Source organism: Mizuhopecten yessoensis, unplaced genomic scaffold, assembly GCF_002113885.1.
Source record: "Mizuhopecten yessoensis strain PY_sf001 unplaced genomic scaffold, ASM211388v2 scaffold1501, whole genome shotgun sequence".
Lineage (NCBI taxonomy): Eukaryota > Metazoa > Mollusca > Bivalvia > Pectinida > Pectinidae > Mizuhopecten > Mizuhopecten yessoensis.
In genome coordinates this window covers 246,819-308,151 of record NW_018404078.1, presented here as the reverse complement: position 1 = coordinate 308,151, position 61,333 = coordinate 246,819, and the positions used below count along the sequence as shown (strand labels likewise).

General features: G+C 36.1%; 1 protein-coding gene and 1 non-coding gene across 6 annotated transcripts; one reads left to right on the top strand and one right to left on the bottom strand.

Moving 5' to 3' along the window:
• Positions 1–1,150: 1,150 nt before the first annotated feature.
• Trnat-agu lies at positions 1,151–1,224 on the bottom strand. The gene has a single exon. It is a non-coding gene; the product is annotated as a tRNA-Thr (tRNA).
• A 246-nt stretch (positions 1,225–1,470) lies between these two features.
• On the top strand, positions 1,471–47,845 carry LOC110463291 (angiomotin-like). Of its 5 annotated transcripts, none has more exons than XM_021517816.1 (14): positions 1,471–1,629; positions 36,003–36,131; positions 37,000–37,645; positions 37,760–37,886; positions 38,170–38,314; positions 40,083–40,120; positions 40,390–40,441; positions 40,649–40,794; positions 41,108–41,254; positions 41,383–41,511; positions 41,906–42,066; positions 42,315–42,538; positions 42,730–42,821; positions 43,091–47,845. In XM_021517816.1, the coding sequence occupies exons 2-14, from the start codon at positions 36,065–36,067 to the stop codon at positions 43,139–43,141; spliced, it is 2,025 nt and encodes a 674-aa protein (XP_021373491.1). In that variant the 5' UTR covers positions 1,471–1,629; positions 36,003–36,064; the 3' UTR covers positions 43,142–47,845. The 5 variants fall into 5 exon arrangements, with proteins under 5 accessions (XP_021373491.1, XP_021373475.1, XP_021373467.1 ...); XM_021517800.1 differs by lacking the exon at positions 1,471–1,629 and adding an exon at positions 3,117–3,338; XM_021517792.1 differs by lacking the exon at positions 1,471–1,629 and adding an exon at positions 30,039–30,514.
• The last annotated feature ends 13,488 nt before the right edge of the window (positions 47,846–61,333 follow it).

The following is a 61,333-nucleotide window of genomic DNA, read 5'->3' as shown; positions in this document are numbered from 1 at the left end:
GTGAAAGCAGCTAGTTTTTTAGTCGGTCGTTAATTTTATTTTTTCTATATATATATATATATCAGTATCTTCATATACATGCACCTGTCCATCCTGTCATAATTTAATATATGAATTCATGTACATACATGTACCTTATGTTACACATTTTCATGTGTTTGAGTGTTGGAAATAAAATCTGAGTACAATCCTGTTTAGATGGGGTGGGAGAGTGTGCGGCTTGGACAGTTTAATACATATATTGACATATATTGACAGTTTAATACATATATTAAATCGCCAGTCAAACATGCGCGCTAAAAATAGTCAAGGGTAGGGGATGTCACGTGCGCTGGTAACACCCCCTTTGGATCCAATTTAACACCATTATTCTTTTAAGGTTTAAAACCTTGTTTAAATTTTGTTAACTTGTGTCAAGTCTATATACCAGGTGTATTTAAAAATCAAAGCCTTTGCAGACTTAAGACAGACAGCAGTGGTGGATCCAGAGGTTTTTTGGGGGCTTCAAGAACATCCCCCCCCNCGCCAATGGACAGGATTTGTATCAGACATTATTACAATCAATTAGTGTCACATGTTTCAATTTATACACTTAATAATCTTCTAATTAAAAATCAAAACATCACGAATGCTGTCATTTTACTTATACATACAACTTGAGTTTGATGTACGAGCTTTCGATAGTTCTAACGTAAATCTTTATTAAATTGGCATCAGAGAGAAAAAACAAACGAAATATGCTACAAGATTGCATCATATATTCAGTTATAACGAAATTTACACTGAGTTATTTTTTATTTGTTTATAATTTAATTTTGCCTATCTCCCCCATAATATTTATTTTGGTATATATCGTATCTACCTAAAAAGAAAAACAACTGATGACGAAACTACTTTTTACACTTCAGAATGCAAAATTACAACGCAGCTTTTTTTAGCGCAATTGTTTAGTTTAGGTAAAAATTAAATAAATCTTTAACTGCAATTTACAACGTGTTTGTCTACTTTTTTAAAACAAAATTATAAAGAATGCCCCAAGGTTTTGTCACTTTTTTTCGGTATATACCTTAAATACCAAAACAAATTCTTGGTCATTCCTTAAATAACATATAAGATAAAATATAAGGAAATTTGAAATAAAAACAAAACGAGGCTCCAGAGGGAGTCGAACCCTCGACCTCCAGTTTACTAGACTGGCGCTCTAACCAACTGAGCTATGGAGCCATTATACCTCTTCAGTTTGCACTTAAATTATATAAATCAAAAAAACATTTAATGACGTTCCATTTTTTTAATGTATATGCGTATATGTTATTAAGGATTTACAGAAAAGGTCATAAGATAATGCAATTTGTACATTATTTTATAAGTATAGTTCAATAAAAGCTGGCAATAATAACGTAGGATTTGTTAACACAAATAATTCACGCACCTCCAGAATCTCTAGCCTTCTAACATGAGTGCGTCGAATTCTTCGGGTTAATGTTGTCAAAATTGTCAGATTATGACGTCATACAAGAATTCTTAGCATTATTGTCAGTTTGTAGGGGGTACAGACACAAAAGAACTATTGCCATTGACGTCACTGAAGTCCTTCAAGCCTCTAAGTTTCGACAAACTATCAAGCTGGTATGTTGCATTTGATTAACTGTCATTTACGAGGTTGTCTAAGTGCCTTGGCGACCAACAGGTGCTCGTATGCCGGTTGTTGATCACAGCTGATACTCCTCACTCTGACAACACAGAAAATGCCTCAGATTCAGGTCCAGCATTCCCCGTCCGGCTTAATAATGCACTCTTTTATTTATTTGGTCTTGCTCTGTTCAGAAGTATCAGTCCTGTACAACCAAGCAAACACATTCAAGAATTTTTAAATTTGAAATTTAAGGTCAAAGTTCGTAAATCAATAATTTAACGCATCGTAGGCCACTTTGATCTGTTTATTTGGGATTATATTTATAGCACTGTATTTATTATCATATGTTTATGGCTCTCTTAAAAAATGCGGAGTGTTGAACCATTACATTCCCATAAAGAGGCTGTGTATTAGAAACTTCTAATACACAGAGTAAACAGGAAGTTCTTATTTCAATCTTGTGTCGTTTAAACTTTAGGGAAATGCTGCTTTAGATATATTTTTTCTGCATCTACAATAGTTTGGGCACACAGCAAGAATCTTTTAGAACACTTGCTGTATTACAATCAAGGCTATTTTAATACCATGCATTGTTCTGAGTTCTTTGATTGTAAATTTGAATGTGAAGTTGCCTGATGAATGGGGGAAAGCGCTAGCAACTCTGTTTTCTATATATAATCAGAGACGTATAATACAGAGATTGGCAACTTGCTCTTGGCCTTACCATTGGTCACTGGTAACCGGATGTCATATCGCAAGTTACACTTCAACTGCGCCATATTGGATATACAGTTAGCGCTGCATTCAATAATATACGTCTCTGATATAATATAAGTGTCAAAGTTGCACCGCAGGTTGAAACCCTTGTGAACAAACATACAAAGTGTCAAAGTTGAATTGCTTGCTTTGGTTTGAGGAAATTTCACTTTTGCCTAACAGTGAGTAGCTGAAAACCAAGTGTCTGACTCGAAAGTCTGGGATCGTTGGTTTAATAAACTTATTCTATTCACTTCTTCCTATTACAGTTTGATTCAGATGACAGGGAACTATCAAATATTTATGATGATTTCATTGTCATCATCTTGATGACTATATCTATTCCAGTAAAATAAGTTTAAAAAGTCTATTAAAACATAGGTTAACAACACAGATATTGTTAATTGAAATTATTTCATTTTCTGATGAAATCCAGTTTTCTTGGTTATATGATGCTGGATGAACAAGGTTTTACTGTATCATATAAAACATATAATGAACAATAAGACCAGTGAGTATGTGTATCATGTGCATGAACAATGCCTCAGTGGGTTTGCGTTGGAGTCGTGACACTTATACACGTGCATCATTCAGTCACTGACGACAAGTTTACATCACTATCAGCATGTGATGGTGTATCAATGGTAACATTGTACCACAGTAATTAGTCTACCATTCTCCGTTGGTTAATGCATTGTTCCTGACAGTATAGGATTGTTTCACTTGTACCATACTTGTGCCGCATCAGCTGGCCCGTCCATGTGTACCTAAGTATCTTCATCCTCAAGTGTATGAGAACTGCGTAAAATATACAGAATTATACGAGAGTGGCATCAAATTTGCTGCTATATTTTAAGGATGATATATATGTGTATGCTTCCTACTTCATAATTGATGATGATTTGTACTGTGGTTTTTCCTGTCTTCGTCAATCAGCCTAGACCGGGTATGTGCTCAATGTAACTGTACATGCATATAGTCAATAATGATTTCTGTGCCACACATGTGCTTGTGTTAAACTGTATTTGTTTTCAGCTACTAGTACCACTTCAAACCATTTGACTCAGTCACTTATAATAGGCTGAATAGAAAACAAGTTTCATATCAATACATGACTCAGAATCCAAATGTCACATACAAAGAGTTAATTTCACAAAATTCATCAAACTTTATATTTTCATTAATTAACATGGTAAACCTCTGGTCAGTTTGTATAGACAGACAATTTATTTCTGATTACCAAAGTACATATATATATACCAATATGTATCTCCATATTTGCAAATATATCGTAACAAGCTTTCCTTGTTCCACATTAAGGATCCCCGACTCCGCCTAAAAATGTAATGAGGCATTGGTGTTTTTTTCTACAGCATCGCTATTGCATAACCAAATCATTTCTGAACAATAACCCATATCTCTCGGTAGTTTCTTCAGATTTTTTGGGATATTATGAAATTTCTATTTTTTTCTATATTTTTTTTCAATGGAACAAAATGAAACAAAATACATTTTATTTGATGCAACAATGGTTTATTAGAAATAGAACACATAAAAAATAATAACAATGTCAATATTTATGAACAAAACACAAAAAACTGAGTAATTTTCTAACAATAATACTAAAACAAACAAAAATGCCCGTTACATGAATCAATACAATTCCGAGTGCCAATACAACAGGTTTAGAACAACGAAATAAATATCTTGCAGACTTACTTATTATACAAAAAATTATAAAGATACAAAAAAAAAATAAACAAAAAAAGAGAGACAACTCTTACATTTGTACCAATAATAATTCTAAATCCCAAAAAGTCATATATATACAATTTACAACATACAATATATCACTTTTTATATACAAATATAATACAGTAGGCATATCAACCAATAAAATAACTTCAAATGTAATAACCGTTATAAAACAAAATTGCACATTGTATATGAATAACATTATAACAAACAATGTACTTTACTGTGTCATATAGTAAAAATGTCACAATGAACAACAATAACAAAGTTTCACATACATTACACAACAACAATAAATTTCTACATATTAATGTACAAATAATATACTATGTTGTGATATAAAAATCTCATTATATACAACAATAATAAACTTTAACATTCTGAACAAAACAATAATAAACATTCACATTATGTACAGATAATATGTACCTATACAGTTGGTGAAATACTGCGAATCCATTGACATCATCAGCCGGGTCCTTCAGTCTCTAGACGTTTCAACCCTTGTCCCGGAACGTCCTCGTGATGGTGGCTCGACAGTGGCGATCAACTCACTGCCCGTCAATGGATGGCTTCCAGTCTTTCTCCTCCCGTCTGTTCCACAACCAGCATGATGCGCGCTCAGCAGCCTCTGCTAGCCTGCGCACTGCCGTCTTGCGTGTCTTTCCAACTAATCCCACAGCCTGCAATGTCTTCCAGGCTGAGCGTGCCGGGACCCCTCTGCATCCGACCTCCACAGGAAACAGCCAAGTACGCCACCCTCGCTCCCGACATTGTTCCATGAGCTTCGTATACTTGGCTCTCTTTCTCTCATTGGCCTGGTCGCACCGCTCCTCCCAGGGCACAGTCAGCTCAATGACTATAATCTGCCTGGATTCGGCAGACCATATCACCACATCCGGATGTAGCGTTGTCTGTACGACGTCCGGAAACACCAAATTTCTTCCCCAGGTCAACTCTCATCTCCCATGTCTCTGCCCCTTCCAGAATGCCAGTGTTGCCTGATGTTGCTTTCGTCTCCTTCTCCCCTGCTTTTACAAACCGGATGAAGGATGGTTTGTGCTTACGAGGTGGTCTCTTCTTCTTTCTTTCCACCTCGAGAACATCTGCCAATTCCCGAAGCACCTGGTCATGTCTCCACCGGTATCGTCCCTGTGTTAGCGATGTCTTGCATGCCGAAAGGATATGGCCCATGGTCCCACGTTCTTGGCATAGCTGACACTTTGGCTCTTCGACTAGTCCCCACAGATGAAGGTTCGCTGGCGATGCTAAAGTGTTGTATACCGACTGCAACAGGAACTGGATCCTCAATGGTTCATAGCGCCACAGGTCTGTCCATGTAAGTTTTCGCTCCGGCAGTTTCCATTTCGTCCATGCTCCTTGAGAGCCCATTTCCACTGCCCTTGCTTTCCTGGTCCCTTCTTCTTCTCTGCGGATTTCTCCCTGTACCAGAGATCTTTTCTCCTTATCATCTGATCCTTCCCAGGTCTGAAAATGGGTTGTCCCCAACCCTTGCCGGCCTGAGCAGGTTGCTCCGACGATGTCCCGGTGCTTGAGAGCGCCCTCGGCCTTATCCACAGACTGGCTTGCAGACCATTTTCTTCCTGTCCTAGTCCGGATTCCTGCATTTCTTATCTTCACGTTCTTTGAATCTCGCAGCGTCATCACTAGTCTGGCCTTTGTTACCTTGAACTCCTCCACCAACGATGACAGTGGGAGTTGCAGTGATGATGTCCGGCTGTAGAGCCCAATGCTGGAGAAACTGGGCGGGACTCCAAGCCACCTTCGCAGGTAGCTACTGATGGATCTTTCCAGTCCTTCCACTGTTGTCAAAGGGACCTCATATAGCATCAGGGGCCACACGAATCTCGGCAGCAGTCCATGTTGGAAGATCCATGCCTTGAACTTTCCTGGCAGGCCTGATTTGTCAATCTTCCTAACCATTCAATTGCCTGCTTCTGCATGCTGCTGATGTTGCTGGTATCTTTCAGTGATGCATTAAACCACTTTCCTAGGCACTTGATTGGGTTGTCCGCAATTGATGGGATCTCTTCTCCTTGTACTTTCAGCTTGAACTGTTGTGTCAGTCGTCCCTTCCTCATTATCATGCACCTTGATTTTCTTGCCTTGAATTTCATCCTCGCCCATGAGACTACCTCCTCCAATGCAGACAGAACCCATCTTGCTTGGACATGTGTGGTGGTAGTCACAGTCAGGTCATCCATAAAACCTCGATTCGATGGTTGGTAGATTCCTGATTCTGTCCTGGGCCCCCTGGTTTCCCGTCCTGCTGCCTTGATGATAAGATTCATCCCCATGACAAATAGAATGACTGATATGGTACATCCTGTCACTATTCCTTTCTCCATGTTTTGCCAGGATGTTGTATCCTCCCCGACAGTAAAGCGCACCTGGATTCCACTGAAGTAGCTTCGTACTATTCCCTGTATATGCTCCGGGATAAAGTAATGTTGTAGGGCTACTTCAATCAGCTCATGTGGTATTGATCCGTATGCGTTTGCCAGGTCTAGCCACACTACTGTCAGATTCCCTCGGCTAGACTTGGCCTCTCTGATTAGTTGGCTGAGCACACTGGTATGCTCCACACAACCTGAAAAGCCTGGTATACCTCCTTTCTGTACTGATGTGTCAATGTATCCATTGGTCATCATGTATGATGTCATCCTTCTTGCCAATACTGCAAAGAAAATCTTGCCTTCAACACTCAGCAAGGAAATTGTCCTGAACTGCCCGATGTGTTTTGGGTCCTTCTCCTTTGGAACAAAACATCCCTCTGCCTTCTTCCAACATGGTGGTATCTTCCCCTTCTTCCACACTTACCTCAGTAACTGCCATAGTCTCCTCAAAAGCCGTGGGCACTTCTTATACACTTTATAAGGAATTCCACTTGGGCCTGGAGCCGAACCAATTCTTGCCTTCTTAACAACATCTTGGATCTCCTTCCAAGTTGGTTCCTTGGTGTCAAGCGGAAACTCTGGCGGCTCCTCTGCTTCTATCCGTGGACAGTTCCCAAGTGGAATGCCCCTATATTCATCTCCGTGCATTTCCCTCAGGTGTTGCCCAATATCTGCTGTTGAACTATCCAAACGGCCTGATCTTTCCCCTGCCAGCAGAGTCTTTGTAAAAGAATAAGGGTCCTTGATAAAGGACTCCCTCTTAGTTGCTCTATCCTTCCTTGCCTTCTTAACCTGCTCTGCTTTCCTGAGTCTTGCCAAGTTCTCCCTGATGTCATCCTGCAGCTGATGTAATCCTATCCTCTCTATATCACTTGCCCTCCTGTACTGTCGTGTGACTGCTTTCAGTTCTCACCTGAGTCGTTGGATGTTATCCTGTCTTCTATTCGGGATAATTACTTTCTTAGGATTTCTCTGCTTTCCTCCTAATCCAAATCGTTCCTTGCAGAATGTGTAGATGATAGTTCCCATTGCCTCGACCTTCCTGTCTAAGCTTCCCATTAGAGCCGACGTCTAAGCTTCCCATTAGAGCCGACTCTTGGATGGTATCTAAGTCAGCATCTAAACTTCTCCAAGCTTCATTGTTGTTCATCTTTGGCCACTCTATCCTCAACCTTCGTGCTGGCTGTGTTGGATGTGCTTGAACACCCTGGTCGTGGTTTGTATCACTCAAGTCTGAATGGCTGACCTGTGACGAAACCGAAGCAGAGAGGTCCCCAACACTATGGGGTGCCTCCTGGCTGGGGTCCTCCTGCGTCTCACCAGAAATTACTTCTGAGCGCTGCGTCTGTAACTCCACAAGTCCGCACTTCATTCTTGCTTGATGAATCCTCAATCGCCGGATGTTCTTACACACCTTTCCGCACTGGCACTTTACTTCTGCTGATGCTCCTGTCAGCGTTGTTTGTACCAAACGAGTTTGCGTCCGTGTCCGTGTCGTTTCCGTTATATCTATCCGTATAAGCCTTTCATTCTCCCCCCTCTCGGAAGGCTTTGGGGGTGTGTTTCTTAACAACATACTATATTTTGATATAAAAAATATCACACTATACAACAATAATAAACTTTTACATTATGTACAAGTAACAACATATGATAGTGTGATATAAAAAATATCACACTATATAACAATAATAAACTTTGTCATTATATACAGAAAACAACATACATTGTGGTTTAACAAATATCACACTATGCAACAATAATAAACTTTTACATTATGTACAAGTAACAACATATGATAGTGTGATATAAAAAATATCACACTATATAACAATAATAAACTTTGTCATTATATACAGAAAACAACATACATTGTGGTTAAACAAATATCACACTATACAACAATAATAAACTTTTACATAATGTACAAATAACAACATACATTGTGGTTTAACAAATATCACACTATGCAACAATAATAAACTTTGTTATTATATACAGAAAACAACATACATTGTGGTTAAACAAATATCACACTCTACAACAATAATAAACTTTTACATAATGTACAAATAACAACATACATTGTGGTTTAACATATATCACACTATGCAACAATAATAAACTTTGTTTTCTGTATATAATAACAAAGTTTATTATTGTTGCATAGTTTGATATTTGTTAAACCACAATGTATGTTGTTATATATAATGAAAAAGTTTATTATTGTTGTATAGTGTGATTTTTGTTAAACCACAATGTATGTTGTTTTCTGTATATAATGACAAAGTTTATTATTGTTGTATAGTGTGATATTTGTTAAACCACAATGTACAAATAACAACATACATTGTGGTTTAACAAATATCACACTATACAACAATAATAAATTCTTACATTATGTACAAATAACAACATACAATATTGTGGTATAAAAATATCACATTGTAAAAATAACACTGTTGTATGTAATATAAAAAATGAACTTGAAATAAAGGCCTATTGGGCATATACATGTAATAACAAATATAGAATATAATCCTGACTATTGTGATGTATACAATACTTCCCAGGTCAAAATGTTTTTCCTGTTGGGGTATTGCACAACCATAGCCTAGTATCGCATTCCTTACAACCTTTCTGGTCCAGGTATTTGGATAACATCGCGTGTTCGACCACTCGTCTACCCTGCGACCAGGTAAAAAAGTTATTGGCATATTCGTGATCACTAGTACTGGAGGGATCCTCATCGGATGTCGGTGTCAGCTTATCAGTAAAATTGTCAGTAAGCTTAGTAGGGGCCTCAGTAGCCAGCGTCTCTTCAATGTGTGAACGAGTGTCACTTTGTTTCGTTGCAAAGTCGTGGTCTAGCAGTTGAAATTGGACATCGTTGTTATTATTATTATCAGTTAATGTGTTTAGTTTACATTTAAAACGGTCGATTTTACGTCGGGCTTGCATGTCGGCCATCACTGCCACGACATTGTTTACATCGTTACGACAGCTTTTTTTGCTCACACTTTTGCGATTGGAGATTTTCAATGCAAGGGACACAACTCTGTAGTCGAAACGTTATTCAAACAAAATCTTTTCAAGGGAAGATAACAACATTGTCGAAATGGGAATCAGGGGCAGGTGACTCTAACACTGAAAAACGACAGTGGAATTCTTTAGTGTTTTGCTCTGGCTGGAACGGGGATCCTTAAGGACTTGACTCTTTACCATGATTTTTGCTTATGTCGACTCTTATAGTTCGAACTACTCTTTATTTTAGTGGCAATGATTTCGTGCAATCTGAACAGGATTGACAATATTTATTTAATTTTGTTTGATCTGACCAGAGGTTGACTGTAGATTCATACCTTTAATCATTCAAGATTTACTTTTTTAAAACCTTTTCTCACAAAATATATTTCTATCTACATGTAATTACACCTTTGTCAGTCACATTCTGTATTTTTAAATAAAATCATTTATACCTTGCAAAATTAAAACTTCTGGTGGCATTGGCTATTTCTAAGGTATTGAGATAAATTATACAAACCTGGAGATATTTTCCAGCCTTAAAAAAATCAGGCTGAATCCCAATTGTGAGAGTGTTTGGCCTGAAAAAAATAAGTCAAATTCTTTGAAAGCATTATTGGATGTGTAAAAGTGCATGGTGTAAGCAAAGAACTTAGTGCTACAATTTGTAATAATCCTGTTTATTTTTAATAAGAGTTTATTTTACAAGTTCTTGTCCAATTCATTATATTGCAATATGTTCCAATGATTGCTAGGTTATTGCAATGTTGGAAAAGGTGGTGATTTAATTTAACTGCACCCCATGTCATGACAGCTAGTCCATCTGTGTGTCCCTTTGATCATATCTCATTACAACACATATAATACAGTTAATACAGTTGGTAGATCTATGTCACTTATTATAGCCATAATTTAATTAGGGCCCCGTTTCGGAGATACGGGTGCCCTATAGTAATCACTGGCTGTCTGTCTGTCTGTCTGTCTGTCTGTCTGTCCATCCACAAATTCTGTTCCTGGCTGATAATTTTGGTATTTATTGACCGATGTATATGAAACTTGGTCACAAAAATACACACTGAGGTAAAAAGTCGTGGTCAAAGGTCAAGGTCATTAGATTCAAAGGTCAAGGTCAAATTTGCATCTTTTCACTGATAAACATTTTATTATGACATGATGAAGCAAAGTTGATCAGAATTAAACAAGGAGTTAACAGACCGAAGGTCAAGGTCATTGGGTCAAAGGCCAAGGTTAAATTTTGTACCTTTTCCCTGATGAATGTTTTGTTATGACATTATGAAGCAATGTTGTTCAGAACTTAACACAGAGTCAATTGACCTTAGGTCCAGGTTACGGGGTCCAAAGGGTCAAGGTCAAGTTTTTATTTTTCACTGATGAACATTTTGTTATGATATCAAGACCAAAGTTGGTCGGAATTAAAGAATAAGTCAACTGACCAAGGTTCAGGGTCACTAGGTTAATGGTCAAGGTCATTTGGGTCCAAAGGTCAAAGACAAAGTGGATCTCTGACTTTGACCCTGGCTCTTGATGTAGGAGGTATATAAGGTGAAATAAAACAAATCAAAGCTACCACATGAGTATTGCACCGGTATTTACATTTCTGTTAGCCCAGCAAATATGGAGGTGAACGAAACAAGACTCACATCATAGTACATGTAAAATGTATATCTTGCTTCCTTGCGATTCTTTTTGAAGTCCAAATGTCAAACGTCAAGCTCAGCTATATGGGCAGATTGCTTCTTGATGATTATGGGGGATATATTGCCACAAGACGGGGCCCTTACTGACCTGTCAGTGTTCTAGTTGTATGCTAGTACCTGTTGCTTTAGTGGAATTTCCTATACTAAAAATCAGCAGGCCTCATACCACATCATTATGTTCAATTATTTAACATGGATACAGTTTCCCAGTATATACAGAGTAATGGCCCTTTGTTCACTTCTACAAACAGCTACAATTACCATATTTAGTATGTTAGTTTGGGTGACATAATGCCACATATTAAAATCCGGTCTCATGCTCAATGATACACAGATTTATATCCCTTTGTTTGCCATTTTTCTTGCAAAAGAATAGAAGGAAAATATTTGGACTTGCATGCTTCTTCCAATGTCTCAGCTTAAAAATTCTAAAAATTCTAAAAAAATTCAAATACCTCTATTAAAACTAGACCCAATTGAATCATTTGATGTTGATATAAATAACTTTTATAAAATTAAATCCACAAAACCATGAGGAATGTCATGTCTGATTTTTATGCCACACATCATTTACATGTGCAAATTTGTTTGTGCTCGCATGTCATAAATATAAATTACACACGTGTAATAACATGTAATAAATATAAATTAGTAATCATACAAAGAGAGTTGTAGTACATTGTCTGTCTGGACTGCCATACCATTAAACAAATACGGTACATATAGAAACTCAAGTATGTACAAGTTTTTATATATCTCTCTAATTCATAATCAAATTTATCCCCCAAAAATTGAGATTCTGTCCTATTTTCTACTTTTGTATACAAATAATTTACAAATATTTATATAAATAGCTACATTGAAATTAATCATACTAGAGATATATCCATTATCTCCAAATCTGGACACCGAGGTTGAAATATACCTACTATCTATGACAGGTAATTGATGAGATGAGAGTAGGAGGCGTTCTATCATTCAAGGAGAATGACAACAAAGTGTAGGCGGCTATCTGTCTTTAACTGTCATATCAAAGTCACGGCTTCATGTCTGAAGGTGTTACAGGAGGAAGGAATCTTCAGTAGTCATGATTGATGAAATTTGTTAAACCCCATAACTTATCAATCACACAAATTTACTGTCCGTGATAAAATCTTCCAATTAATAGATGATAAAATTAATATTTGAAAGAAGTATACTGTATATAAGATCATATTGTGACGGTCTGTATGTTATTATAACCAAATATTTGAAAACTATTTTAAGTGCAAAAATGCAGATTTTTCTGTCAGATAAATAATGTGATCGGAGAGATTAAAGCAAAAACCGATTCAGCAGAATACATTTACCCCCACCTGGGCATTAATTACCTGTAATATCAAACGATGGTAATAAATTGCATTTTAAATGAGCCATTTAATTGCTACACTTATATGTATCCTGCTGAATTCAGGTGTGCAATGTGTATATATATAATTAATTGCTGTGAATCTCATCTGTATTGTTTGCAGATTTGATGATACAGCACTTTTCAATTCATGCAAATCCTTTCATTTTAATCAACGAGATCAGAATTTAGAAAGGCTCGCGATTATTTCCCCTAAGTAAGGTTTGAAGATCTGATGGAAACAGATGATTAATTATTGGTTGTTGAAAAAATAAGTATGATATTTTTGGGTATTGAATATTTAAAAACAAAATCCATGATATAATAACGTTCTACTGTATATTTATTTACTAGATAACAGACCTTTGTAAATACAATGTACATGTATTGTTTTGGACATTTTAGACACAAGGTTGTCCATGTAAAGGCCAAACATGCATCAGAGTTTTGAAATAAATGTTAGCTAGGGTACATGTGTAGATTGTGTACTATTAAGGCTAGGGTACAGGTGTAGATTGTGTACTATCAAGGCTAGGGTACATGTGTAGATTGTGTACTATGAAGGCTAGGGTACATGTGTAGATTGTGTACTATCAAGGCAAGCGTACATGTTGTAGATTGTGTACTATTAAGGCTAGGGAACATGTGTAGATTGGGTACTATAAAGGCTAGGGTACATGTGTAGATTGTGTACTATAAAGGCTAGGGTACTTGTGTAGATTGTGTACTATTAAGGCTAGGGTACTTGTGTAGATTGTGTACTATTAAGGCTAGTGTACATGTGTAGATTGTGTACTATTAAGGCTAGGGGACATGTGTAGATTGTGTACTATCAAGGCTAGGGTACATGTTGTAGATTGTGTACTATTAAGGCTAGGGGACATGTGTAGATTGTGTACTATCAAGGCTAGGGTACACGTGTAGATTGTGTACTATGAAGGCTAGGGTACATGTGTAGATTGTGTACTATCAAGGCAAGCGTACATGTTGTAGATTGTGTACTATTAAGGCTAGGGTACATTTGTAGATTGTGTACTAATAAGGCTAGGGTACATGTGTAGATTGTGTACTATAAAGGCTAGGGTACTTGTGTAGATTGTGTACTATTAAGGCTAGGGTACATTTGTAGATTGTGTACTAATAAGGCTAGGGTACATGTGTAGATTGTGTACTATTGAGGCTAGGGTACATGTGTAGATTGTGTACTATTAAGGCTACGGTACATGTGTAGATTGTGTACTATAAAGGCTAGGGTACATGTGTAGATTGTGTACTATCAAGGCAAGGGTACATGTTGTAGATTGTGTACTATTAAGGCTAGTGTACATGTGTAGATTGTGTACTATTAAGGCTAGGGTACATGTGTAGCTTGTGTACTATTAAGGCTAGGGTACATGTGTAGCTTGTGTACTATTAAGGCTAGGGTACATGTGTAGATTGTGTACTATAAAGGCTAGGGTACATGTGTAGATTGTGTACTATTAAGGCTAGGGTACATTTGTAGATTGTGTACTATTAAGGCTAATCTACGTGTGTACTATTAAGGCTAGGGTACATGTGTAGATTGTGTACTATTAAGGCATTTCCATTGAGAATTAAGACTTGTGTTATATCAGAAAATCAAGGGCTACCTTTGCTTTGTCACCTGGAACGGAATGTGAAGACAGGTATTTCATTGGTCATGATTTTTGTATTTTAACATTGTTATTTATATATAGAATGTCCATGTAGCTGTATAAGGTATATATGGTGTCATATACAGCATATTTCCAATGGCAATCAGGGTTCCCATTTGTGATTTGTTTTCTAGTTCCGCTATTTTGTTATGGGAGTTATGTCCCCTTTCTGATTTAACAGTACTATGTCTTGTAGTAATTCTTTCAATGGTAAATCCATGTATTTCAAAACTTAGTTTTGTTTTGAAAATATATCTTAAGATAGGGTGTAGCCATACGAATATAAATCACCAATAGGATTGATGCTATTTAAGGCCTATATAGATGTATATATCCTGTGTGTTTGGTAATTAACACACAGGCTGGCATAGATCCCCACCCCACAGTCCCATGTGTATTATTTCTGTGTAGTTGGTGAATAATAATTTCTCTAAAGATGTTGCTGAAGAAAGTGTATTATACTAAGATAGTTAGATCATCTTGATGTGATTTTAATGACTTCATAAATCTGACAGGATGATGTAAAGGACCAGATTCCGTGGAGGCAGCCATGTGTAGCTATTATGGTAGACCACGTCTCCGCTAGACACTGGTGGCTCGCACACTTAAAAAACACATTAACATAATTTATGAAGGAATTTGGAACGTATAAATACATGCTATTAGAATTCATTATAAGTGAAGAGACACGAGAATATGTATGTTATGCGAACAGTGTTGTGAAACCAACTTTCAAACAAGGGCATTTAAATAAATATAAAATGAAAACATCCCTATGAAAATAAAATGGACTCATATTCCATTGATATAAAACAGTCCAAATTCAGTTTTAGGGACAATACTGAGTTATTTGCTTCAGGCATTTACAATTGTGTATGCTATTTTATAGAAAGAAGTATACAAAACTGTGTGTATATGGTCAACTTGAGAAGCAATTATAACGTGACACTTGTTCACGTTTCGCTTTGGGCCGTTTTAATTAACCTATTTCTAATTAATTGTTTTTTTGTTTTTTTTAGAAAGTGACATAAGACATACAGGAAACTGCCTTTTATTGTTAACAAATTTGACAATATTTAAAGTACTGATTCAGTGTTGATCTTGGCCTGTTCAAATCTCCTTTTTCTTATTTTATCTCGTATGTATAATCTTACAAAAGTTAGCTGATTAAAAATGTCAAATGTTTCACCAATTAAATTGTCTTATTATATATGACTTTTTATGTGGCCTTTTATTATCAAATGATAAAAACATGCAAACTCACAGTGCACTTGAACTTGCAGAAAATAATAAAAAGGGAGTTTACTCCAAAATGATCGATATTGTAGATCTACATTATTTCAAAGATAGATTAGCATGGTTTAATTGGTACAGAATTATTGATCGTTAACAGCTGAAAACTATTTGTACAATTTGGGCACATTTGTTTGATTGGAATTTTTTATTTGTCAGGGACAGGTTCCTATGTATGCAGTATGATGACTGTAGCTGTTGATTGATGATTGAGACTTAATTTGACTGTCATCTCGCCAATGTGTTAATTTCAGATACTCTACAAGGATGAGTATTTCACCTATACTCACATCATTCTGCCCATTAGCTATTAGAAATAAAATTGAGAGTGAAAATAAACAATTAAGGTCAGGTTTGTGCTTTTAGGCAGCATGTGAGAGTGGTTGTGTGATTGGATTCCAAGAAATTGCTCCAATCAGGAGTCGGGCGTTTACATTAACAGTGCAGTAAAAAATAAGATAAAACAGGCTGATATTGACACATTACTTATTTCAGGTTATCATCTACCAGTTTTTATTTCCACACCTGAAGGACTTCTCTTTAAGATCCAATCTGATTATAACCAGATCTTTAATCTACTTTGGTACTCTATGTTCCAGTCACTTTTTTTTACTGGTATGGAAGAGTATCGGAATGGAATTAAAGATCTGGTTTTAATTAGATGCACTATAGATCTCTGGGGTGCATTCTTCTTCTCTTTTTTTTTAAAAGTGGGGGTCTGATGTTATGTAAAAACCTCCTTCTTTTTCAGAGTACTGGTTTTAAACTTTTATTTTATCCCTGGGCAAGGGTTGTTGCCTATTGTTTTGGTGTGTGTTGTGTTCCAGTGTTCCAGTTTCTGTCTTTGTATCAGTGTACAGAGTAACAATTATGTCCTTGTTTTGGTGTGTGTTGTGTTCCAGTGTTCCGGTTTCTGTCTTTGTATCAGTGTACAGAGTAACAATTAGGTCCTTGTTTGGTGATACTGTCTTGTAATTTGTAAACAAACAAAATGACCACAAACTAGTTCCCACCCACGTCAGGAATGTCACTAATTGATACTGTAATTGACACGTCCTTAAATGACCTTAGCTGTTAATAGGACATTAACTAAAATAAAACTAAACCGAACAAATCTTTTGATGTAGCTAATCAATCTAAAATAATAAGTATTGGGTATTTACACCTGCCATCAGATATCAATCTGCATGGATTCTGAATCATGAAATATTTTAAATACCCCTGTGTATACCCCGGTATGTACATGATCACTATCATAAACACACCTGCTGTTTACTATCGGATATCGTTATGGTGGAATCATCACACTAAACTGTAACACTAATACAGGAGTAGATGTCTATTGATTGTAAATACCTTGTACCTGAATGCTGTTTCATTTGTTTAGACAGGGAATGGGGTTTTGTTATTATGGAATTTTCGAAAACACAACCTGTTGTCTTATCTGAGGAAAAAATCATAAAAAAAAATCAGGAAAATATTGAATTTCTGAAAGTTACTATATTTTTACTGTTGAAATACTGTTAAAGTGGATTTTTTGCAGTGTGGAAATGTTGATGTTTTTCGAATTGAGAAGATAAATGAAAAAAAATCCTCAATCGAAAAAATCATTTATAGATTATAGAGATTAATGATAAAAATAATATAGATTTCAGAACTATATTGCCAAAGCAAAAACTTCCACACCATCAGTTTAAAGAGTCACATGAAAATTTCCTCGATAACACTGATAAAGTTTTACAGTAAAATAATAATACAGTAATATAGTTAAGTTGCATTGTGACATTAGTAACAAACATTGGGCATTGTCGTTAGTGATGTTATACTGTATGTTAGCCAAATTTGTTTTGATGCCTGTCAAAGTTTCTGCAAAATATCTTGTTTAAATATTGTTCACTTTGAACAAAACTAGTTTAATATTTATATATACCTTGGTATCCATTAATTATAATCTGCTGTGGCTTTTGATGGGAGTATACATATATAATTAATCACTTGTTTGTATACATGTACCGGTATATGTATTCTTTTTATCCCCCGCTTTCACCGAAACGGGGGATATTAATTTGGGTTTGTTTGTCTGCCTGTCTGTCACGCTGCATTTCCGTGCAATAACTACAACAAAATATAACCAATTTTCTTCAAACTTCGTCACAGTGTTCAATTTTTTAAGGGCGGGGCCAAGTTTGATGACCATTTTCAGTGGGCCCCATTTGATGGAGTTATGGCCCCTTGAATAACGAAAAACATCATTATCTGCCGTTATTCGTTTCCGTGCAATAACTACAACAAACGTAAACCGATTTTCTTCAAACTTGGTCACAGGGTTAAATGCCTTAAGGGCTCAGCCAAGTCGATGACCACTCTAATCGGACTCCATTTAGCAGAGTCATGGCCCCTTGAATAACGAAAAAGGTCAGTTTCTGCTTACCGGTAATTACTCTAGCAAATATTAGCCAAATTCCTTCAAACTTGATAACAAATTCAATGTTTGTGTTCTTCTGTCTTTCCACCCATCTTGGGCACTCTTTGGTTTTTGTGTGATAATTGCTGTAGAAATTTTTCAGATGTTTCAACCATGCACATCCGACTCGTGCTAAGTTTGCCAACCGATGTGATTTGTGCATATTTACCGATAATCAATGAGATTTAGGTGTTTTTTTGTTTTTTTTCAAGTTTCAAGCTTTACATTATTGCTCAACAGCACGATACTCACATGTTTAAACCTAACCTCAATAATGTTAATCCATAATATGTCCTGCAAGCGGGGGATCTAAATTCCACGAATTTGCTTGTTTCTTTAAAAATAACTGTCAATCGTTATGCGACCTGACATCACTTATTGAATGTTTAGTTGCCCTTAAAAATTCAAGTTCAAACTATGTTATAATAGATTCTTTTCTTTCAAGTGAATTAAAACCACCAGGTTATCATTAGTTTGGTTTGGTTTGTCAATGTTTTACGTCCTATTAACATGCAGCTATGGTCATTTAATGATGTGCCAGGTTTTCATGTTGGAAGCAATCTGAAGTGCCCAGAGAAAACCACTTACCTAGGGCCAGTACCAATCTGATTAAAATCATCTGTTACATGGCTCTGCCTGAACATCTGAGTGTGCTGCGGTCAGGGTCACGTTCAGGTGACCTTTATATCTATAAATACTCATTAAATTTTGACCAATCAGATACCCTCTTTCAAAAGGGCGCTCAGAGTTGTAACAAATATGGCGGACGTTGATGAGAATGATGCGAAAGTTCTGAAGTTATTTGAGATTGATCGTCTGAAACACGAACAGAAAAAGATATTCGAAGCTTTATTAAAGAAGAAAGACTGTATGGCGGTGTTGCCTACACATTTATTACCCAATGGGTATGTTTTCCTTGGCGTCGTAGAAACGTCAGTTCCCGTCGCCATATTTGTTTTGGAAAACTAATCTGTTTGATACCCCTCGTTATTTATATATCAACCATGATATTCCGATTCGCTGGCAAACTTTTGCCAGCGCGCCTCTGGTTGGTTCATCTAAAGGTCACTTGAACGTGACCCTGACCGCGGCACATTCAGATGTTCAGGTGTAGTACGAAGTTAACGAAGCCATGTAACATATGATTTTAATCAGATTGGGGTCAGTACCTACCTGGTGACTACTCCACGTCCCAGGCCCAGAACCCATGACCTATTGGTGGAGGGCTTAGTGATCGTAGAGATTGGATGCCTTAACCACTCAGCCACTGTGGCCCCAGGTCTTAGTCATAATATGTTAGCCTAGCCATAGTATTGCATAAGTTTAGACGATTTGAGCTTGCTGTGGTGGACAGTAGCCAGCAGATTTGTTTTGGAAGAATTGTTTTGAAAATCTTATGCAAAACTATGAGGCTTAGAGTCACAATATTTGGTAACTTCAGCTTGCTGTGGTAGAAAGCAAACAACTTTTTTGATCATGATAATAGTTCAAATTGCGATAAAACCCTCAAACAACTTCTTTTGTTAGGTCTAGAATAATTATCTTTGTTCTGTAAGGCAGTGATTGGGTAGAGAACTGCTTTAATTATCGTTAGAACCTTGACCCACTTTCAAGGTCACTTAGGTCAAGATGACTGTTACAAATTGTTCTCTAGGTTGCTGGTTTGCATTAAGGGCTATCATGATCAATGATATTTGTCTTGCAGCTTGCTACTATTTCATGTTGTTGGAGAGTTATTTATTAACAGTTTCTTGTGCTGCACTCTTTTCTCAACTGAATGACCATGAATTGTTTTCTTAACCCTTTCACCACTGTAGACCATAATGGACTCATCCAGATCAATGCATGGTAGAGTCTACTAAAGTTACATAGGGTTGAAGGGGTTGAGGTGGCTCCACACATCATCATCAGTGTCCATTTTCGTGACAAATTTACGGAAAAAGATCAGCTCGGACTCAATTATCTCGATCGAAATGTGCATGTATACCGTGTTGTCATTTCAGTATTGCGTATCGGGCATTTCAATATCGTAGTGCAAATTATAGTAACACCTGGAAAACAGTAGAACATGTGCGTGACGATGATATTTCAACACCCGCTATTGAGATTTTACAGGGAAACGTATAATCACACGTTCTTCAGGAATAAAGCTTCCAATTCATAGACATATGAACAGACTCACGGGGAAACACTGACATGAGATCTAGACCAGACAACCTCAAGAAGGTCATATGTGAGACACATGAAATGCGGATCGATGTGATTTGTGTACCGACTTCATATGTGCATATCGCGTGCTTACACGAGTTCACAAGCTCGAGGTCGTTACAATTTTCGCTATAATCGTTTTAACAAATGCAGTCTACTTACTCTGTGAAAATAATGTTTTGTAAAATATCAAGATTCCTATGGAAATGCATGTGTGAGTGCACGTGAGAATGGCATATCATGCGATAGCCTCTGGTCACATATGTACCTGACATGTAAATATACTGTGCGTTAGCGGACTGTGGAATGATGTCCAAAGTGTACATGGCTGAGAGTAATTTGCTTCCACAAAAGAACAATAAATTGATAATTTTTATATCATAATTTTGATTTATTTCCATCATTTTTGTTATATGTAAACAGAGATAACTGTCATTGTGTAAACTGTTTTACCTTGATTTTTTTCAAGGAAGACAACTCTCACTGGGATCAAAGTGATTGTAAAATATATAATAAAATTATAAAGCCATTGTGTATATTTTGTTCAATTTCTCACTCTATATGTATGAATCTTTGTGTCCTGTTTGCTTTTAGCTAATGTAGATAACAATGCCACACAAAAACTAAAACTGGAAAATATTGAAATTGATAAAAAAAAAAAAAAAAAAAAAAAAGTCCCCAAACTAAGCTAAAAAAAAAAAGTCCCCAAACTAAGCTATCGGAATGCTTAGATTTTCATGAAATCAACTCTATATAGTTGCATAACCATTATATGAAAGTGTTAACAATTTTTTCTGGTTAATTGTGAAAGTGTGGAGCCTCCTTAAAGGTCACAAAAATAAAATATGTTATAATTAACCAAACAATATCTAGGTGATTAGATCCTGAGGCACTTCTCTTTACTTAGCTGGTGATTAACAAGAAAACTTGAATTGAGGAGAGTTCGACATCGACCCTTGACCTGTCACCATGCAAACCACATACCACATAATTATATAGTGAGTGTTTCACTTCCACCACATCGGTCATGTGTCTGATGACCAGCAACCAAAACCTCACTGAAGGAGTAACCTCCACTTCAGGCACACTTTATGTTACAGGAAGACGATAAGAATAGGTTTTCCCCTGAAATTAATTGGTAGGAAGATTGATTCATGTTAACCAGTTGATCTTTGGTTAGGTAAATCAGGCACTCGGATTCACAGAACATTATTTGACAGGTTTGAAAAAGATTAAAGGTATTAACATGAAAATTAAGAGAAAAAATGTTTAAATATAATCTGTTAGGTGATAAACATTTTTTGTGATTTATTTCATCAACATTTAAATGTATTAAATTGTGAAAGAGTGTATCTTCTGAAAGGGGATTTCTTAGATGACCGTCAATTTAAATACTCATGTTTACAAGGTCCTACTTGTAGATTAAAAGTCTAAATATTTGGGATTCTGAGAGATTACCCTAGTACCCGTGATACCAGAGGTCAACTGTTTTGAATGTCTTGTTTACAAGATTTTTTGTAGGTCAACTTATTTAACGTTTACCGGTCAGCATTCTTGCACCAACTAATGGGGTACGCGTACTTGTTTACACTAACACTGACACCTCATGTACTTCAATGTATTGACACCGGAGTTTGTCACACAAATAGGATATGGCGTATTCAGTAGTTTTATTTACCTACAGTTGACTTTTTGAGAGTGCGGAATGTTGGCAGTGGTATTATGACCCCCTCAAAGCTTGTTAAAGGCCGTCAACGGAGATATGTGGTATGTCATTGTGAGATGACATTCCTCGGCTCCTGTCCTTTTACCTGTGAACCGCAGCTTACCTTAGCTGTATTAATTTACGCACAACATACCAGATCTGAATGAAACAAGCAATCTATTATGAATACCACTCGATAGAAGATGATTCTCAACATTAGTATTCTAGTAATACATGTATGCCTTTCTTGGAACTGAAAAACATGCCAATTTCACTACCGAATTTAAGAGAGAAATGAAAAATAATGACCAATTTCTTATTGCAAAATAAAAACATCTTAAAAAATCATGAAAAATAATGACCAATTTCTTATTGCAAAATAAAAACATCCCACCACCTCAGGTCACTCCTTCCCCCCTTTTATATGGAAACAGGAATTCTTAATGATCAAATATATAGGACTAACAGTCAATAAATTAGATTAAACAGAGGAAACACAAAAAAAAAAGTTCATTTTTGCCAGCCTCTCAAAGACAGTAGGAAGAAATCATTGAAATATGTACATGCGAAGAGACAAATCTTTAAGATATTATTCCTTATATAAGTGTTTGGATTGAACAAAAAATCATAAATTTTGTGTGTGTTTTTTTTAAAGTTAATTGTGACTGCTCAGAGGTATAAGGCCCTTAACCTCTGAGCAGTCACAATTAACTATATTAAAGTTGTATAATACACCCTTACCGTAAGGGTGAAACGTGTTATAAAACTTTGGACATTACAGGCATGCCTGTACACTGAGTCAACTTGGCAAGAGTTTGTATGGGATATTGATATGAATTCACTAATAAGATTACACTATGTATATATAATATGTGGTGAAGATCATAATCCAGGCTTTCCTTACTTGGATGAGTTCCATCATAAACATTCTAAGTCATTAAGAATATTAACGTGAAAGCCACAATTCTTTCCCATGCCTTAGTTCAATGGGTCCGACATACACTGGGAGGGAATAATACTCCACAACCCAGCCACTCAAATCATTTGTTTTCATTCTTGATTTTATATCTAACCTGTTTTACTATTCATGAAACTGTTCATGGTTCCACAATGAAATTTAAAAACAATGTAAATCTAAATAATTACCATTACAATGACCATCATTCTGACATGTGGTATTCCGATTAAATATTATACAATGTAACAGTTTTCGAAAGAATTCTTTTGCGGGGAAATGCTGAAATTTTTAATTATATATTTAGAATACTGGTATCTATCGAAGCTCTCAATCAGGAATAAGTGTTGTTTTGTAATTTTCTGTTCAAAAGTAAAATGATAGAATTAAGATTTTAAGATTCCTGACAGGATTATTAAGTGTTGAGCCCCAGGAGAATCCTGTAATATAACTTTAATCAATTATTGACATTTACACTTTGCAAAAATTGATGTTTCATGTGCAATATGATAATCAGTCCTCAGGGTAATGTTAACTCAAATTTCATTTCCTTACTTTAATCTATTAGATAAATGTCTATGACAGATCTGGGTTAACAGTGTCTATTGAAAGCTATGTAAACTATGTGGACTGTGTTATACAGTATGTTATTGATGAACATCTAAAGTGTACCTTTCGCTATATATCGAAACTTCATTTACGACACTGGATTTTGCGATGTCACCAGATAACTGTCCTACTGTACTTACAATGTTGTGAGGAGTGTTAGGGTTAACGACTAGTGATATTGTGTCAATACATCAATTCTAGATCTTTAACCTATAATATTATATGGCTACGCTAAATCGTTAAAATCACACTCGAGGTAAAGAACCTTCCGTCCCACACGGTGAAATGGGGCTTGCCATCCACGCCGAGGGCATAGGTCAGAGACACTACACTTCATTTCAATCCTTAAAAACAATATTTAACAAAAATATGTAGCGGGTTAAAATTGAAAATCATTGTCATACCAAATACTTGTGTAAAGTTTAGGTAAGGTATGTAGACCAAGTGGAGCTTGGACATGCTTGGACGCTCATACCGTTCTGTTTTGGAGGGAAGCCAGACTCAGTATTGTTGAATTGCCTAATTTGGTTGTTTTTACCGTACTTAAAATTTCGGTCTCCTGCCTGTGTGGAATGCTGTACGACCATCTGTGTTAGAGCTCGCCACTCTCAGCTTAACACAAGGGGACCCACAAACTGTCAAGTTTACTGTCCTCTTCTCATTGGATTCTGTATCGATACATAAACGAACCTGGGAAGATCGAAAAGTATTGTTTTAATTGCATGCATGGAAATTGTTATTTGAAGCTGTACATAAGTAGTTTTCTCTCTGTTCTTTTTTTTGGTGTTCAAAGCCTAACAACTTTGAGGACTTTAATCTGAGTTCAGAGTATGTGTACTGAAATGGTTACAGGACAAATTGCCAAGTAATATACTATTGATATTGGAAACTATATATGTTAATGTCGTCACAAGAGAAATACAAAACTTAAACCATGTCCATCAAAAATGTGTATTGCCTTGAAAGAATACATATTAATACATGCTCACACATATTAGAACAGGTTCTAAAAACGTCTATAAAGGAACGGTTTGGTTGTGTCATTATTAACCGCCATTGTTATACAAACCACAACAATTCATTATCATCTATAATTGAAGAAAATCTAACTGCAATATAGAGAAGAATTTGACATTAAGTTATCTAGAAGTCTAACAAGATGTATTGATTAGAGAAATTTAGCCTGAAGCAGTGAATGTTTTAGAGAAGTAAGTTTGATAAATGGAGGAAATTGATGACGTTACTATAGCTTAAAACTATATTAATTAGTTGCTTTGAAACCTGATAATATGGTGAACAATGAATCTGACCATAAACAAACTAAGGTATTAATTAAACTTTAATCACAAATTATACCTTTTGATCAAAACTTATAAATATGGAGAAAAATCTATGAGTGGATTCAGGTTGAGTGGTTAACACTGCGGCCTTCCACACAGGCGGCGGGTTGCGATCAACAGTCGTCGTACAAATAGAATATTCAGAGAAAGTGTTTTTCTCCTGGCCACACAACTCCAACATTACCCAGGTGGAGTATAAATTGGTGTGGGGTGGATCTTGTGGTTTCTGTGACTAGCATTTAAGTGAGGTGGCACTATAAATGATTCCGTTGGAAGTACGGTCCTACTACAAACAGAACACAATACATCTCCAGCACACGTACATGCTGGCATACACACATAGGGATATATTAACAAGGTGGCATAGAACTGGAGTAGTTAGCGCATGATAAGGCAGCTCCTGCGAATTCCTCATAATTGTATTGATTAATTGTATATCTATGTATTGTAAATCGCTTTAGAGTGGCTTTTTCTGGCTTGATTAGGGTGCTATATCAAATGTTGTATATTATGGCCATCCTTCAAATATTTTGCTGTAATAATCAGTTTTAACAAATTATTTAAATTTCCAAAAATGAAGTTAAATAAATTAAAATGTTTTGATGTTTTTTAATGTAATTTCAGCACATATCTGACAAATAAAAAAACAAAAATGTTTTAAAATTCTGCTTTTCTTACCACATGACGTTGACAGTAATGGCTTTAAAAAGGTGAAGATGGCAAGATCGTTATGACTGGAATGTGGTCTGCAAACACTTGAATCCCTGTTATAATAAATAAGTGGCTTTAAGCCAGACTAGTTATAATGACACTTAATGTGCCTTTAGACAAAACAGGTATGTCTGTGACATAGGGTTGCATTGTCCTGAGTTAATCAGCTATAATGATCTATAAGTTAAGTTTAACAATGCTGTAACCTGTGAGCTACCTGGTGGCCATAGCTTGTTAATTAAATTCCTTCACAATGAGTCTGACCCAGGTGTATCATTCTAAATATCTTCATGACACATTACTGCAAAAATTTGTCTTTATAGTTCATAATCTTCAAATAGTCGAAATTTTAAAATTTAGTTAAAATGAAAATATAATTTTGAGTAAGAATCATATTTTTTTCAATCACAATTATACATACTTGAACATTATAAAATTTAAGTAAAATACCATCATAGATGATTTGGAAAATGATTTTAATTTGGATCCATATTAATTGACAAAGAACGTTGTCTTCCTTTGACACATTGCCTCCTCTCTACAATAGTTCCACACACATTCAGATCCAGCCGTCAAATACCCTTTACAGGTTGTAAATTGAAAATTATAATGGCCTAATTAATTGATGAAACATATTTGAAAGATGCATACTAATTAATGCTTGCATTTAATTTATAACACTAACTACTTTGACTTGTAATGCTAATTAAAAGTTAACAAGGGAGGTTACTCTAACACAAACCCCAGGTACAATGCTTACTGTGTAAGGTAACACACATTCTTAATGGGTAATTAACACATAAAGACACCTTGTCGATACTTCTAATATTCAATTATATTTAGTAAAGTCTTTAACTTTTATAACAAAAAAACATGTTGACTGCAGTATGGCATCCAGGCGCATGAGCGAGTCCCTTATCATCAACTCTGGACGTTATAATGGGGTTCCGTCGGGTCAAAGAATATGTTTAGCTTGCAACAAAAATGATATAGAAGATGAGATACATTTTATTCTTATTTGTCCTTCTTATTCTATACTGAGAAACACATACATTGAACAATATTACTACCGACGCCCCAGTGTGTATAAATTAATTGAATTATTGTCGTGTAAAAATATCAAAACATTACGTAGTTTGGGTAACTATTTACGGTATGCTGCTGCTGAAAGAAAAACCCTTGTGCAGTAATATTGCTGAAGTAAATATTGTATTCATTTTTGTGTGATAAGTGCTAATATGGAATTGTCCTCTGCCATCTTGTAAATTGTAATATGGTTTGTGCACTTTGTATACATTTAACCTATAATATGCTGTATTGCATTCGGAAATGAAAATCTTGAAACTTGAACTTGAACAGCTGATCTATGGACATTTTGAGGACTGGTTCTTGGCCTAAGATGATCACCATCATATAAATGAGTAGGATTCTATATAATAATTAAGAGCTGGACAATATCTAGTGCATAATACATGTACTTTTAACATTTCAGTCAGTCAGGCATGCTTCAAAGTCACAATCATTGAACAAAGGAAGGTATTGTGTCTCCACAATTCTTTTTAAGGTCGTAATACTTATCTAATACTCGAGACAAAATTACATTTAGGTGAATAATTGTTGTGATCACCTTAAGTGTCTATTAACAAGATATTTTATTATTATGACATCTTATCATACCAAATACCCACATTTTAATAAGCTGACAGTATCAAAATGTTCAAAAATACCTTGCAGAGTTAATAAGTTATATGGATATTTTTTTACAGTATCTATCTATTCATAGTCATTTGTATGGAGGTTTTTGTTTGATGAAGAATCTTGATAAATGCATACTATTCATTTGTTCAACATTCCAGGATTATATAAAATAGGCAGTTATATATAAACCAATTGTGAGGCCAAATACAGGAAAATTAAGATGAAACTCATGTTATATATAAACTTAATTTATTTTACAACAATTATGAAACAAATTATTTCAACTTATATTATTCACTCTTGTTGGCCCGGATGTTAGCGCGCAGGGGTCTTCTTGTGAAAGGAAACGGGAGTACCCAGAGAAAACCTGCGTGGTAGGGCAGGTGACCCCGTACCTTTTCACGTCCGATTGGGGAATCGAACCCCGGCCGCCTTGGTGAAAGGCCAGTGCGCTATCCACTGCACCACCCGACCACCACATGACAGTGTTAACAGGTAGCCTAAAAAATAATAAATTATTGGAGTTTGAACATTTTGAAACTAATCTGTAATGTTGCAGAAAAATTGTATAATATTAATTAAATGTATGTGACATAAACTAAGCTCTGTAGATTAATTTCAGGAGATCAAATTTCCTTAATTCTGGCAGAGATTTTTTTATGTGAAAAAGGAAACTAGGATAAATATGTAACTCTTGTATGTAATATACATGTAACTTTTTGCAATTTCAAGCTAGAAAAAAATCTGGTAGAGATTTTGGTACAGTGCACTCCAAGGTATTTGACTACATTTCTGTACCGTTGCATGTATAGACTGGGTATACTGACCCAGGGTTTAGGCGGTAACACAGATACTACATCGAGTTATCTAACACACCTATGCAAAATATTCATATTATCTATGAGGAATTCCGATTTATCAGTCATTCACAGTGGTGACTTGATAGGAAGGAGATTCATCACTCCCGGTGTCAGTTAGGCAGTCTACAATGTACTAGAGCCACAGTCTTATCTCTAGATTTATATACTACTAGCTGTAGCTACTGCTTCTGATGATCAACCACCATTAATGTGTAGTTCTTCCTGTGCTCCTCAGGGGTGAAACTGCTGTAGAAGCTAGTCATTAAAACGGTGCTTCTAGCTCTCTGGGTACATTTTAATTGTAGTTATAGTGAGAAAGGTTTTAGTTTTACCACAGAGTTAGATTGTCTAGATTGCTAGCTAAGTCCTTGGCGTTGCCTTAAATAGTAAAGAAACTGATAGATTGAAGTAAAGTTAAAAGTGGAATCCATGACTGAAGTTTGAAAGTTTAAGCTGTACCACATTTGTTATGCCACGTTTAGTAGATTTCTCACTGTTACTGCGAAGTCCAAAAAGATTCATTTAGATATCACTGCAGAAAAAAATGGTTATTTTGTATTAAAGATTTTATTTTCACAAAACAATAGCTTTCTGGGTAATTACTTTGAGGCCATGTAATTATTATAATCTTAAGGTATGTTGTTAGTAAAGAAAATCACATATGCTCGTTCTAGTAATGAAAACAGAGGAAGGATTATAATTATATACATGACTGTGTTTAGAGTTTCTGACTTGTAAAAGAGAGTCCAGGGTTAAGGTTTGATCCTTGGCGTAGCACCTTCTGACATCCAATTTACTGAATACTCACGATCAGACTAAAGGCAGATCAGTGAACTTAGGATTAAAACTAATTCTTCAAACCTGATTGATATCAGTGGTTCTTTATAATTATTGTTTTTGTAACTGTACAAAAACTTTCTCACTCTTCAGATGTTTCTGAACACAGTTTTAATGGACTGTAAACTTAAGTTTTTATTTCAGGCAGACAAAGTTTGCAATCTTGGATAAATTGTATTATTGCAGCCATACCTAAGGGTTCCTGTAATGCCTATGGACTGCTGAAGCCATACCTAAGGGTTCCTGTAATGCCTATGGACTGCAGCCATACCTAAGGGTTCATGCTATTTTCCTGTAATGCCTATGAACTGCATCTGAAAGCAGTTAAATGCTAAATACCAAATGTTCAGTGATTCCTCCTTTTGAGTAAATGTCTTATTGCGACGGGTATCTGATTTAAATTACATTCAACTTAATTCAATCCTGTGCTGATTATATAAATTCTCCTTCTAGATCTAATGTTCAATGAATTTAGGGGACGCCAGAAAATTACCTTCATTTCTGCAGACAAGATATTGATATTAATTACTACGGTGTTTGATCTCAATAATGAGCCGTTCTTACGTACATGAAAGTAAAAAAAGGAATGTTTTGTCAGTACTGTAGTTACAACATAGAACCTTTTACAGAAATGTGATAAATTGGTATAACTCTAATGAACATTCCTTGCAGACAATATTTTTACCTGGTGTTCGATAGTGGGTGTGATTGTGGTAAACTAAAGTTACACAATTATACATAAATACCATAAATGACGGCTATCATTGTGTATAACAAAAGGCCTCGTGCTGTACATGTTAACCTGACTGGTACGTCCCCGTTATACCAGGTATGGATATTAATCATGATATAGGGAAGTAGAAAGGCCACAGGATTTGGCGGTTAATTCTTCACATTCCGGACATTTAATAATTAGCGGGTTGTTCAATGGAGCGTGTCAGCCGTCGTTACATCAGATAAGGGTCTTTGTATGTGGATATATATATGCGATACACCTTGTGTACACACAATACAACGACTGGGGCTTCAGGAACAGTGTCACCATAAAAATGGAGTTGGTGGTAGATAGGTAGACTGTTATTATACCCACTGGATACCTGTACACAAGGAATACCTCAACTCATTTTATTTATTTGTTAATTTTGAACAAGATTGGATTTCTTATTTTGTGTCGAAGCTTTTTAATACTATAAGAATGGAATTGTTATCAAAGTGTTTCTGGTATATATACCAACCCTTTGCGTGAAAGTTTAAAGGAATTTTAGTACCGCAAATTTGATTCTACACTGGGATTGTGTGCTGGATCGCACAAGAGTTTTTGTGATATTCAAGATTTGTGGATTTAATTAACGCGTTTGTAATTAACCTGAACGACACTAGAAGATTGACAGTATGGTTTTAACACACCAGACGCACAGTAGTGGAGATGTGTCGCCTACATATGCCAACATGGATGAAATTCAAGGTATTAAACCTATACGTTATTATCACTAATGACAGGTTTCTATAAATAATTGTATAGATATCAGTGATTACAGTTCTGTTAAATGATCCATAGGATTTAATTCTTAATAGTTAGGACCATATACATATACATTTTCTGTATGTTTAACTTGCAATATAAAAAACAGTCTTTTTTGTGTAGTATTGTTGAATATTGAGAGTGAAGTTTGTGAAAAAAACAGATAGAAGAAATATGATCTTAAATATGTGCACAGTTGTGGTGGGGCATTTTTTCTCGTATATATCCTGGAACATTTTCTTAATTCTTTTTATTCATATTCATGTTTTTGTGTAGTTATTGAAACATTGATAAATATTTAAAGAATTAACCAACTGTTAAACTTGACATGAATGAAACTAAAAGTCCTATAGTGTTATAGACGAAGGACGTGTGACACTTACTAATTACTGTGATATTGTTTAAATCATCAAATTAGGAATATAAAGATTTGTACAATGATGATTACCGTCGGGAATATATATAACGGAATTTGGTTGGTAATAATATGCGTTACACCTAAATACCTGTAGGGCGATCATAATTCTGGTTCAGGTACTTTGTAATTTTATACGACACAAATACAAAAATGTTCAAGTAAGTGTTGATCACACTTTGTGAATGGACTCCATATTGTCGTACATTCCATGTATATCTAATGAATCTGTGCAAGTAAATTCTGGATGCTTATAGCTGTAGTGAAGCCTTATAGCCCTAAGGAACATTCCTCACACCTGCTGATGGTCTCGTTAGTATATTTACACAGGTAAAAGTCATTTTACATTGTCACAATATAGCTGTTAGGCATAATATGCTGTACTGGTATATTTCATTAGCTCAGGTAAGAATTGATTTATTTCAAAGAGTCCCTTCAGGCTGCAATCCAATGTGCATATAATGATTTATACCAGTATATAGTAGCAACACATGGCCAAGTTTGTAAGATTGTTAGTAGCACAGGTAACAGAGGTTTTCCCAGAACATCACTAGCCATGCTCTCCCCTTAGCCCACCACTTAATGGCATTCCAGGCTTAAAGTAGCTAGCCTCAGGTAAAACCTGACCGACAATCAGTCAAAACTTCGTGATTGTATGAAATCTACATCCTCCAACATTGATCATACCTTCAAAATTTATTGTTCCACATTTGTAAGGATACCTGAAAAAAATCAAAACTTTTTATATTTATGAAAATTGCCCAAACTTATTGGATAAAATCTACAAAATATTCACTCTATTTTGTAAATTTTCTTTATTTTCTACATACTTGATAATAGTTGATCACAAAAAAAACAGTTTCTGTATTACATTTAAGTAATATTTTAAAAAAAAACTGTTTGATATTTTTAAACTGTTTAGGTAGCAAAAACCGAAAAGTTGATGTAAAATGATTAAATACAAAGTCCTTGACAGAAAATAAGGAAACACAGCTTGGTTATAATATTATATTACATGTATTATACAGTATTTATATATATAGCGCCCTATATATTTCAGTACATCCATCTTAGTTGAACTCACTTTGTCATCATATAAAATACATACACACAACATTTAACTTCTTTTAATAGGTAAATATTTTTGAAAAAAGATAGGTCCTGACATATTGTGGTCACAGGTTGTGAACGTGTTTGTTGCAAAACAACATTTGTTTGGTCTGAAATATTTTGTATATGCATGATTATGAAATATTGCGATGGGGCAAGTTTTCCATGATTGATTTCCTGCAAAAAGCTAAAAAGGAAGGCAGAGACATAGCCGTCATAAACTGCATACTTAAACAGTCATTGCCAAAACACCTGCGCTACTGATAAGATAAAACTTGAACTTAATACATTTAATTTCGAAATTTGCATGTTTGACAATAAATATGCGTGTGGTTAGCTAAGCATACAGTTCTCATCTCTGATAAGGAATGCAATACTCCGCATGTTATATATCATTACAGCTGAGCTGTGGAATGTGGAGATTAAAACACACCTTTTAACTTGATCATTTCCATGTAAGCTATGACTGTGTCTGTGCTCATCGTTCAGTAGTTGAACAAGAATGTGACAGAAATATTCTGTCTGCAGGGGTTGACTTACTGAAAATATGGAAATTTTGCATAAATTAATTTATATTCTTTAATTTCCATTTTATTTCCTGGTACGAAATATATTAGCCAATGCTGTGATGTTTTTTGCTCAGTTTTACAGCCGATTACAGACTGTTTCTTGTTAGCTAAAAAGTGCCTTATTTTCCCAAAATTACCAAAAATGAGAAATATTTTCCCAATTTCAACAAAAATAATGCTTTATATTTCCAATTCATAAAGGAACATGCTGTTGAAAACTCAGATAAAAAACACTCTGCATTGGAAACATAAACCTTCAAAAATTTTATTAGAACAAAGGGCAGGTGCAATTTGATTGAGTGAATACAGATTGAATTTTATCACATTTAACATTAAGGTAATGACAGAGGTGATAAATTAATATCTGTATTTTAAATTAGATTGAGGTAGATGTGTCAATATATGACAGTTCAGGTGGTTTTATGAGCCTGATATGTTTTAAATGAGTTTTGAAAGAAGTAAATGTAAGAAAAAATACTGTTTATCATAATATCTCATATGGTATAAACTTTTAACCATTCATTTGTATTTTTTTATTGATTTGTTTAAGAATAAAATAAGAATACAAAATGTTAATTTCATTATATATTTAAATTTGAATGAAATTTTATGTACCATATTAACGAAGAATCTAAATTAAAGTAGAAAGCTGTATTAACCAAAGGCAACTCAATCAGCATATGTGTACACTTTTTAAAAAGGGCTTCTTTATATCACCTCATTGTACTCACAGGTTTACCTATATGTGAAGCGTATCAAGTGCAATATGGAAAACAAATAGATTAAATATTTTTAAGATGGTTGACTAATAACACTGTAATTGTAGGATTTTTTATTTTTTATTTTTAACAATGTTATCTACCATGTGCTTGAATTTTAAAATCTATCATATCTAAATCAAGTTTCATCCTGTTATCAAATCAAGAAGTATTTACTAAGGCTTTCAATAACAGACCTTTTGTTATGTTAGGAATGTGTACAGGAATAAATTTCTGGTGAGCCCCAGGGGTTCATACACATTACACACTGGTGCAAACACAAACCACTGCTTTTAAAGCATCCTCAGCTTGAAATGTGCATTGGAAGACAATTATAATTATTGGAATTATTTTTGTAAGATGTTGATTAATGTGACAGATAATTCTGTTTAATTTAAAGTCAGTTTTGCACAAGAGACAACTGAAAAACGAAAGGTTGTTAGATATATTGAGGGACATGAAGGGTTTAAAAGTTAGCATTAAGCCGACTATGCTAATCTGAGACGTACATACCAATGTGGTCTGTTAGGTGGAGTGGGAAGGTATGTGCTAGCCGGCTTAGATCTGATTATACACGGCTCCAGTACAGTCATCCAAAGGGAGAGAAACTCTTTGTGTTCTTTTTCGTGGAACTTATAACACAACAAACCATATCTTTGTGGATTGAAATATTTATTCATCTCCATGTTTGTTGGTAAGTGTAATTTTTTGGTCATTTTTGATAAATTTTACTGTCAATTTGTATGAAAATCTGTACAAGTCTATAAATATCCGATACCGTCAGTCAACAGGTATGTGAGTGTTATGGAGCATGTGGAGCGTCTGCCAAATATATTATAATGTTCCTATGTACAAAATACTTGTCTCAGTGGCCATGTCTGCCCTCGTTCAGAACTCATTTACACTTGTACTGCATATATGTGACTGACAAATTCAAAGAAGATTTGATTTCTTTCCTAGCCATGCATGTGGTATGTCACTTCTGTGATATATATATAGACTGCATTAGTTAATACCTTTTGGTACAATCTTGTTTTATACCCAGCTGGTTGAGTGGTTTTTGTGTAGGAACACTTGTATACAGCATTTAGCTAGAGGATTGAGTTGGATAAATTAGTATGGTGCAATTAAGACCTGCAGTTATAGCTAACATATAGCTACATTATTGTAGGTGTCTGCACATTAACAATGTGATTCTTATGGTATTACACTGTAGCTATAATATGGCGCTCAGGGTAATATACATGTATGGATCTTGTGACAATTGATTGCCTGGCGTGCCAGAATGTGATACACTATACTTAACATTAATAGCAATAATAATTTCTATAACGATGAATTAGGGATACATATTGTTGTGTATATACCTACCATACATATACTATTTCTCCTTGCTATTATTTATCGTTTTTTGTTGCACATTCATGACCTTTACTAACATAAGGAGACAGGGAAATATTTTGTAAGAAGTCTTATCTGCTGATCACAGTGTATATATATACATTTTTCTGTTTTATGTATCTTGTTGATTTCATTAAGAATTTGTGTCTGATCTGGATTAGGCATGTACTGAAGATAGAGGAAGTGTTTTTTTTCCCCCTCATGTAAATTCAATTAGAATCCAGATAAGACCATTAGTTATGTAGCTACTTGAAGCTCTGAACATTCCTCCAATGTCTGTTTTGAGCGCTGTGGAAGGATCGGATATGTAACAGCTAAAATTAACCAGCTTTAGGGCTAACAGACAGACGAAGCTGTTGTTGATATGACTACCATATGTTCATTTCTTTGTGGAATGACGCAGGTCGTAAAATCAGAAGAGTTTTGTAATAACAATCATTTTGGAAGACGTGCGTAATCAGTGTTGATAGTATACATAGATCCAGATGATTTTATTTGATGTCATTTTTGATTTTATCATTGATGTTACCTCTTCAATGAGTTTAGAAATCAGACCTAATTTTACTGTTAAGCAAATAAAAAAAAATAAAAAAATCCAATACGTACAGGATTGTAGACGTTGGCATGTAGATTGAGCAGCTTTGACATGTGTTTGATAAAAGATCTTTTTTTATAAATAAACTTCAATTCATAAGCCATTTATAAATTGAACAATGCTTCAGTGAAATTTAAATGATAATCATAATATTTTTGTTTTTCAAATTTGCAGAACACTTATAAACTATTACAAAGACTTGCCGAAGTCCATTAGGCCAACAAAAATTAGTCTGTTTTTTGGGTTGCATGGGCAAAAAAACAACAAGGGTAGGTAGGTCGTTTTTTTTTTTTTTTTTTTTTTTTTTTTTTGTTNGCTGACATTTAGCGCCAACATGAAGCTATAGAAGCCATTTTGAAGGCAAGGAACCTTCTAAAATTCGAAAAATCAGTGGGTTTTTTTTGTGTTTTTTTCATCAAAAAGTTTTGGGTGGGGGGTAAAAAGCTAGGGTCGGGCAGGAACCCTAAACAGACATATATTTTTTGTTGGCCTTAGTAACTATCTTAAATCTGATACTTAATAAACTTAAAATGTATTTACATCAATTCTTGGTACTAAGCATGCTTTCTTGTGTGTTTTGTAGACTTGCTGAAGGCCTACTCAAGTGATGAATACTTGGTAGTATCGGAGGCTGACCAAGGGTTGATGATGCAGACCCAATATCGGGATCCTCCCCCGTACCCCGGGCACAGCAAACAGATGGCCCAACCTAGTGAGTACTTATATAGTCTACCTGCACCCTAATACCATCTCATACCTTTGTAAGTGTTGTATTTAGATTTACATGTGTATCACATAAACAATAGTCAAGCTTGATGTACCTTTATCGGAAATATCAGGTTGCTGTCATCAATGCATTTATTGAACATCCACATCCCATAGGTTTGGTTGGCTTTGGTCAAGTCGTAGTTAAAAAATATTGTTTGATATTAATAATTTTATGCCAAATAACTTCTAAAAATGATGAAAAAGTCAACTCCATACCTACTTACTACACATCATCTTCACTGGAATATCTGAACAAACACACATGTACACAAAGGTATGTCTAGCATTTGTTGGGATTGTTGGTTTCCAGGATAGCCACTCCTTTGTAAGAAAGAAAAAGAAAATCTTATCCAAAAAATTAAAGACAAAAGCATTAGTTCTATTTTTGAGTAATACCTGGTATGGTATACATAGTTTTCCTTACTGTCACTGTTAAAATTTACAATAGTAAAGTCTATCACAACCTCTTATCTCTTATACTGCTAGTATTAAATAAAATAGGTTTATGACACTTCCGGAGGATCCTGCATTTCTGAAAAGATTTAAAATCTGATATATCTGGTAAGTGATACTTTAAAAGGTGTTTTATGGCATTGCATTTCCAGCACTGAAATCGATAAAATGCTGAGAGCTGTCTGTCCGATTTGTCTGTCTGTCAACCAAAGTATAAAAAAGATTTGTTATTATTCAATATTACAGAGTAAAAGCTTGCACTTTGAATGAAAGTCCCAGCTGAACTGTTAAAGTACTATATTGTGTTTCATTTTTATGCTGCTTCCAGTTTGACATGAAACCTCAATTTGTGATTGTAGGTCTTCGACAGAGTTTCTCCGGGAGTGAGACGAGTACAGATGTTTCGGTTTCGTCCATGGAAAACTTATCGTCTTCACAGCGACAAGAACCTCAGGGGGAGGAAACGGCCACACCCGCCTACCACCACCACACAGAGTGCAGCGAGGAATACAGCATTATGGCACGCCTCGCTCACGACTCCAAAACACAACAAAGTAGTGTGCCCTACTATGGACAGGTACCCCACCCCACGGATAACCGGGGTTATCTCAACAGTGGCCCTTTTTACCCCTGGGCTCAAACCCCTCACCTCCTGCCACAGAAGGGTGGGGATAGCAGTATGGGGGGGAAGGACTTTGGAGAGTCACATTTGTGTTCAAATACAGACTGGGCGTTTGTAGGGTCTAACCAACAGCCAACGACAAACTCAGGGTTACAGGCAGCATATTTTACAACGTTAACGCCTCCACCACAGTACCCTGGAGCAAACGGATTGTACGAAAACATGGACAGAACAAAAATGAAAAGGTCGTATGAAACTGTTGAATCGGTGGAAATGAAATCATGTCATTCTCAACCAGATCTGCACAGATATTGGGAAACGCACAACACTGAAGCATTAGCAGGACAACCCAACCTACAGTACTCGCCTCTCCCAAGACCAAGGTGAATATGTTGCTATGAAGTTTAAGATAGTTTGAAAATAAAATTCTCAATTCATGCACAATGCTATTGCTGTTTTGGGAATTTCAAATTAAAATATTTTGTTTTTGTTTTCAGTCAACCTGTAGCTCATGAGCTTAACCCTCTTCGGACGACAGACATGGTCGAAATTCTGACAGAGGAAAACAAACGATTACGGGAAGACATAAATATTTATTGTAAAAAAGTCTCCAAACTTCAAAAGGTGAGTCCTCAAAATATGGCGACAGAAATTTGTGTTCTTTTGGATAACTGAATTATTTTTTCGAGATGTTGATTCTTGTTTTTCTTTACCAGAGGTCATGTGACTCTAAAGTCAAACATTTTGTTGACTTTTGGTAGAATGATTTTTTCTTTCTTCTTGAAATATGTGTATTCAACAGTGAAAATTTCCGTGCAAATATATGATTTATAAAATTGCATATATACATATTGGTAATAGTGAAGATTTAAAGAAGACTTGAACTCTGATTTTGCTTTGTTACCAGTTTGAAATGGAAATCCAGAAAGTTCATGAGGCATACGAGTCTTTAGTCCAGTCTTCACAGAAGCGCGAGAAATTAGAAAAAATGATGAAAAAGCGACTTGAGGAGCAAATAAGGAAATTAGTCTGTCAGAACAAGACATTTAAAGGTAAGGTATTTATCTTAATGATTGATCACGGTGATGAGGAGGATGTTTAAAACATTAAAAAAGCTAAAAATAAAACCTCAAAAAAGTGTGTAAATGATATGTCCCAACACCTGGCTTATTTGCATAAATATTCAGAGACAACTATCAGGTATGTAAGGTTTAGAAAAATCATAATCTACATCACCTGGTAGTCTTAGTGGTATGACCCGTTTATTGTGTTGGGTTGTTCCACTTTAGCTTGTAGGGTAATTAGAATTGGTGTTGGAATGTCAGACAAGGTGCCTATTTACCTGTAATTATAATATTTGATGATGTAAATGACAGAACGAGGGTGTGGATTGTAACATAAGATCTCCCGTGCTGTTGGTATACATCCTTACTGAACATTTATCTCTGCTGAGTTACAGTCTAGTTTGTACAATATACACATTACAATATACTGAAAAGCTGAATGCAGTTTGCAGCTGGTAGCTATTTACTGTATGTGATGATGAATTGTCTTTGTAAAAAATGTTGCATTTCTTTCTCTATTTTTCTTTCGTTATTCTTCTTTTCAATATATGTACCATTGTAATAGTTTTAATGTATTCATTATGAATTAGTATAAGAAGGGAGATTGAGAATTGTGAATTAGAAGCTATTTAGTGTCTGTGTATCGCAAAATGATGTACAAATAAGTTTACACCAAGGCGTGTTTTTATTTCAACCACGTGTTTGATTCCACTTTCTAGTGTTAAAATGAGTTAAAAAATAGATCAGAACAAAATCAGACAGAAAGGAAAGGAAATTTTACAAAATAGGAAGGAAAGGAAATGAAATTTAAAAGGAGGAATTTATTTGTATAGGATATTTTGAATTAGCTAGAGTAACAACAGGACATTGAATTGCTTAGAGAGGAATGTCTGGTGTATTATGTCTGTCACACTTGGTTGAACACAAGGATCGGCTCAACCACCTTTATGTTGCCTACTGTAACTCCATTCTCCGCTCTATAATCGTTAGGCTCTTTTGTGTAATAACATGGCCAACTTGTGATAAGGATTTTAGCCTTTGAAAAACACCGCTACATGGAATGTAGAACAGAGTCCAGGTTCTACGTAAAAACCTTCAAAAAGAATAAATTGCTTTTCTTTTGTACCCAGTTTTGTAAAGAAATTTATTCTGCTGTGAGGTTAGTGGCAGATGTTTTTTATGCACCATTAAACCTTCATATGTTAATGGGACATCGGAAACACATTCTTTGAACTGATTTTTGTACATCGCATTGTAAAGGGATTTATTTTTAGATTAATTTGTTAATAATAAGATGGAGGTCTTCAAATCGTCATACCCCATTACACATTTATTTAAGGAAATTTATTTGTAATTCAATTCTTGATCAGTGATCATTTTATTTTTTCTGACTGAATGTACCCGGTAATACAAATATGGAACAAACTACAAAAACCTTTGAACTTTTATATAATAACAGCTGTACTATGTATATATGTATACATATAGTATTTACCCCAAATTCTTAAGAACTATTTCGGACATTTTTTCTGAGTGAGTCAATGGTAGTGTATGATCTTGTTGTAAACACTGTCAGCAAGTCTGTCATTGTGTACAGGTAAACGTTTCCGATAGCTAATTGTCATTGTGTACAGGTAAACGTTTCCGATAGCTAATTCAGGTGTAATTGATATATTTATTTGTGTGTATACCCAAATATGGTTAAATGTAGTTTAGACCCATTCATGAATTAATGTTTAACTTTTCTTATTTACAGACAAATTAGACAAATCTAGTCAGGGTTCCGATAGTGAGGTAAGTGTCATTTATTCAAAATTAAATGAACTCGTCAAGAAAATAAAATTCATCAATGGGATCAAAGAAATTCCAATTATAGTTTTACTGAAATAATAATATTTGATGAATGTTTATTGAAATATTTAAAACTCACAACAATGAAACTTAAACAATATAAACAAGAAATTGACAGTAATATTTGTAATTTTATATTTATATCAATATCGAATTAGATCTAGTTTGCATGATTACAATATGTTCATAAAAATCCTAATTTATTTGTTCAGCCCAGTCTAGGAGCACACAGAGATGAAGGAACATCAGCCTTGTTGGCAAAAAGTAAGTTCTCATGATATGTTAGCGAAACTATAACATTCAATCCGACTCGGACATATGGAAACATACTTACACGAAACTCTTTCATTTCTCAAATTGTCACCAGTCATACTTTCAGAGTTGTTTGTAGGAAAATGTTAACGATAAAATAATTATTCTTGATAGTTCTGTATTTTATCTCTGTTTTAACCTTGACCTTTCTGTCTACAGACAAAGAACTTCAAAATCAGCGTGACCGTTTTGAGCTTGAGGTAGCAACACTCCGGACAACAGTCCAAGGACAGACTGACCAGTTGGATATCTTAGACGGTGCACTAACAAACGCTCAGTCTAATGTTGTGCGGCTGGAGAAGGAGGTAAGCCACTGAATAACGTCTAACTTTTGTAGCCAGTCGGCCATCTCGTCCAAAGCCATCCCTGATATTCTAGGGTTTACACTTACATTCTCTGCCCCACCTAGAATGTCATGAGGAAAATTAAAGGCTTGTGGGTGACACAATGCACACAGTTAGCTATTCCAGAGGTTCAGAGAATGCAAGTCAGTGCAACACCTGGAATTTTGAAGACGGTCCAAAGCAAACTACATATTTCCATGATATTGAATCTATTTATAACCTGACCATAAATAAAAATCCAGTGTATAATCTACTTCCTCCTGTAATTTTTCAGTGTTGTGTGAAGCAAGTCCAGATGGAGCGACTTGACCAGTTACAGCGAGCGTTTTCGTTACTACAATCAACATGTGAGAAGCGGGAACAGATGGAGACGAAGCTGAGGACGAACCTGGAGAAGAAACTCAACAAGACACAAGAGCAGGTAATGAAGGCTAACAAGTCAAGTGTAATCATAACCAGTTTTCCAATTTTCCACATTGATGACATATTCTAACAAAAAAATACTTCTCATATATGATCAATTGAATGATTTAAAATTCGTTTTGACAGAATGGTGCATTACCAAAGACAGAACCTGGAAAAGAGACAGCCTCAGAGTTGAACAATATCTACTCCCTACAGCGACTTCTTAACGAGAAAGAAGCAAAGATTTTGCAACTTGAAACAGAAGTTGTTAAGGTGAATATAAAGTGAGATGTTTAGGCTGAATTCTCAGACTTATGGACCAATTCCTAAAAGTTACAAAATAAACAATTATACATTGTATTTTTTTAATGAATGAAAATGATCAGCATTGATAACACTTATTACCTGGAAACTAGGGGAGATAACTAAAACAAGTCACTGTATAATGTGTGAAATAGCATATATCTAAGCATATATCTAATTACTAGACCTTTTTTTGGCAATTCATTAATTAAATCTTTAAACTGAAATTGCATTAACACATATATGCTGCATTTAACTGTTTTCCATGATAAATTAACTTCTTGGAAAGCTTTTGAGAACTTGCAATAATGCGTTACAATTAAGGTAGACACCATTGTACTAACCTTCATCATTTATGTTTCAGTGGGAGCAGAAATACCTGGAGGAGAACATGCGTCAGCTCACCCTGCAGAATCCTGAACTCCGAGACCAGTGGTCGTTTGACTTGGAAAGACTACAGGTTCCACCCAAGGTGGGCCCTGTAGAAGAAGTTTTCCGGTCACAGATCACTGAACTCGAGTCAAAGTAAGTCAACTGTAGGAGAAATTTATTTACTTAAGAAATTATTCATTCGGAGTGTTTTAAGATTTTGAAAAATTTCTCCTGAAGAACACAGATTTTGCTTCATAATGTAAACTGGAATCTACAATAAGGATGTTAGAAGTAAACCTTTTTAGCTTTATTATTGAAGTTCTGTCTATTTAATTAAATGTTGATAAAAAGGATCATTATAAGGGAGCCTTTTTAATAAAATAATGTTTTTCTCTCATCAGGGTGAAATCCTTGCAGACCCAACTTGCTGAGAAGGATGCTATGATTCGAGTGTTTCAGCGAGCACCCATGACACGAAGTAGCAGTGTACATACACTCAATTACTGTACACCACTTCATTCGCCACGCCCCTCTCTTATAGCCACTGGAACACTTACACGCCAGGGTAGCCAATCGGACACCAACAGTTATCGGGATTTTCCAATGATCCGTCATTTCAAAACAGGTGTGGTAACATATTGTAATGATTTTTGTTTAATACCTGTACATCAGTATAACATTTTGTTAGAAGCTCCCAAAAATTAATTATTAATTGATATTGATAAGAAAGAACCATTGATTTTAACCAAGTTTTTATCAACCAATATTTATTATTTGTGTTGAGAGCATTTTCATATGAATCTTTTTCGATTACAGGCAGTACAAGTGCCTTAGAAACAGGCAGAAAATTTTCACTGGACTGCGAGACTTTGATGGACTCCTTGGTCCTGCCTGATAACAAGTCTGAGGTAAGTTTGCATATATTTAACACTGCTTAACTGGATATAGATAAATAGTCTCATACTTTAATTAGGCTATCAAAATATCAGTTTAAAAAGATAATATTCAGGAATTGAGCAAGTATTTATTTCTTCAACAAAACTCAGTAGAAATATTTCAACTATTATTATTCAAGAATCTATGAGGTGTTTTGCATTGTAAAGTACTTTTGCAATTAAAGAAGGTTTTCATTTTTTCATTGATTCTCATTTTAACGTGTGTGGTTGTTTTTTTCCAGGATAAGGAAGATTCATCAGATGATGAAGGTGATAAGGTCTGGCAAGTTTGAGCGACTCTAAGTCACTTAAAAACCCTTTGTACCCCTGCAAGGTCTTGCTAGTTAAAGGGACTCCAAGTCCTTTAACAATCCTTTCGTGCACCTTTGTGCTGATCTGAGGGACACAGCTCTTTTAAGCCAACCCTAAGTACCTTTTGGGAAATGTGAGGGACAAAACATCCCTAAATCAACCCTTTGTGACTGCCTGGTGCCTAGCAATTGACCTGAAAAGATAGGAGTTGGGAGACCTGCTGTTTGAAGTTTTCCCTTGGTGACCACCCACCTGCTGGAAACCTGTTTGCTGTTTTCCCTCGGTGATGACAGGGCAAACACAAGAGACAGAGTTGGTTTCTTCTAGTCCGATGAGAGGTAGCAACTGTATCCATCCAGGCTTTCGTTTCCTGTGTATAAACACTTGACAGTTACCAAGGAAACTTGCCTAGCAGTGAATTAGTTCGCCAGGTTCTTAAGAAACCTTAACAGCTGACTAGTGACTGTCAAACAGGAATAGCAGCCTTTTCGTAAGCTGATTGAAGCATTGGAACCTGCTTAGCAGCTTCAGTGCCCATCACGATGAAGTATCAGAAGCAGTAGGCATGAACTACAACATCAAACAAAGCTTTTCAAAATAGATCTTTTGACAGTATACTACTGGGCCATTGGAAGGTGAAACAGTTTTTAGTGCTAAGAAGAAGCTATGTTGGAACAAAACAGAAGCTACAGCTTTTGAATTCTGGATACCAATCCTTAATGCCAGAATAGTTTAAACTTTCACCAAAAGTGCCAGCGGCTGAGAGTGTAATGTGTAAGATTTAACAGCCCTTGTGACAAAGAAATCTTCATCTTTGGAAACCTTACAATAGCATTGACTACGTTTACAAATGAACTCTTTGATATATGAGATCCTGATTTAAAATGAATTCATATTTCTGTTAAGGGATTAAAAACCAAACCATTTTTTCGAATGAAATTAAATGTTTCCATTTGAATTTTAATTCTGAAATACGTAAATAACAATAACAAGATTTCGCAAAAAAGCAATGAAAATTTTGAAAGGTGAAAAACAAATAATTTGGAATTTTCGCAGGATGTAATCCTGACAATAAAAGACACCCCATGAGAGTTTTCGTGAGAGTTTGGAGAGGAGTAGTGTTAACCATGCTTACCACCAGACCATAGCTTTGTTTATCTGGCTTTTGTGAAGTTGGGTTGCAGTCACAATGCTAAACATCTGTGATTGGTAATACTTGATAAACAAATTGCAAGATGTTTTTGTGTAAATTGTCAGTGGTTGACATTACTGTTTTCCCGACCTGATGCTGCACACATTTTAAGCATTCCAGTATGGAGATTTTTGATACAATCATATTTATATTTTCCTAAGCCATTCATTGAGACCAATATGCTGAAATATGAAACAAGTTGAACTTGTTTCAGATTATGATGTTCATGAAATTAAAGTTTTCGGAAATATTTTTGACCTATTAGAATTGCATGATCTGTAGAAATTAAGAAAATAGATGTCTTCCATATGTTTTACAGATGTGGGGACTGTTTTATTGGCAAACATGATATGTATAACAAACATCATATAAGATTTTGAAATTATTTAAAAAATGCATCAATACTTTGCATGTTTTAATGTCTAACATTACAATGTGTGACATGTGTGTCGTTTGTGTCACTTGAAGAGTAAATAGTTCCTTATTCATTCAGTAGAGATAATGTACAGGGAGATGGAAACTGGACATTGAATTGGAAGTACACAGTACTGGCTATTGACATCTATTACTATCAACATCTGTGTCTGAACAAGGAATTCATTATGTTGAAGCCATGCAAATTTTGTATTGTTAATAATTCTTTGTTGTCATTATGATTTGTGGAATATGGTGTATATTTCGCCATAAGGATTGAACTATAACCTTTGAACTTTGAGGTTTAACCTTTGACCTTTGTTGATATTAAGCAGTAGACTTATATACGTTCTTAAGCAACAAGTGACATTTGTTTTGCATTAACATATATAGTTATTGTTATTTTGAAAATTTATTTTAGAAAACTGTGTTACATGTTTTCATCTTTCAGACTAAACTTCATCGTGTTATCATTAAGACACGTTAAGTTTGCCTCCATTTTGTAGCATTCAGCATTTCAATGATGTGAAATCATTTGAAAATGTGTTCATGTTGATGGTAGCTCAAATTGAGTGTTTCTAAAATATCTTTCTAAATTTACGCTCATACTATAGATTGGAATGTTATCAAATGTTTTTCCAGAAGGATATTTTTAGTGGGTGCTTTGTCGGAAAACTGTCGTTGTTTCCTTGTTACTTCTGGCGTTACCATATTTAGCTATAGATAGCCCATTATCGGTACTGGCCTTACCATATTTAGCTATAGATAGCCCATTATCAGTACTGGCGTTACCATATTTAGCTATAGATAGCCCACTATCCCTACTGGTGTTACCATATTTAGCTATAGATAGCCCATTATCCGTACTGGTGTTACCATATTTAGCTATAGATAGCCCATTATCGGTACTGGCGTTACCATATTTAGCTATAGATAGCCCATTATCAGTACCGGCGTTACCATATTTAGCTATAGATAGCCCATTATTGGTACTGGCGTTACCATATTTAGCTATAGATAGCCCACTATCGCTACTGGTGTTACCATATTTAGCTATAGATAGCCCATTATCGCTACTGGTGTTACCATATTTAGCTATAGATAGCCCATTATCGCTACTGGCGTTACCGTATTTAGCTATAGATAGCCCATTATATAACCCGAAACAAAAATGTAATCGTCACATTTACAGTAATGTTTAAGAGTAAGTTTCGTACTAATTTCAACATAAGGACTAAGTTCCAGGGCTCTAAAGAGTTAAATACGGTAGACACCTATATGTTTCGTGAGCTGGGTTGTATAATGTATGAACAAGTTGTGAGTGTTAAATGGTGTTTACACCTGTTCACACCTGTTAATTAGGGTTTTATGTGCAATACTGATACATATAGAACACAATATTGATGTGGTGCTATATTGTTGTATAGATTATGTAGGTAATCTTCGTGTACACTTGTATGTCGTAACTTATAAACCAGTCATGTACACACGGCACAGTGGTCTCTGATTAGTCATACAACTTGTCATAAAATGTCCCAAAATACATTCTCTAGATTTTTCCATAAGAACCTCAAAATATAAGGCACTAGTATGTTTGTGCATATTTTTCATTCTGATTGGACAATGGAAAAATGTTTTTGATTCCAAGCCTAGCATTTAATTTTTTGGTGTGTACACACTTTAAAATAGCATTTTAAAATAGTTTGAAGTCCCTGGTAATGAAATGGTCTAAGACACCATGTAGTGTTGTCTAGGTTGGGATACCTTACGTCTTTATCAGACGTCGGTGATAGATCTATAGATATAACTCGGATCTAGCGTGAAGCTACATTCCATTCTAAAATTCTTGTATCACTACTAAACTTCAACTTATGCAGACTTTCAAGAAAAAACGAATATTTTAATGATCTAGCGTTCAGTATTTCTGTGAAGGTAGATCAGAGTTCTGTGCTGAGCAGGTGTGTATGCTAACAACACCAAGTACAGTCTGTCATGACATTGTTATGCTTGGTTTTTGGAGCAAAGACATAACTAATATGTATTCCTGTCTGGTGGATTTGAGGTTATGAAATAGTTGAAATATTATTTTTAGAATCAACAAGATTAAATACCCCGATTTAAGATCTGTACCAGTGAGTCACTGATAGAAGATTTGTCAAGCCATTCAAAACCAGCGATATGTAACATGTTCAGCGATTCTATCAGTATTTACATAGAAGGTTACATTTTTGAGCCACATTGTTTAGGTTGGTTAAGAACCGTGACAGATTTCTCAAAAGATGGGCAAATGTTCAAAAAACTCAGGCCAGCATGAGACAAATTAAACCCTTAAAAATGCAGTGAGGACTGCCAAAATACCTGTGGGGCTTATTATCTTAACGATTTTATTTGATTTAAATCCATTTTAATCTTCATATGGAATTTTAAAATTTGAACAATATACATTAGCATTGGAGTACTATTAATAGTTGTTGAAGTATAAAACTATTTATGACCATATTCAGTTATTCATGAAATATTCATTTGTTTAAAATCAAATGTTACATCATCAAGTATTTTTCATGAAGAGTTCATTTAAGCCTTTAATACTTCATTATTGAAACAGTTCATTTAATTGAACTTTTTTGTTTGTTTTTGAATGAATAGTATTTTCTCTAAAATGTATGTCAACTTAAGTTCATATGAGTGAAAGCAAGAGTGATGCATGGAGAAAAGGGGAGAGAGAAGATAGAGAGAGAAAAGAAACAAGACAAGAACAAGAGAAATTAAGAAGTATGGAATATAGAAGCATGATCAAGTTTATTTATTATTTATATTAGCCATAATGACATGCATCATACCATTGTGAGAACTATTCCCCCATTTTGTATATACACCTGCCAGGTGTGTGGAGCTTCGTTAGCTTGGTGTTCACTCCTTATTATCTGTCAAGCTTGCGAGGTTCGTCACACCTGGCTACAGGTAAATTTTCAAATGTGCCAAGTTTTTGTACAAAATACCTTATCAGCTGGTCTGTGATCCTCCATGTAAATATTTTGTTGATAATTTGAATGATACCAATAAACTATGAATATTAAAAGATACCTATCTTTGTTAGTTTTAATTTGTATGTTCCATAAAACCTGGCATACACAACACTCGGCTTGACTACGTTTGATTCGATTTCTTTGAATTTGTTTTGATTAAATAAAACGTAATAAGCACAAAGATGTGGTGCTGGAACAGAGATGTGGTGCTGGCACAGATGTGGTGCTGGAACAGAGATGTGGTGCTGGCACAGAGATGTGGTGCTGGAACAGAGATGTGGTGCTGGAACAGATATGTGGTGCTGGAACAAAGTTTAAAGTTGAAGGTTCGCAAATGACATAAGTATTACTGCAATATGTACTTTAATTTTTCAACACAGATTGTCAATTCGGAATGTCTGCCATCTTGGAAGGACACAATTTTCTCTTCTCCATTTTACTTTTGGTAAAGCTTTTTCAAGATTTAGTAGAAAGAAATATATAGATTATTCTCACTATTGGATATCAGTCTACAGGCCGAATAAAAAAAAACAATTGGAGGATGAAGTGCCAAAAAACATTCGAATTAAAAATCAATTAACTAGAAAAAAGTGTGAACAACCCAAAGTTTTACACAAAGATCAATGGAAAATTATAAGGTATTCAAGACCAGGTGTTCCCGAAGAATAAGCGTCTACTGCCTCATTGAAGACACCAAACATGTAAATTTAGGTCAAAGTCAGTTAAAGGCACGTCCTCAAATCGAGAACTGGCACTGTAAACGTTACAACGAACGGATGTGGAACACTAACGAACGGATGTGAAACACTAACGAACGGATGTGGAACACTAACGAACGGATGTGGAACACTGACGAACATGATCAGCAACACCAACGTTCATCTCGCACGAAGATGTAGAATATTTCGCTTTCAGGACATGAAACTCGTCCATTGGTCTTCATCAACCTCCATCTTTCAACGTTGCAACGCATCACAGGTACTTGCCTCCTCTGTCAATACACCCAGAACATAATATTGAGTGTATAGACAGACGAGGCTAGTTTCTGTGCTGCAAATTGTTTCGTCAGCGATCAACGTTTATCTCGGAGATCGTTACATTCATAGCAAGGTTTCTAAACAACTGCGACACGTCAACACTGTCGATTGTGAAGTAGGGTTGTTAATATAAAGTAAAGGAAATATCGTGATAAGAAAATCGAAACTGTCTTGTTTATCATACATTTTAGTACGTGTAGTAAACTGTCTTGTTTACCATACATTTTAGTACGTGTAGTAAACTGTCTTGTTTATCATACAGTTTAGTACGTGTAGTAAACTGTCTTGTTTATCATACAGTTTAGTACGTGTAGTAAACTGTCTTGTTTATCATACAGTTTAGTACGTGTAGTAAACTGTCTTGTTTATCATACAGTTTAGTGCGTGTAGTAAACTGTCTTGTTTATCATACAGTTTAGTGCGTGTAGTAAACTGTCTTGTTTATCATACAGTTTAGTGCGTGTAGTAAACTGTCTTGTTTATCATACAGTTTAGTGCGTGTAGTAAACTGTCTTGTTTATCATACAGTTTAGTGCGTGTAGTAAACTGTCTTGTTTATCATACAGTTTAGTGCGTGTAGTAAACTGTCTTGTTTATCATACAGTTTAGTGCGTGTAGTAAACTGTCTTGTTTATCATACAGTTTAGTGCGTGTAGTAAACTGTCTTGTTTATCATACAGTTTAGTGCGTGTAGTAAACTGTCTTGTTTATCATACAGTTTAGTGCGTGTAGTAAACTGTCTTGTTTATCATACAGTTTAGTGCGTGTAGTAAACTGTCTTGTTTATCATACAGTTTAGTGCGTGTAGTAAACTGTCTTGTTTATCATACAGTTTAGTGCGTGTAGTAAACTGTCTTGTTTATCATACAGTTTAGTGCGTGTAGTAAACTGTCTTGTTTATCATACAGTTTAGTGCGTGTAGTAAACTGTCTTGTTTATCATACAGTTTAGTGCGTGTAGTAAACTGTCTTGTTTATCATACAGTTTAGTGCGTGTAGTAAACTGTCTTGTTTATCATACAGTTTAGTGCGTGTAGTAAACTGTCTTGTTTATCATACAGTTTAGTGCGTGTAGTAAACTGTCTTGTTTATCATACAGTTTAGTGCGTGTAGTAAACTGTCTTGTTTATCATACAGTTTAGTGCGTGTAGTAAACTGTCTTGTTTATCATACAGTTTAGTGCGTGTAGTAAACTGTCTTGTTTATCATACAGTTTAGTGCGTGTAGTAAACTGTCTTGTTTATCATACAGTTTAGTGCGTGTAGTAAACTGTCTTGTTTATCATACAGTTTAGTGCGTGTAGTAAACTGTCTTGTTTATCATACAGTTTAGTGCGTGTAGTAAACTGTCTTGTTTATCATACAGTTTAGTGCGTGTAGTAAACTGTCTTGTTTATCATACAGTTTAGTGCGTGTAGTAAACTGTCTTGTTTATCATACAGTTTAGTGCGTGTAGTAAACTGTCTTGTTTATCATACAGTTTAGTGCGTGTAGTAAACTGTCTTGTTTATCATACAGTTTAGTGCGTGTAGTAAACTGTCTTGTTTATCATACAGTTTAGTGCGTGTAGTAAACTGTCTTGTTTATCATACAGTTTAGTACGTGTAGTAAACTGTCTTGTTTATCATACAGTTTAGTACGTGTAGTAAACTGTCTTGTTTATCATACAGTTTAGTGCGTGTAGTTAACTGTCTTGTTTATCATACAGTTTAGTACGTGTAGTAAACTGTCTTTTTTATCATACAGTTTAGTACGTGTAGTAAACTGTCTTGTTTATCATACATTTTAGTACGTGTAGTAAACTGTCTTGTTTATCATGTTAAGTTGACGATGAAATATATTCAGTTATTGAATATTCGTTGTTATGCATAATGTCGGAGATATATAATTCTGAACATGATTTTTTTTATTATACAGTTTAAAAAAAATCGTAGTATGAATATTTACATTAAATTATATCAATGTTGCTTATTTCAAGAAGCAAACAGAACACTTTCTAGTGTTGAGGCGGATTAATAATGGTTAAACTGTGTAAAATTAAACGCAAATTTCATACCGTCAGGTAATGTTAATCATGTCAATTTAATGGGCAACTGTAAATGACCATGTTTGGTAGTTTCATCGAGTCAAACCTGAGTAACATTTGAAACATATATTCATTTTGATTTAAAACAAAAATCTTTATTTGTTCTGGCACGACCCAGTGTTGAAAGGGAACAAATGTGAGAATTAATATAATTGGATAATTATTTGGTAAACAATGTATAAAAGCGAAACAAAGACCTGTTACGGGTGTTAAGAGTAGTTGTAATCTTACGCAGACCAGCGGCCTTGATAGATGATCATCAATATGATTATAATCGAGGATAACTTTATGAAATGATAAAAAGGCAACATTATGGTTTTATCATGATTTTCCTTCTGGTAATCATTTTGATACCATTGTATGTTAATGGTTAACTATTGATAATTGAATAATTAAAAAATGTAATTATACACGATAAAGAGACCGTCTTCTCGATCTTGTAACAAGTTTATCTATTGTTATACTTAAGGAATAACGCTACAACCTTTTTATGTTTATAATTATCAAGGATGATCCCTGTTGTATAAACGAGCCGATAGTTATAGCGTTGATTCTCTTTATTTAAAAAAAAATGTTATGTTTTTGTGAACGGAACATTTAGTTTTACCGAATGATGTTGTTCTATGCATATATCAACGCCCATACGTACTCTAAAACTATCTTGCGTGACGTTCAATGATCAGGCTAAAACATATGGTATTTACAGATTAAGCTGATTATCTGAAGGTAAAATTAAGTCTGCCCGAAGGAATATTTATTTACTCTTCCATTTGCATACAATCCGGGTTTAATTTTAATTAGGTTTTTAAACTGAATATCATTGCCGGAAGGGTCAAACCTAAACGTCGCTCTTAAAATACAATCTATTATATTGTTTAGTGTTAGATCGTGTTTGAAACTGAATCGCTAGACAAACCACAACAGCCTGAGCTGTTTAAGCTTAATACATCCTCGTGTGTGACCTTTCCATTTATAAACAAGTTAATAGAAAATGCATCTTTTCCCCGATCAGCATAAACATCACATGGAACACCAATATGACATTTTTGTTCCGCGGAATTTCCGATTGGCAGATTAACATTTCACTAAGCTTGATCAATCGAGCGTTGCTCCGTTCATTGCCTCTGTCACAGTTATGCCTTATGCATTGAAAATAAAATACAATTTGTGGAGTGTCTGTATGCACATGCTTAAATGTGGAGTGTCTGTATTCACATGCTTAAATGTGGAGTGTCTGTATTCACATGTTTAAATGTGGAGTGTCTGTATTCACATGCTTAAATGTGGAGTGTCTGTATGCACATGCTTAAATGTGGAGTGTCTGTATTCAAAACGTGGACATGTATGTCACAGGCAATGTTATCTGCCTTCAAACGTGGACATGTATGTCACAGGCAATGCTATCTTCCTTTAAACGTGGACATGTATGTCACAGGCAATGATATCTGCCCTCAAACGTGGAAATGTATGTCACAGCAATGCTATCTGCCTTCACACGTGGACATGTATGTCACAGCTATGGTATCTGCCTTCACACGTGGACATGTATGTCACAGGCAATGATATCTGCCTTTAAACGTGGACATGTATGTCACAGGCAATGATATCTGTCTTAAAACGTGGACATGTATGTCACAGGCAATGCTATCTGCCTTCAAACGTGGACATGTATGTCACAGGCAATGGTATCTGCCTTCAAACGTGGACATGTATGTCACAGGCAATGATATCTGCCTTTAAACGTGGACATGTATGTCACAGGCAATGATATCTGCCTTAAAACGTGGACATGTATGTCACAGGCAATGCTATCTGCCTTCAAACGTGGACATGTATGTCACAGGCAATGGTATCTGCCTTCACACGTGGACATGTATGTCACAGGCAATGATATCTGCCTTTAAACGTGGACATTTATGTCACAGGCAATGATATCTGCATCAAACGTGGACATGCATGTTACAGGCAATGATATCTGCCTTCAAACGTGGACATGTATGTCACATGCAATGCTATCTGCTTTTAAACGTGGACACGTATGTCACAGGCAATGCTATCTGCCTTCACACCTGGACATGTATGTCACAGGCAATGATATCTGTCTTAAAACGTAGACATGTATGTCACAGGCAATGCTATCTGCCTTTAAACGTGGACATGTATGTCACAGGCAATGCTAGCTGCCTTCAAACGTGGACATATATGTCACAGGCAATGTTATCTACCTTCATCTGCCTTCACACGTGGACATGTATGTCACAGCTATGGTATCTGCCTACACACGTGGACATGTATATCACAGGCAATGATATCTGCAATTAAACGTGGACATGTATGTCACAGGCAATGGTATCTGCCTTCACACGTGGACATTTATGTCACAGGCAATGATATCTCCATCAAACGTGGACATGCATGTTACAGGCGATGATATCTGCCTTCAAACGTGGACATGTATGTCACATGCAATGCTATCTGCTTTTTAACGTGGACACGTATGTCACAGGCAGCGATATCTGCTTCAAACATGGACATGTATGTCAGAGGCAATGATATCTGCCTTTAAATGTGGACATGTATGTCACAGGCAATGCTATATGCCTTCACACGTGGACATGTATGTCACAGCTATGGAATCTGCCTGCACACGTGGACATGTATATCACAGGCAATGATATCTGCAATTAAACGTGGACATGTATGTCACAGGCAATGATTTCTACCTTCACACGTGGATATGTATGTCACAGGCAATGCTATCTGCCTTCAAACCTGGACATGTGTCACAGGAAATGTTATCTGCTTTCAAACGTGGACATGTATGTCACAGGCAATATCTGCCTTCACACGTGGACATGTATGTCGTTATCTATCTTCAAACGTGGACATGTATGTCACAGGCGATGCTATCTGCCTTTAAACGTGGACATGTATGTCACAGGCAATGATATTTGCCTTCACACGTGGACATGTATATCACAGGCAATGATATCTGCCAGTAAACGTGGACATGTATGTCACAGGCAATGCTAGCTGCCTTCAAACGTGGACATATATGTCACAGGCAATGTTATCTACCTTCATCTGCCTTCACACGTGGACATGTATGTCGTTATCTATCTTCAAACGTGGACATGTATGTCACAGGCACTGATATCTGCATTCAAACGCGGACATGTATGTCACAGGCAATGTTATCTGTCTTAAAACGTGGACATGTATGTCACAGGCAATGGTATCTGCCTTCACACGTGGACATGTATGTCACAGCTATGGTATCTGCCTGCACACGTGGACATGTATATCACAGGCAATGATATCTGCCATTAAACGTGGACATGTATGTCACAGGCAATGATATCTGTCTTAAAACGTGGACATGTATGTCACAGGCAATGCTATCTGCCTTCAAACGTGGACATGTATGTCACAGGCGATGCTATCTGCCTTTAAACGTTGACATGTATGTCACAGGCAATGTTATCTGCCTTCAAACGTGGACATGTATGTCACAGTCAATGTTAACTGCCTTCAAACGTGGACATGTATGTCACAGGCAATGTTATCTGCCTTCAAACGTGGACATGTATGTCACAGGCAATGCTATCTTCCTTTAAACGTGGACATGTATGCCACAGGCAATGATCTCTGCCCTCAAACGTGGACATGTATGTCACAGCAATGCTATCTTTCTTCAAACGTGGACATGTATGTCACAGCAATGGTATCTGCCTTCACACGTGGACATGTATGTCACAGGCAATGTTATCTACCTTCAAACGTGGACATGTATGTGACAAGCAATGCTATCTGCCTCAAACGTGGACATGTATGTCTCAGGCAATGATATCTGTCTTCAAACGTGGACATGTATGCCACAGGAAATGTTATCTGCCTTCAAACGTGGACATCTACGTCACAGGCAATGCTATCTACCTTCAAACGTGGACATGTATGACACAGGCAATGATATCTGCCTCCACACGTGGACATGTATGTCACAGGCAATGCTATCTGCCTTTAAACGTGCACATTTATGTCACAGGCAATGATATCTGCATCAAGCGTGGACATGTATGTCACATGCAATGATATCTGCCTTCAAACGTGGACATGAATGTCACAGGCAATGGTACCTGACTTCAAACGTGGACATGTATGTCACAGGCAATGCTATCTGCCTTCAAACGTGGACATGTATGTCACAGCAATGCTATCTGCCTTCAAACGGGGACATGTATTTCACAGGCAATGCTATCTGCCTTCAAACTTGGACATGTATGTCACAGGCAATGCTATCTGCCTTCACACGTGGACATGTATGTATGTCACAGGCAATGCTATCTGCCTTCAAAAGTGGACATGTATGACGCAGGAAATGATATCTGCCTTCAAACGTGGACATGTATGCCAGAGCAATGCTATCTGCCTTCAAACGTGGACATGTATGTCACAGGCAATGATATCTGCATTCAAACGTGGACATGTATGTCACAGCAATGCTATCTGTCTTCAAACGTGGACATGTATGTCACAGGCAATGTTATCTACCTTCAAACGTGGGCATGTATGTCACAGGCAATGCTATCTGCCTTCAAACGTGGACATGTATGTCACAGGCAATGATATCTGCCATCACACGTGGACATGTATATCACAGGCAATGATATCTGCATTTAAACGTGGACATGTATGTCACAGCAATGATATCTGCCTTCAAACGTGGACATGTATGACGCAGGCAATGATATCCGCCTTCAAACGGGGACATGTATGACACAGGCAATGATATCTGCCTTCAAACGTGGACATATATGACGCAGGCAATGATATCTGCCTTCAAACGTGGACATGTATGTCACAGGCAATGATATCTGCCTTCAAACGTGGACAGGTATGCCACAGCAATGGTATCTGCCTTCAAACGTGGACATGTATGTCGGCTTACAACAATCTAAGATACAAGTCTTTGACCTTTGCATAAACTGAAACCCGGTTCTTGAAATCAGACTGTTATTTATCGTCGCTGTTAATGTCTGGCCGTAGCTTTCGATATCAAAATCCTAATGGTATGGACTGTCGAAACAACTTAAAACCCAAAAGGCAGATGAGTCTGTGATGATACTACTGAAAAAAAGGATTGCTAAAGTTCGAAAAGGCCCTCATCCTGTCACATGATACAAATTACATACAATTCAAAATTTGCAATGAAATTGTTTCAAGTCTTTTTTAAGTATTAGTTTTGTTTGTAGGATGCGGGCCTGACTTCACAGGATCACGATATATAAAATAAAGCGCGCAGAGGGTTTCAATGTGGTATGAGATAGAAAATAAAATAAAACCCCATTGGGGTCGGGTAGGATCAACGTCCGATCAGAGAGAAATGTATTAGACGATCAAAAGATGCCGTGATGACCTTATTCGGGACATCTATAATTGTATCCGGTAAAACGATACTTAGAAATGTATAACACCCGAAGGCTGATATAGAGATCCTTTTAAGATGCTTTCAACGTTTTCAATTTTCCTTTCTTACAAATATAGAAGTTAAACACAGTCACCTCGATACCCTATACATAAAGAAATATATAAAGAAATCATTTGGAACTTTGATATTTTCGCATTATCGCATTAATTTATGGATTTTCTATGTCTTATTATATCAATTGCGAAATAATTTCTCTGTCTTGACTCTCAAGATGTTGTTTTTTTCAGCAGTGATTGTCAACAAAGGCGGAGAGCTAATTACTCTGTTAGATTTACATTTTAGGTTAACCCAGACCTAATCAACCTTAGTTTCCTTCAACACCTGATGACGTAAGTGGGTCACCTGTTTCTGATTGTAACACTGTTACATCTAAGACGTCATAGTGTTAACATTGTGTTGGAGACCACAAACCAGTTATGTTTCAAACCTTTGGTTAATTTCCTGGATACTTTCATTGTATAAAATAATGTCTCTCCGCGTAACGTCACAGCATCCAATATTTACTTTCGTGTAATAACACAATGAACTAATTCATATTCAAATATACAATGCATTTTGTATAGCGTTCACAATACAACGATATTGGAGAGAAGCTTTTGGTAACAGCTGAGTTAACATGGCTAATGTGGTTATGATGAAATAGGCGCCTCTATAAAGAAGTATTTTAAATACAGACATATCAAACGTTATCAGCGACATAGTGGCCTAACTAATTTTATATTTGATATGCCTAATGTGAACAGTGTTATTTACCAACTAGCCTCTATAGCTGCGAGTGATACTATCTAATACTAAAATTCAAACTGTCTGAGTGATGTTAAAGATGAAGACTAAAATAACATTCAATTCATAGATCGTCGTTTGTAATCTCACTTCAGGCGACAGCGTGACACACGTGTTCCCGTCTCTCATTAAGTTGTGGTACTATCAGGTTACTACATGATCTCTGAGTATAAGAGTGTAGATGACGCTTTAAATACATCGTTAATATTGTCACATACCGGTATTTAACACTGCAAGGAGATGAGAGATATTTAACACTAAGTTACATACCAGGAATACAACATAATGGGTTAGAAAACATATAGGGTCACGCTAGATTAGTAGGGCAGATAAGTAGGTCCCCGGGGTAATATAAAGAATTCAATATCAAATCCAAGATGAATGAGACTTCAATAGTGTACCTCTGACGACAGACACGGTAATCGGTCAAGTGTCCGGTATAAGATTACGTGGCTGCAGCACGTGTGCAAAACGTGACCAACTGATCTGGAGATACATGGTTCCAAAAACCTCATGGTTGTGACGAAACATTGCAATTATTTTTCTACGCAACATTTTGTCTCTGTTCAGGTGATTTTAGTTATGTTTTCATAACATGTTTTTATTGGACTATCTTAGTAGTGATTAAAAGGGGTACTTTGATAATGCTAATTGTTGATAACGTCTGAAACCAAATAACACCATTTGTTGGTATCAATGACGAATGTGTCTGATAGAGAAAAATACATATCTTATCACGTTGATTCGAAAGGAGGTTTTACTTTACAAGGGAAAGTCACGATTCCTTCAATATATACTAGCGGAAAAAAAGAAACTGTGCATGCGGAGAATTGTTAAAGAACATGTATTACCAACTTTATATACATGAAAGTTCACACACATCACCGAGTATGCCACATACACACTATCCGTGTGTCATTGACAGTTTTTCCCGTGCAGTTTGCTCTCTATATATAGGCGTTGACCACTTTGCACGTTTTTCTCGTCCAGCCATCCAATTCGACAATGAAAGTTTATTTTTCAACTGTTGGGTCACTTTGTTGAGACCATTGAACAGTAAAAACAGCATTATAACATTTTAGTTTGTGATTAATGCTATGACGAAGCTCAATGAAAATGACCGCCTCCGGATTATTGGTATGCTTCAAGCTAGTATGGGCCAATCCGTTGTCTCTACAGGTTTTCATGTCCATCGAACCACAATCCGGGATTTGTGGAGACGACATCAACAGTTTGGCCACGTCGGCGATTGCCCTCGTGCGGGACGACCACGTGTAACGTCACGTCAACAGGACAACCATATTCGGCTTGTCCATTTGAGAAATCGCTTCCAAACGGCAAGTTTGACTGCACGGACAATCCTTGGGTTGCTACCAATAAGCCCGAGAACTGTACAGAACCGATTGCGTGAACGAGCTATCCGTCCGCGACGTCCTGCTATCCGCCCAGTTCTTCTGCCACGTCATCGTGTAGCACGTCTTGACTGGTGCAGAAGGCATCTGCGATTTACTCGACGGGATTGAGCAGGCATTTTGTTTAAGGACGAGTCGCGAGTCCACCTAGATAGTAGTGACGGCCGTTCCAGAGTGTATTGTCGCATTGGAGAACGTTTCCGTGCCGCTTGTGTGGTACAACGACGTTCTTTCGGCGGAGGCAGTGTTATGATTTGGGGCGGCATCACAGCCAACGGGAGAACGCCTCTGGTGGTTGTTAACGGGAATTTGAACGTGCTACGTTACCGTGACGAGATCCTCCGGACCCACGTCGTTCCATTCGTGCAAGGGCAGCAACGTCTGGGATGAAATGAAGCGCAGATTACGGGCATTACCTAATCAACCGGTGACGTTGGCTGATTCGGCTGCAGCGTTGGTACAGATCTGGAATGCCATCCCACAAGCATTCTTGAACCGTCTGATAGGCTCATGTGTCGACGTTGCCAGGCTTGCATTCAGGCAAACGGTGGACATACGAGGACCCCTGCTGTGTTTACGTCACTCCTGAGCGGAACTAATTGATTCCATAACGTGGAAAATGGAATGCAACTGTTAATAAACAACAAATAAATTGTCCATGAAAACCTTGTTGTTCTACATCATACACATTTGTTTTTATAACACATGTTAGGCATGCACAGTTTCTCTTTTCCGCTAGTATATTTTCGCAAAGACCATGTTGAAAATTCGATTGAAATGATTAACTTAAACTTTATTTCAATGTGAAATTATTTTCTTTTGTTTTCATACTGTATCTGTAACCAAGTTTTATAGGTGCCAACATATTATTGTGCCTTACAATCAGTTCCAATTATTTAAAAAAGAAATGTTATAGATATTTTTTTGAAATATTTTTTCAAAATTATGTCCTATTTTCGTAAAACAAAACTATCTGATGGACAAAATATGGCATATACATTGGAAATTGCGTTGCAGAAATAATTCGTTCAGACAGTAGAGATGCATTAGTGATATGTGAAATCACATATACATTACAGAATCCCACCCAGTTCATTATCCTGTCAATGCCATATCAGAAGTGTTGAAAGTCTACATAAGAACGACAAAACGACAGAAAAAACAACGTTACGTATAACGATCCGGTTACCGGGTTTTCAATAGCCTTTTTAATGTTTCTCAAGCAATAATTTGAACGATCTGATGATTGCCAGTGTGTTAGGGGTATAGAATGTCAGATGTTTTCAAGGTTCATCAATCTCAAGTGATTTGTTGGATGAACAATGTCAACACCAGACTTTTTATGAAACGAGTACAAACTGTTCCGTTAGCATAATTAAGTTAATTACACAAACACAAAAGGACAAAATACACCCCAGTATTAATGCATAAAGACAAAGTATACAAACTATCCGCACAAAAGAACACCTTACACTAATATAAATGCAGGCTGAGACAGGCGCTCAGCTACTGTGCCAACAGTTTGTTGGTAAATCGTGCCACCAAACACAACACAATTAATGTACCTAATCATTCGCACGACTTCATCCACTGTTTATTTTATCTTTTGTTGTATTTGTTGACAAATATGTGCTCAAAAATTGTTCACTTCTATGTATTTGTATCGCCATTCGTCTTTCTTTGAAAGGAAATCTCTCATAATAAGAGAACGAATGCGCTCCTTCGGTTTGACATGCCTTACGGTATAGTGTGCAGCCTTACGGTAGTGTACAGCCTTCAGTAGTGAACAGCCTTACGGTAGTGTATAGCCTTACGGTAGTGTACAGCCTTCAGTAGTGTACAGCCTTACGGTAGTGTACAGCCTTACGGTAGTGGTAGTGTACAACCTTACGGTAGTGTACAGCCTTACGGTAATGTACAGACTTACGGTAGTGGTAAGACTTACGGTAGTGGTAAGACTTACGGTAGTGTACAGACTTACGGTAGTGTACAGCCTTACGGTAGTGTACAGACTTACGGTAGTGTACAGCCTAACGGTAGTGGTAGTGTACAGCCTTACGGTAGTGTACAGCCTCACGGTAGTGTACAGTCTTACGGTAGTGGTTAGACTTACGGTAGTGTACAGCGTTAAGGTAGTGGTAGTGTACAGCGTTACGGTAGTGGTAGTGTACAGCCTTACGGTAGTGGAAGCGTACATCCTTACGGTAGTGTACAGCCTTACGGTAATGTACAGACTTACGGTAGTGGTAAGACTTACGGTAGTGTACAGACTTACGGTAGTGTACAGTCTTACGGTAGTGTACAGCCTTACGGTAGTGGAAGCGTACATCCTTACGGTAGTGTACATCCTTACGGTAGTGTACACCCTTACGGTAGTGTACAGACTTACGGTAGTGTACAGCCTTACGCTAGTGTACAGACTTACGGTAGTGGTAAGACTAACGGTAGTGGTAAGACTTACGGTAGTGTACAGATTTACGGTAGCGTACAGCCTTACGGTAGTGGTAGTGTACAGACTTACGGTAGTGTACAGACTTACGGTAGTGTACAGCGTTACGGTAGTGGTAGTGTACAGCGTTACGGTAGTGGTAATGTACAGCCTTACTGTATTGTACAGACTTACGGTAGTGGTAAGACTTACGGTAGTGGTAGTGTACAGCGTTACGGTAGTGGTAATGTACAGCCTTACTGTATTGTACAAACTTACGGTAGTGGTAAGACTTACGGTAGTGTAGAG

What these genes read in the sequence shown, in the direction of transcription:
- LOC110463291 (XM_021517782.1), top strand. Translation starts at nt 35,189, where the DNA reads ATGACTACCATATGTTCATTTCTTTGTGGAATGACGCAGGTCGTAAAA. An exon ending in GTCAGGGTTCCGATAGTGAG is followed by an intron (nt 40,121 to 40,389) that starts GTAAGTGTCATT and finishes TTATTTGTTCAG; the next exon opens with CCCAGTCTAGGAGCACACAG. An exon ending in TGCCTGATAACAAGTCTGAG is followed by an intron (nt 42,822 to 43,090) that starts GTAAGTTTGCAT and finishes GTTTTTTTCCAG; the next exon opens with GATAAGGAAGATTCATCAGA.